This window comes from Chionomys nivalis, chromosome 7, assembly GCF_950005125.1.
Source record: "Chionomys nivalis chromosome 7, mChiNiv1.1, whole genome shotgun sequence".
Classification (NCBI taxonomy): domain Eukaryota; kingdom Metazoa; phylum Chordata; class Mammalia; order Rodentia; family Cricetidae; genus Chionomys; species Chionomys nivalis.
The window spans coordinates 46806316-46878404 of NC_080092.1; the positions used below are offsets into that span (position 1 = coordinate 46806316).

Genomic DNA, 72089 nt, shown 5'->3' on the forward strand with positions numbered 1-72089 from the left:
AAACTGTGGGCTAGAAAAATTCTGGTATGAGAAAAGGCAGTGAAAGACAATTTTGGCATTGTTAATCTGAGAAAGCACAATTTGGAGTGCATTGCTGAAATTTTCAACAGTTACTGAATGCTGGTAGGAGTTACATTAGACATATCTTAATGGCTGCCTCCCGGTTCTTCTGGCTGACTGTCACAAAAACCTCCATCGCTGTTTTTTTTCCCCTCTCCCCATTTTTTCTCTTTCATCTTTTGGATCACACAAGTGTTTCTGGTTGTGTGCTTTCCCCATAGAATCTCTATCAAGCTCCCTTAGCCCTTGTTCCTCAAGGGTTTACCACTGTTGTAAGTGGAGGTCCATGGGGGAATTCAAATTGAGATCTGTGACATCCAGGAAATCGATGTTGAATATGCTGGGGCCACTGGTGGTGAGGTTGCTGAAGCCTGGCGTGGAGTTTGGTGGAGTAAGATCCAGCCATTCCATTGTTTCCCAGGGAGATTCTGTGAAACTCAGCTGCAGGCCACTGCTGTCCACTGATGAGGGTGATAACTGCGGATGCATCGGGGAGAGGGGCCCAGGCAAGAGCTCGTGAGCACTGAAGAGGTCTTCGGCAGCCTTCCCTGGGAAGCCATCCATGATTCCATCAAAAGGAGTCTCCTCATTGCCGATCTTGAGGAGGGTGACGTCACTCACTTTTCCCATGGGGCTGTGAGAATTCAGTAAGACTTCTAGGTGTTCATCACTGTCGGTGGCATAGTGATCAAAGGAGATCTGACCTCCCGAAGATGCCTGTTCAAAGGGAGCTGAGGACTTGGGGAGGATGGTGGTAGGGCTGCAGGAGGACCCGGGTATCTTCGGGACTTTTTGAAGACAAGAATGATCTTCCCTGGCATCAGCAGGCATTTCTGTTGGTAAAACACAGCGTGACTTGTTACAGCTCCTCAAACTGGCCAGGCCACATGATGAGTCTTTGGAATAAATGAGATGCTCTTTAGAAAGCCCAGAAGATGGCCATGCTTTTCTGCTCAGCACTTAGCCCTGGGCTCACCCCTACCTCTGTCGTCTCTCCATTTCTTCTTTTTTAAAGTGTCCCAAAATATCCCCACCTTGGCACTTCCACTCTTTTCTGCTGGCTACTTCGCCCCCTTCACTACCACTAGCTGTGTTGGAGGACACTGTATCTCTGTCATACTCTCTGTTGGGCAGCAAAGGAGGGATGATTGTCGTCTCACAGTTATTTTTATGTTGATACCCCCCTTCTTACTATTCCTCAGTGGTTTTTAGGGCAGCCCATTTCCCTAGTTGAGACCTGCGGATCACACCTCTCCATCTTTTGGGAACTATCTTCTAGTTCGCACCCATTTTGCCATGTCGGTGTTTCTTATTTCAAAGACTATATATATATTCATAGAAGTCACACACTGCTCATGCTGGCCTCTCAGTTCCTTGTCCTTCCTATCTACTCCAGTGATGATGGCCTCCCCACTCTGGCTGATACCTTGAGCCTTGTCCTTGCATAGCCCACCCTTCCAAGAACTCTATCTTAAGCAGGATCTCCCACTCTCTGTCCTTCTCCTTCCCCGTCTCTAGCTCGTTTATGACGTTTTCCAAGTCAGTTATTTCTAAGACACTCTTAGGTACCTTATCTACTGGTGTGCTATTGACCATTGCATGGCAGTAATGCCCATATCACTTCTTTCCTTGTTTGGATCATTTTCTATGGCCCACTGTTACGGTCATTCCCACCATTTTGCCCTTCTCTCCCAGCTTAGCAAAATCCTCCACCCTGATAAGCCCCATGCAGTTTCTCTTAGCCTGCACCAAGTAACCTGGATATAGAATGAGAACAACGATTCCACTGAGCTGGCTGGGTTTACTTTCAGTTGATGGCATCAAACCTCCTATTTGCACTTAATTCTGCCTTACGATCTTGCATTTCTCTATAAAACTCATCTCATTCATGACTACCCATGGCTATCCTTTCCTAGACTCTCCCACACTTCCTTCTGTGTCCTCACTACTCTGCCTCCTGGCCACATACTTTAGTAAGAAGAAGGAGCACCTGGTAGAGGAGTCATCTTCCTTCATGAAACTTCAATACAAACACACACCTGTGCTCTTCTCGCCTATCCTCCTTGTTATGATAAGAAACACTGGTTCTCTTGCTCACCATTCATCTCCCTTACCAGACTGTGTTCCACGGAATTATCTGGTGGAGATCTGAGTTTAGCATTATGTCTGGTATTTTATCTCTGAGTCATTGACTGCCTCCTGTTAAACTTCAAGTGCTGTTGATGAAGAGTTCAGCCCCATGTTCTTGTCTGACCTTCATACACTCTCCTTCAGACCTCTGGTTCCTTTGTGTGTTTTCAAATTCTAGGTAGACATTCTGTGATATTCCTTAAATAAATGAATGAATGGGTTGAGGGACATACTGGTTACTTTTATTGCTAAGTGGAGTAATAGTTAAGCATGAACGAGGCATTCATGAGCAATAGCTGGCTGAATTTCAGCCTGACTAGTGAGTAAAGCTTTCACTGTTTCAAGAGTTATTTCTTTCTTCTTGTAATCAAGAAGACAGGGACTAGACCTTCAGAAAAGTGGTGGAATAACAAACCACACTTCCAGAGACAGGGATGACTGAAAGATGACTTGCAGAGCATCCCCAGGATAAAGGTGGTGAGAAACCATCCACTGGGGTTATCTTCTCTGCTAACAAGGTACACCTGAAGCTCAGAGGAATGGACTCTACCAGCAGACTTCCTGGTATACCTGACTTAGTGTGTCCCTGACTGTGGTCATAAGAGGCCATATCTTAGAGAGACCACAGGTAGGAAGGATCCTGATGGACAATGGGCAAGGCAATCTTACCTCCGCTTTCAATGAGGACATCCAGGAGTTCATCCATCTGCTGACTCCGAGTCATTTGCTGTTTCAAATTAGCCAAAAAGAGAGCAGAGAGGTTAGGAGGTGGCCACGTCGGTATGGAGACAGTAGAAGCAGAGCTTTGGACTAGGCTTGCTTAAGGATTCCAAAAAGCATAGTAAAATAGAGCAGAGCATAAAACTTGCAAGCTTTGCCATTTTAACTGTACATTTATTTTTTCATCAACGCTATGTACCCACATAACTCTTTTGATATACAAAACTCAAACTCTATACACAATAACCAACACCTCCCAGTAACCTTTTGCCAGTGCCGATAGTCACTATTCTCCTTCTTACCTCCATGAATTTGACTACTTTTGGTCTTGGACTGAATGGGGCTCTGTAGTGTGATTCCGCCACATTTAGTTTTTCATTTGTCTGCTGATGGGCACTTGAACTATTTCTACTTCTGGCTTTAGTGAATAATATTGTTAAGAGCTTAGTTAGACCTACTAAAGGGCTTTGGTCCATTTGATCAAAAATCTTAGTGTAAATTGTACTCAGATAATCCACTGAACTAGATAATCCAACACAACAAACAAGAATGAGGGAGATGGGAAATGTGAGCCTAGCCTTGCAAGGAAGCTTCTGTCCCAGAAGGAGGCATCTTAATATACATCCCTTTCTCACTTTGGAATCTACTTGTGTTCACCTCTGTTTGGCTGCTATGGACATGGCCCAGGATGTTGGCTTCAATTTTCTTGGTTCATCTTGCAGAACCTGTGAGTCTGCTCTTGTCTCTGCTCATTTGAATGGTTATAAGCACAGTCGAACTTCTAAAGTTTTCAGAAATAGGAAAGTCTATATCATGACATCTTTGGATAGCAAAGGAAACCTTACTGCCTTGGGTTTGATTTCAGGAGACTGGACAGCAGGCAGCACCTGATATCGATGCTCTGTTCTGGGTTGGGTACATAGATATAATTATTTGATATTATAATTAAATTGAAACTACTTGAACATCTCATCCTTCAGTATCCTAGGAGGCTAATCTCTAGGAGCACTCATCCTTGGGTTCCAAAATCTTCAGGGGCTCCAGTCTATTCTATAAAACGGTTTAGTATTTGCATAGAACCTACACCTGTCTCCCTGCCTTGCAAGTCATTGTAGAGAGCCGCGTGGAGTCACACCTGATGGCTATGTGTAGAGAGCTGCATGGAGCTGCACATGATGGTGCTGGCTCCTGCCCTCGTGATCCCGAAAGCGGGTGCTCTCTGTGATAATCAACTCCTAATATCAACTAGGCCTGACTTATGCTATTATCATGCAATGATTGTCAGCTGCTTGCATATGCATGGAGCTATGGGCAGTGCCCACCTGGCAATCTGGGGTTGGCGGCCCAGGCCTACTTAAGGGCTGGGAGAGGTTTGCCCAGAGAGAGAGAGAGAGAGAGAGAGAGAGAGAGAAAGGGAAAGAGAAAGAGAAAGAAGTTGTGAATAAAGTCCTGAATAAACTGCAGCAGGAAGAGCTCCGGTGTTGCGTCCTTCTTGCTGGCCGAGGGGGACCGCGACAAGTCATCTCTGGAGTTTGCTGCCTAATACAGTGTAAATGCTGTGAAAATATCTACTGTGTTGTGTGGCTTTGGGACCGGTGACAAGCAGAAGGGGTGTATGCTCCATATAGATGGAGCTGTGACATGCCTAACACAGCACGTGAGACTTGACTCTTGACACACCCATGCAAGTGCTGGAGAGGCTGAGGACCTGTGAAGCGGCTAGATGCTGGCTCACGATAAGACAGACAACCCTTCCATCTGGGTGTGTGCAGAGACTTTCAGGACTTGTTTCCCTAGTGCGTTCAAGTCATGGCTGCTAGGATGCACTCACAGAGGGCTGACTAAAATCACCCAGGTTTTTCTTTTTCTTACCTTTTAAAATTCTGAAGTATTTTCAAAACATAAATATAAGTGTTGGAGTCAATGAATTTCCCTGTATCTATTACTTAAGTTCAACAGCCATCAATACTGTTTCAAGGTCATTGAATTTTAAAGCTAAGAAATTAGGAAAATGTAGTCTTGACAATTGCTCTCATATCTGAGCACCTACCATGTTACCAAACAATGAGGTAAGTACAAGATTATCAGTAATCCTTACAGAGTAAATACTTTTATTTTCTTGAAGAGAAGTTGAATGTGTATCCAACCTCAGTGACAGCGGCAGGTGACAGAATTGGCAGTAAGGCCAGGCCTCAGGAATGCCTACTCAGCCTGCTCTCCCTGAATACTCAGATGTTACAAATGTCCCTCAGTTTACCAAAAGGTAATGCACAGGTAAAGTGATAAACTGATATCATAGACCAAAATGCATTGTGCTCACACAGTCCACTGCACACCCTTGCTCAGCAACCCAGCATGCTGTAGAGCACCTGGTTTCTCTTGTGTTTGGGCAGCTGATTAGGAACTGTGGCTCACCTTGGCTGCCCAGCCTGCAGAACACTGTACCACATGCTACCAGCTTGCAATAAAGCCCAAATTCAAAATGCAGGTAGATTGAATGCATGACATTTTATAATACCACAAGGTAGAAAAGTCATCAACAGAGCTATCCTGACTTGGAACCAACTGTACAACCCTGTCTTCAGGTCATATGGACACACTTTGTTCACTCTATTAGGTAGGGACTGAACCCACTCAATATCAGAATCCACCAAACATACAACACTTAATACTGCAAAGGTCTGCTTACTGAGTCCATTTATTGAACCGTATAGAGCTAGCCATGTGGTTACCTGCTTTACTGCATCTTCGTAGGATGGGGGCTGGGTTATCTCAGAAACCACTGAACTTGACTTGGAAAAAGTTGGGGATGGAATTGAAAACTTCGGCCCCACCTTGTCAGAAGATTGCAAGCCAGTCATCTGCAAGTGGATACAATCCAGAGAACAACATTCAGTACATCTCAAGGGACAATGCCTGTATTCTAAAAACTACCAAGTAGTAATAATGAAAGCCTGAGATGAGGAGAAAGCAAACAGCACTAATAGGTTAACACCAGTTTGTGCCATTGTGGATATGTTAATGGAATCTTAGCATGAAACTCACTGATTGATTTCCACCCCTAAAGTGTACCCTCTTTTCTTTTTCTTTTCTCTCTCTTCCTCTCCCCCCCCCCCTTTTGGGTCTCACAGTGTAAGCCTGGATATCCTAGGAACTCACTATGTAGATCAAACTGTCCTTAGACCCTTACAGAGACACACCTGCCTCTGCCTCCTGAGTGCTGGGGTGAAAGGCGTGTGCTCCCATACCTATCAGCTGCATCATTTGCTACTGGACATGAGCTCAATCCAATACAAAGAAATTCTTTAACCCAGGTATTTTCAGAACAATCCATTCCAAACTGGGTCGTTTTCACAGTTACTGTGAGTGTGGTCTTCTAAAAGTGCCTAGCCTGTAAGGGTTTCTTTCCCTTTGCTGACATGAGGCCTGGGACTCAGTTATGGCATGTCTACCTTTTGTACAAGTTGTTCCATCCCTCTCTTTGCTCTGGGAACTCCCCACATCCTGACTCTTTATATCTCCATTCCTTTTATCAGATTACAAGCACCATCTCTTATCTTCTCTACAGAGACTTGGCTCTGGACCCCAGTTTTCCATTTCTTTAAAACATTAATCTGTTAGGTACCCATCTCTGTCTCCAACACTATTCTCTACCATGCTCCCATTTCAATTCTACCCTCCCAGAAACTGGTCTGCTGCCAGCTTCTCTGGTACTGACCTTTGGATGGATAACAGGGCTTTTGGGACAAGGGTTGAGCCCAGCACTGTGACTGCTGTCTGCTTGGGTACCAGAGAAAGGCTGATGGAGGCTGGAAGATGGTGGGGAGAAGCTAGGAGGATGGCTTTCGTGTGCCCCTGAGGTCTGTGGAAAGACACACGCGGCAAATTAAAGAACAACCAACATACTTGATAGTGGCTTTAGCTGACCCTTCTCACCCTATCTTCTGCCCCCAGGTTTATGATATTTACAAAGCTTCATGAATTCTGTTAACAGGTGACTATATCTAAAACCTGGTTTTGCACGTGTCACCTATGGATTACAAACTTCCACTAGTTCTCAAATATCCATAGCACAGACTCCACACACCTCACCTGTGTAAGAGTTCAAGACTCTTTATGACTATAGGCATTTCCTAGTTCTACGAACCTAAACTCTCCTGGAACCACGACTTAAACATTTTACCTACCTTATTCACACGGAATATCTCTTTTCTACTTAGACTTTTCAAAACCTCTTCATCTTTATGGACAAAAGACAAGCCTACTGAACTCCTGAGCTAGCCTTCTCGTTTTTTAGAGCTACCTGTGAAGTGCAAACTGGTCGGTCACAAAGCCTTCCAGGACTCTGCCAGCACTTTACGCCTACCCACCCATTCTGTGCTGCGTGATTTAATGCCATAGATCAGTCTTGTTGTCTGATCTGTGTGAAATTGCTACCGTCCTATAGTCTTTGTAAACAATAAATTATTGTCCCATCTTATTCCTCCCCAATAGCACTGATATCCTTAAAATGGAAAATCATGGCTCAAGCCATGGACCAAGGGCTATTTCTACCTTTGTTGCCTAGGGCACTGCGCATGCAACAGATGTTTAGGAATGGTGCCGATTAGCTGTCCCAGTATGTTCTTTCTGGAGTGGGTATCACTGATGCTAATGTCCTGTTCAGGTAAGCTTGTGAAATTCACTCTCATTAACTCTCGTCATGCTGCACACCCTCAGAGTAGCGGTATTACATTGTGAACTTTAAAATCAACTAATGCTGGCATTCTAGGCAGTGAGTTCTATCTTCCAGGATCTCATTTGTCTCAATGGTAAACAAAGCACTGAACTGGAGCCACAGGGGTGCAGTGACAGTGGACAAGATGGCTTCTGTTCATGCCTTTTAATACTTTAATTGGCAGCTACCCAATGTGGGTCATCGTCTTAGATTTTATGATCTTTTGACAATGTGATTTTCTTTTTCAATAGTCTTCTATATGCTTTCCTAATAATCCGTTTGTTTCGTGGACACAAGGAAAGTCTTTGCTAATCACATTGGGTGTAGTCTTTGAGCTATCACTCCCATTCTTCTGTAGCTCTTTCTTAATTCTGTCCCAGACACACACTGGCCTTCTTTCTGATGCTTCAGCATTCTACTTAGGTTTGAATCCCAGGGAGCTTTCACCTGATGCTTCTTCCATCCCTTCATCCCAAATCTTAACAGTGTTCTCTCCTGTACCTCTTTCAAGGTTCCTCTGCAACATGCCTGACCTCTTTAGTGGCGATTGCAAACTTCCAGGCTTCTCACACAACCCAGCCCTTCTCTACTTTCTCTACAAGATGGATCATCTTTCTCCTCACTGCCCAGAACCTGTCTTCTCACAGGAGTAGAGATTTTTCTCCTGTGGTAGAGTGTGGCACATGGTAGGTCTCAATAAATATTTGATGAGAATGTAAGAGAAGGGGAAACGCTTTCTTACATACAGGCTATCTTTCTGTCTCCCCCACCCCACCCCATGCCCCAAAATGTGGTCTTAGGATGTAGCCTAAGATAGCCTCAAACTCACAGCAATCCCCTACCTCAACTTCCAGAGTGCTGGAATTCCAGGCAGGTACAACCATGCCCAACTTCCTTTTGACTCTCTTGATAAAACGATTTGGGCTATAATAAGGGTTGATATTAATTTTTGAGCATTTTTGAGAACATTAATCAGCAAATAATAGACCACGAGCTCAATGCTGCTTGGGGCCTGATTTGTAGATAACTTTATATTGGAAATGTAGGCTTTATTCCGAACTGTCTGTGGATGCATATTTGCTACAAGGGCAAAGCTGAGGAATTTGTCCCAGAAGCTGATGGAGGAGTTACTTTCATTTAATAAAGAAACTGCCTTGGCCCATTTATAGGCCAGCCCTTAGGTGGGTGGAGTAAACAGACAGAATGCTGGGAGAAAGAAGCCGAGTCAGGAGTCGCCATGATTGTCTCACTCCAGACAGACGCAGGTTAAGATCTTTCCTGGTAAGCCAGCTCGTGGTACTACACAGAATATTAGAAATGGGTTAGATCAATATGTAAGAGCTAGCCAATAAGAGGCTGGAACTAATGGGCCAGGCAGTGATTAAAAGAATACAGTTTCCGTGTAATTATTTCGGGTAAAGCTAGCCGGGTGGCGGTGGGAAGCAGCCCCCCCCCCCTTATTACAACAAGAAGCTATGATTTCCAGACGTTTGCCTTCTAAACCTTTGTAGAGCACGTTTGCCAACCCACATGGCGAAGACTGGCTGTGAAGGCTCAAGGACGGTAGAGTCAGTGAGGTGCTGCCTCACTGCCAGGAAGCCTTTTCCAGCTCTCTAGTGGTGGGAGTCCCTCTTCCACCTCCTGAGACACCCTGTGGCAAGGTCAAGCATGCTTGCTTACCTGTGCGCACCCTTGGCTGTTGCTAGGTGAGGAGACCCCATGGCTCTCTCTCTGCGACCCAGAGGAGGCGGGCAGGAAGTAAGGGTTGTTGGGTGAGGGGGGCAGGCTGATGTGCTGGGGGCTCTTCAGGGTCCCCAGGGGCGAGTGCTGAGGGGAGCACTGGGGGCTGAGAAACGTGGACGAGAGTACATGGGTTTGACCTGAGGACTCCACACAGTGGGGCAGCAGCTGAGCAGCCTCACAGGCCGGAGGGGGACTATCAGAGCTGTGGCCTTGTCCCTTCCCAGACACTTGTTGGGCTGCAAAGGGACAGCTAGAGACATCTTCCTGCTTGATGGTGGCGGCCAGGAAGGGCAGTGGCTTTTGGTCGCTGCAACTGCTCTTCTGCTTCTGCAGCTGCATCCTCAGCTCCTCCACCTGCCGCTGCTCCTGCCGCAGCTTCCAGGTGAGCTGGTTGATCACCTTTTGCTTCTCTACCAGCATCTTGTCCTTCTCCGAGTCCAGCCCATCGGGCTCCGAGGGGCCGGAACCCCCATTCAGGCTGCTCAACAGGCTCTCGTCGGTGCAGGCTGGCACCGGGGACGCATGCAGGCTGAAACCAGGTGACGCATCAGTGAAGGTGTCTGGCAGGGACCCTGCGGCCGACAGGTCCGATGAAGCAGGGGAGATGGGTGGGCTGGAGCTGGTGCTGCCGAAGTGATAGAAGCCCGATGGGGAGGACTGGTAACTGGGCAAGGCGTTGGGTGTGACAGGAAAGGTGACAGTTGTGATGTCCCCGAAGTTGGGCACAGGGTTGCCAGCACAATCCTGGAAGGGTCGAAGCCTGTCCACCAGTGCCGTCTTGGTGCCCGACACCGGCAAGCCTCGTATTCGAAGCTGTTGTCGTAACTCGGACACCTAAAGGAACAAGGGCTCCGTTAGAGCAGTGTCGGGGTGAGGTGTGCTCACAGTGTATTTGTATTTGCTATTTAGGGAGCTTTGGGATATGGGGTACACACGTGAAACTTTACAGTATATATCCATTTCTTTTTAAACACATCTTTGCAATCTTTCTCTTACTTCTGATTTAAACCAATTTTGTGTGATTTTAACAAATCTTTTTTTTTTTTTTTTAAAAAGCAATCTCCTAATAAGTCCATCCTAAGGTAAAAATAGCATGAATTTGAAAACACAGGGAATACACCTAACTTCCGGAACAAGCCAGATGAGTTACAAGGCCTGCATGGAGCATCAGTCATTCCCACGACCACACATCAGACTGGACCTAGAGACCATTCCTGCTGCCCCACAGAAATGACTGACAGCTATCATTAACCTGAGAGTCAAAAATTAATTCAAGTATGATGCGTATGGAATGCATATCATTTCACACCACTGCAAGGAAAAAATAAACACACATGGAGCCCCTGTAGTGAAGACCATATCTGCCCTGTTTTTCGTGGCCACAGTCATGAGAACGCTTTTCTTAATTCAATGGTAAAATCATCTCGCCCACAGCTCTCCAACCCCATCTTAGCTGGTTTCAGTTTTGTGGAAAATTGGTGTCTGCCTGGGCTTAGACATAAGTCTAAGAGTAAACCACAATATCTGTAAGCCGTTCTGGCTTCTTCTACTGAGTGCTCATCCTCAAACCTAAACAGATACCAGCTCACTGAGGAGCTTGATGGGAAACACAGATCGTGGCTCCACCCTGGAGTTCCCCTTCCGAAGATCTGGGGTGGGAACCAGGTATTCCATTTATGATAATCCCAGGAGGGTATTTATGTCACTGGTCTTGGGACAGACTTTAAGAACAAGACTTTATGTGAAAACCATTTTTGGAGGGAGTAGGGAGTGGGGAAGATTGTGCATATGTGACTGTGTCTGTACACAAATGTGTGTCTATTCAAGAGATGGAAGCCAGGGCCTTGCACATGGTAGACCAGTTGTCTACTCTTGAGTTCCTCTCCACCTCCTCAGCTTGTCTTTTGTCTTTGTTTTGTCTGACTGCCCCCTGACTCTTAATCCTCAGGCCCCATCTCCTCAGTGTTGGGATTACAGACATACTTCACTATGCCCAGCTAAATGTTGGGTCTATTTTATTTTTCACGACTGACTAGATATCAGTTGTGTAGTGAAGAAAGTACATGGTGATAAAAACTAGGCCCTTTCTGATCCTAGCTTCTTGATCCTCTGTGCTTTCTCTTTGAAGTGGGATATTAATCCCTGCCTTTTTCATTTTTGCAAGGGTATAGATGGATTTATAAAAGCTCTTGGGATAATGCTGGAAAATGGTTGTGCAATATAAAGCCATTATTATTATATTGATACACATGTAGCTAATTAATTCTCACATTCTTATAATGTTCACAAGTTGTAAACTATGAAATAAATGCAAGCATGGGGAACTGGTTAAACAAAAATTACTGCAAATGATGGGGTACCAAAGATCCACTAAAATTAAAGTTTTGAATGTTTGTTGACACTGGATGATGGATAATCATTTATGATCTATTATTAACTGAAAGAAAGTGTTGAGCTGATACTATTTTAAATAAATTAAATAACAATTCATAATTTAAATTAATGTTTGCTTATGAAATTATGTAGACAAACATCTGCTAAAATGTTAACTAGTACACTCCTCACTGCGTTCTCTAAATAGACTGTCCCACTTCTAAATAGACACATCACTTCTGTGAGTAATGCAGGAAGCATATTAAACACCTAAGGGCCAATGATTCTGTAAAACATAGGTAAAACTTTTCTGTAGGAACCGAGTTTTTGAGCAGTAAAAGCAAATGAAGTCATCATAAAAATATCAACAACCAAAATTTAAACTTTCATAAATCAAAAAAGCATACATAAAATGCAAATTTAAATAGTAATCCTTGGAAAGAAATTAGTGATAACATAAACAATTAAGTTGCCAAAATGAGTATTGTGCTTATCATTATAAGAGAAAAGGGTAGACTGGAGAAGTGGTTCTGCAGCTTAGAAGAGTTGTGGCTCTTGCAGAGAACCTAGGTTCAGTTCCCAGCACCCACATGGTAGTTCACAATCACCTACAATTCCAGTTCCAGGGGATCTGATACCCTCTTCTGATCTCTGTATGTACCTAGTATGCACATGGTATACACATATATATATGTGTGGGCAAGACGCTCATACATATGAAATAAATAAATAAATAAATAACAAAAAGATTGAGACCTAATATAAAAATAGGTAAGATATCTGACCCAGCCCTTTATAAACAAAACATAATTTAAAAATATCCCATAATCTATGTGTAGGATCACTAGCAATTTAAGGAAGTAGTGCAATTAAAATAAAAGGTTTGTTTTTGATTCACCCAGTGACAGAGAAGTAGTAGTGTTTTGTATGAGCAAAGCAGCCATGGAATAAAGATCTTGACAAGTTGAAGGCCTTTACAGTCTTCCTGTTTAAGGTATGTCCCTGCAAGAAGCAGCCAAACAATGGCTGGGAGCTGGTGAGATGAGTACCCTCACTCCCTCCTGCACCCCTGAGCTGTGTGGAGTCAGCATCTTGATGTGCACTGGGATGCACATTGGGGGGGAGCTGCTTCAACATGTGGCTCTGCAGCAGACTATTCAGCAGAGAGAAGTCTGGGGACATCCTCCAAGAACTTTAAAAAATATCACTGTGATGTTTTGCTTCTGGTTTTTGTTTGTTTTTTCAAGGCAGGGTTTCTCTGTGTAGCCCTGGTTGTCCTAGAACTCACTTTGTAGACCATGCTGGCCTCGAATTCATGTAGATCTGCCTGCCTCTGCCTCCCGAGTGCTGGAACTTAAATGTGTGTGCCACCATGCCAGGCTAAAATAATATTAATGTATTTTAAACCAACAATTTAACATGTATGAAGTTATCCAAGAGAAATAATCAGAGAAGATAATAGATGTATGTTCAAAGGGCACTGAAATCTTATTCTGAATAGCAAAACATTTGGCAGCAAATTAAATTACCAGGAGTGGAATGCTAACTAGGTGATGGGGTGATTTGCTGTTATTAAAAATAAAACTTTTATTGAATATTAAAAGTTATGGAAAATGTTCATGGTGTGCTAAGGAAAGCATGTCAGTAATTTATGGGCAGCATAATTATTTAAAAGTGGTTGTTGTCAAACAAAATGTGTTCACATGCATTTCAAGTTGGAAGAAGCATAACATCGTGTTTTCTCTGGCTCTTGTCTGCTAAAATGCCATTTACTTTGTTGTACACAATCATGTTTCAACTGGAAAATGTCCCTTTACAGTCAAGTGCAAGCTACGAGAAAAAGCACCACGGCCGCCTTCGCTGGCATCCAGGATGCTGCTCTTGTCAAAGTCTTGCTGGACCTTTTTTTTTTCTTTCGAATTTCCTGGTTTGAAAAAGTGCAAGATGGCAACTCATTATTGTTTTAATTTTGAGTTACTTAAAATTAATGAGTTCTGCACTTATTTTTAGAATCTGTTCTTGCACCGAATAATTTGGCTACATTATTAAATAACACAGATCACATTCTAAAATAAAATGAGTACTTGTTTAGTTCAATTTCCCTTAAGAATTTTAGATTATTTGACTGTGTGGGCTTGCGTGAGACAAAGGCTTGCACAGCCCTCTTCTCTACATTCAGTCCTTCTGATTCTTGGTAACTTTAAAGTCATTTATTATGAAAAATTCTAACATACGAAAAAGTAGCTAGAAAAACACAATGGACTCATATCCATCCAACAATTTCAGTAATTAACAATTTATGCCAATTTTGCGTCCCTCTCTATTTCTCTAAAATTGTTTTGGGGCAAATTTTATAATTTAATGGTGTGCAACTCTGTATCTATCTCTGAAAGAAAAGTGCTCTTAGACACATAGAGACAAAAGCCTTATATAGCTCACCTTAAAATGGACAGTTTCTTAATTTCCAACAAATATTTTCCCAATTTTCAGAATTTTTAGTTCCTTCCCTTCACACTCCCTCAAATTTAATTTATTAAACAAGGTTTTTAAAAAGTCAATGTGCTATGAAAAATCACTAATAAGCCCACCCGTTTGTGTGTGTGTGTGTGTGTGTGAGAGAGAGAGAGAGAGAGAGAGAGAGAGAGGTGAACCCCTCAGTTTTTTTTTCCTTCCTTCCTTCCTTCCTTCCTTCCTTCCTCCCTTCCTTCCTTCCTTCCTCCCTCCCTCCCTCCCTCCCTCCCTCCCTCCCTCCCTCCCTCCCTTCCTCCCTCCCTCCCTCCCTTCCCTCATTTATTGAGACAAGGTCTGTCCTTGCCCTGGAAATTGCACACTTGACTTGACTTGCTGGCTAGCCAGCCCCAGGGATCCTCCTGTGTCTGCCTCTCTGGTGCTAGGGTTACAGGTGTGCGATCATGCCACACATAGGTGCTGGGGATCAAATTCAGATCTGCATGCTTGTACGGCCAGCTCTTTCTCACAGAGTCATCTGCCAACCCCATATCTCTGTAAGAAGAAGCCAAACGCCACTCAGCACACTCTTCCTTTATGCAGTGGAACGTCTGCTAAAGAAATGTCACATAGGCCTGGAGAGATGGCTCAGAGGTTAAGAGCACTGACTGCTCTTCCAGAGGTCCTGAGTTCAATTCCCAGCAACCACATGGTGGCTCACAACCATCTGCAGTGAGATCTGGTGCCCTCTTCTGGCCTGCAGCATACATGCAGGTAAAACACTGTAGACACAATTAATAAATACATCTTGAAAAAAAAAAAAAGAAACGTCACATAAACTGTCCTACCTTCCTAATCATCTCAGGGTAGGACCGCTTTCATCAATCCTTCATCCCACCCTCTGCAAATGTGCACTGGGAGCATCCTTTTTCCTTCTTATCCCCTCCCATTTTTTTCCTTCTCACCCCCCCCCACTTTCTCTCTCCTCTCTCTGTCTCTGTCTCTGTCTCTCTCTCTCTGTCTCTCTCTCTCTCTCCTCTCTCATGGTCTCATTTACTTTTTTGATTTCAGCTTTTCCCACTTGGCCAAGGATTCTAAAGTGTATGCCCATCCCCTGCAGCACAGCTAAGTGAGGCTAATGTGTTTATTATCATAGAAATGGATTAGGTTTTCTCTTGGTTGCTACTTAGCATTCCCAACCTGAATGAATTTGTCTCTGTTTCTTCTGCTTCAACTCACTGAGAGTCTACCCTTGGTATAACTTTCCCAGGACTCGGAGACACATCTCCCCACACTCAAAGAGAGTTCAAATCCAGCCAATCCTCCTCCCTTCACCCCTTCCTTTCTATTCTCATCTTTTCCAGTAGGCAAAAGCTTGTGATCAGTCACTTAAATTGGAGCCTGATTTTATCACTTGCAAATTGATTAACTTGCCTGTCATTGAACCCCTTTAAGACTCTGACTTTTTAAGTTTCAAAAACTGGGCTGACAAGACTTACCTGACCATATGGGAATCTACATTGAATGGCTAGAGAAAGGTAGCTATTGTCACTACCACCACCACCACCATGTCCTTGACCTGTCCTAATTCCTGTGACTGTCACCAACCAATGGTTCTGGGCTTTGACGCACAAAGGGAACCACCTTTGGGAACTCTCCTCTGCCTCATGCCACCAGCACTTCTAGACTATGTTTTCTCTGGGTCTCTCCAGTCCTGCATGATCCAGGACTTTTATACTTTAATTACTTAGCCACAAATAATAGCTTTATTAAGGTAAAGTAAACATAAAGTTTGTCATTTGGCCATTACCGAGTACATAGTTTAGCTTCCGCAAGCACATGCACACTGCTATGCATCCCCAGAACATTTTCATTACTCCAACTTCAAACGATGTCCACATTAAACAATCACTCCCCATGGTCTTTCTGGGATGGTCCTGGTAACTTCTATTCTGCTTTCTATCTCTATGAATTTGCCTATTCAAGTATGAGATAAGACTGATGGAGGTGGGTCTGGCAGGAGCAAGGAAACACAGCTGGAGAGAGAACCACAATGTATAAACACAAACGGAACGGCACGTGGATGGAGCAGGTTAAGATCCTTCCTGGTAAGCTACCACCTCATGGTGGTACACAGATTATTAGAAATGGGTTAATCTAGATGTGAGAGCTAGCCAGTAAGAGGCTAGAGCTAATGGGCCAAGCAGTGTTTAAAAGAATACAGTTTCGGTGTAATTATTTCAGGTAAAGCTAGCCAGGTGGCAGGACACAGCCCGCTGTTTCTATTACATAAGACGGCTCATGGGCTATCTGAACCATTGCACCTGGCTTGTTTCACTTAGCATAACGTTTTCAGGTAAGAGAGAATCTTTTATCTGTAGATTTTTGAGGAATGGAGGGGAATGATTGCATGGCTCCAAAGAGTATTATTATTAGCTTAATGTCTCTGTCCGGGTGTGTGGATGCCAGACAGAAACAAGCCTCTTTGACCTGTAGAAGGGAATAGAGGAACTTTGATATCAGCATATAGCATGTATCTTATCGTCTCTTGGCCGCCATGAGATATCCTTCAATTTGTAATAACTGCTATCCCACCTCATCTTGACCATTTAACAAGCTGTCACATCAGGGCAAATGTTCCTTGTTGAGGGTTGAGGACCCCCAGACCCTGAATTTCCCGTCAACAACTTGCTTTTCCTACGCTTGTAGCTGCTCCGAGCAAAACAACTTTTTTCCTGTGTTTGCAGCTGCTCTGAGCACAAGACCCTCCGGAGTTCTTGATGGCAGGGGAGTGGTTTCTGGTGGGTTTGGCTGAGGTGTGGCTATCAGTTAAGGATCCCTACATAAGCTGCCCTGGAACACAATAAAGGGGGCATTCTTGTTTCAAAGATGACCCATGTCTCTGTCTCTCTGTCTGTATGTGTGTCAATCTCCAGGCCCTTGCCAGGCTGGCAAACTGTCCCATAGTGCAGGTGGTACACTACGGTGTAGTATTGTAGTACACATAGTCCAGGCGCGACAGGACAGTGGTACACATAGTAGCACGGATGCTGCAAGTGGAGGCCCCAGTGAATTCCATAGCACATGTAGTTCAGGTGCTACAGGACCATAGTACATATAGTAGTACGGACTTTACAGTTCCCAGATTTGGTAACATAAAGGAATAGAGCATTGTTTTAAATTATATTACTGATAGTGGGTTACCAACTTGTTTTTTATTCAGTGAGGATAAAGATCCTTACTTAACAGTATCTGTATTGAATAAAAAGAACCCAAAGTACCGAATTTCCATCGGCATAGTCAGCATTTTCTAATGGAAAGACTGCTTTAAAAATCAAAATTATTAGGAAGAAATATAGTCACATTAGCTCCATGGATTGTCCTTACATACATGAAAAGTAACTCCCATGGTTTTTATTTTTCCTATTTCACCAGAGATTGCCAAAGTTTCATCATGAAATTGATATTGCTTTAAAACATTCTGGAAGCTTTATAAGCTGCATGTCTCTACTCTATGTTAAGCTATGCCCTGGCAGACTTGTAGTAACTTATTTATGCTAACGAGGAGTCTAAGGTGCAGAAAAGAGCAGATTTGAGCTTGAACAGCCTGGGGAGGCTGAGGCAGGACCTATAGGTTTGGGTTTGACCTCTGTACCATAAATCCTGCAACACCCTTGGGTTTATCCCACACTCTCTCCCTCTTCTACTTTTTTACTCAAGATGTCAGGAGGAAAAGAAAGAAAAAAATTAGATCAAATTGTATACCTTGAGATCATCCAGGTTTGCTGGAAGGGGGCCTGGTTTGAGAGAAGAGACACCAGTTTGTCCAGACAGACTGCTTTTGACAGGGGACAGAGGAGTATTACTCAACGGTGTTGAGGAGGAATTCGGATTTCTGACCATCTGTTCATTAGGTTCTCTGAAAAACAAAAGGTCACTTATAATACGATCAGACCTGTGTGTGGGACTTGGGTCAAGTCACAGAGTAACTGCTGACAACAGTCAGGCAGGTAACAAATCAGCGGACAAGGATGGGAACTGCCAAAAATCTCCCAGCTTCATTTCAAGGACACAGAACTGAGAGATGAGGACTGTGGCATAGCAGAGTCCACCCATGACCTCGCCGAATGCTCTTCTAGGGAGGACTGAGCATGTCATAGGAATCTTGATTATGCTCAACTTCAGATATATTTGAAACTGTGACCCGAGGGTGGCCAAAGACAGGTGAAACAATCATCATGCTAACTGTACGCGTGAGAATGATGTCCACCTGGAATATGAATAGAGCCTAGCAATGCAGGTGCATGGCCTGGGCTCAATCTCCAAAGCTGTTCCTCCGCTCTTTAGCAGTGAGCTCCAACTGCCAGCAAAGCCAACCCCGTGTTCCCAGACATTCCACAGCTTAGTCTGGACATGCTAGGAGTTTTCCTCTTCTTCAAAGAACCTTGACTTACTTGTTTCCCTCCAGCCCTATGGTCCTGCAAATGTGTGCATGGTTTCTAAAGAGGGTCACACTCCAAACATGTCAGACAAGGACGTGATACAATACAGGATACACTGGTCCCAAAGAGCCGACCCTGCAGGTCTCACAGAGAGAAGCCATCTTCCACCTCCGCCCCAGGTGGCTGTACTCACTTGAGGTGTGTTTGGTGTATCCCAGGGTAGTTGAACCGCTGCTGTTGCTGCTGCTGCTGCTGCTGGCTGAGGATCTGCAGCTGCAGGAAGAGCTGTTGTTGCTGCAGCAGCCGGGCATAGGCGGAGTCCATGGGTGGGGGGGACTTCTCTGCCTTCTGGTCTGGGGGGATGTACTGGTGGTATTTAAGCTTCTTCACCTTTGGTTTGGGGTCCTTGGGCTTTTTGTGGCGGTTCTTACTATCACCCAAAGACTTGGACTGTAAAGAAAAGGGAGACACGGCCTGGGTTTTAGGTGATGATGGTGAGGAGTGTTTTTCTCAAATCCTAGAAATACAGCAAAGGCAGGGTGCATAGTTCTCAGTGTAGCAGCTGAAGAGATCTGCTGTGAGATCCTCACCCTCACTGCACCTGGGCACCTGATGTCATACAAGGGGCTCTTGGAGCTTTCCTGCAGCCCAACGGAAGCCTGAACTCCAATGGCTTATGTAAAACCCACAGATAGCTTAGCACTCTGATTTGGGGACCACTCATGACAGTGTCTGCAAATACCTCAAATTAAACACCTGGTAAGCTGACTTGTTCCATGGGCTCCGATGAAGCTAACATCGTTTCTACAGTTCCAGAATATGGTTCTCAAACCTAAACAGACCTTGCCTTCTTCCCCTCACCTTTATCAAATGCCCATGCACTGGCCTGAAACCACACCCTCTGAAATATAGACTTTTCAGTACGGGGAGTCACGCTCCACAGCGAGGTAAGCTAAGGGCACAACTTTGGGGGCTTAAGAGAAATGTGTGGATATGACACAATTATGTAAGTTTAATATATCTACATTTCATTACGTATAAGATGAAGAAAATGGCTGGCCAGTGGTGGCGCACGCCTTTAATCCTAACACTCAGGAGGCAGAGGCAGGTGGATGGCTGTGAGTTCAAGGCCAGCCTGGTCTATAAGAGCTAGTTTCAGGACAGGCTCCAAAACTACAGAGAAACCCTGTATTGAAAAACAAAAACAAAATGAAGAAAATATTACTTAATTTGCATCTTAGTGTTCAATATAAGGACCATAAAAAGGTCATCATAGGAGCCGGCTTAGTAGGTAGGTAAAGGCGCTTGCTGCCAAGCCTTGAGTTTCATTCCAAGAATCCAGAATGGTGGGAAGAACTGACTTCCGCTAGTTGTCTTCTGACCTCCACATATATGCTGTGGTATGCTATGTGTGCATATATTGTGGTATACACCCATCTATAACACACACACACACACACACACTACTAGTTGTGGTGTGGTTTTTGTTGTTAAGATCATAAAAGTAACAAGTGTCCTTTTGAAGGATTATTCTATAGATACACTTCTCTGGAAATAAAAAAGCCCTTCCTATATTAGGACGCAATAAGTCATTGAGTAGAATAAAAATACAAACCTGTTTTTATTACAGGTGATTGAAAGGAAAAGAGATCATGGGTGTCAAATTGGAAAGAAAGTGTAGTACCACTATTGTACAGAAGAGGGAGCTCCTGAATAGCTGGCGGACACAGTCTGGCTGCAGACTCCAGATGTCAACCTCAAAAAGCGCATTTGAGTGTGACCTCCAAGTAGCCTACAGAGTTCTTTACTTCTGACTCAGACATCCTATCGCTGCAGACACTTTTGTCTTTTTTCTTTTTTTGAGTCTTCCTCTTGGAGACTAATGAATAAAGGTTGAAAGAATTTCTGTGAGTCTGGGGGCTTTATATTTCCCTACTCCAGAATCGATTGGCATTCCGGTGAATTAGTCATATTTCTGCACCAGGTGAGTGAGTTTCTGCAGGCTCCCTCCAGCTCAGCTGCTGTTCAAGCCTCATCCCCTCAGACTTGCTTTGACAGGGGGTAGGTTGTCTTGTTGCTGACTCAAGGGACCTGGAGATGCTTTTGTTCCCCTATATTACCTTAGCATGGGTGCAGGAACATTCCAGAAACTAGTGTGTGGCAAACATTACTGACCTAACACAACTGTCTGGCTTCATTCTTTTGCAATCACAGGGGATACTCGAGCTCTGTCCAGTTGAGTGTTTGTTTTTCTCTCTACACCTCCCAGGACACAGAAGGCACCACCTGCGTTCTCCTAAAGGAAATCAGTGGTGGATCCACTGTGGTGTTCCAGTGCCAGGCTAGGGTTCATCAGTGGCTAGACATGGCAAGACTTCCTAGTGTAGCACTGATTCAAACACACACACACACACACACACACACACCTTTACCAAATACTGTGCACCCCAGCAGAGCACACCAATGTGCCGGTGATCCTCTGAAAGGTGACTCTCAGTCCCATGGAGGCCACAGGACACAGTTCCACATCCCAGCTCCTGGCTCTCCTCTTCAGCTATGCATACACATTTCCTCCCCTTCAGCTTGCTGTAACCCGCAACCACCCTTCTGTCTGACTCCAGCTCGCCGTCAAAGCTGGCTCCAACTTGGGAAGCTTTGTGTGCCCTCCTCACTCAGCATGTTGAGGGTACAGGCCAGTGGTCACATTGCCTACTGAGGGAGTAAGGAAGAATGAAATCCAACCTCCTTTTCCCTGCCTAGACTACCGACTGCCTGTGCAGGGGAGCCTCTTTAATTACTGTGCTAAAAAGCAAGGGACATTTTATATATTCACAGTTTTGTGTGAGCATCATCTCTATCCAATCCTATTAAATTCCCAAGGCTCCCAAATGAATGTGTTACCACTAAACAATCACTCCACACTCTCCCCAACTCCCACAGCTCCAATTGCCATCTTGTTAAACGTGATTATTTTGGACATTGTATACATGAGACATAGATGAATGTATTTTGATTCAAACTTCTTGTGCTTGACATAATGTTTTCAGAAGTCATTCTGTGTCAGGTGCCAGATAGCATCCTTTTTTTATGACTGAATAATATTCAGTGGGATGGCTGTATTATGACTTTATTCACCCATCAGTTGATGGGCATTTGGGTTGGTTCAAATTTGTAAAAATGGCTAAGGACTTATATTTAGTTCTTTCAAGTGTATGCCTAGGAGTGATATTGCTGGACCACATGATAAATTTATGTTTAATTCACCGAGGAAATGACAACCTCCCCAGCAGTTTTAGCATTTTATGTTCAGGCCTGTAGAGTATGGGGCTTCCAGCGTTGCTACGTCTTCATCAATATTTGTCATTTCCACATTGTTTTGATGAAAGCTATCCTAGTGCACACGGAAAGGCATTTCACTGGGTTTCACCCTGCACCTCCAGAAAGACTAATAGCAGTGAGAACATTTTCATGTGCTTCCTGAAATCTTCTGTGTCTCTAGAGAGGTACCTGCCAGTCCCTTCTCTGCATGGCTTTCATTCTTACACAGGACACTGCTGTGGTTGATGATGGCCTGAAGACCCAGCTAGATTATGAAGGGGCAATGTTCCTGCTGGTTTGTGATACAGCCTCTTGCAAATTACCAGGTCCCTTCCTTTTAGGATTGCCATGATTTCCAAGAGGGATTTGTGAAGTCCTTCTCCAGCCCAAGGAGAATCATACGGAGTCAATTGGCTTGAGTTCTACCCGAAGTCAGCTGCTTCTTTCTATCCTTCTAGATGAATCTATACCAGTTGTTCTCAACCTTCCTAATGTTGTGATCACTCAATACATTTCCCCATGTTGTGGTGATCTTAAGATTATTTTTGCTTCTACTTCCTGTGATTTTGCTACTGTTTTGAATCATAATGTAAAGATTTGATATGCAGATGGTCTTTGGCAACCCTGTGAATGGGTCGTTTGCCCCCCACAGGGATCACAGACCACAGGTTGAGAACCTCTGGTCTAGTTGAACCTAGAAGTGATGCATCTTCAACCGCTGGTGTTTAGGGGTTGACCATTTAGAAGGTCTGGGTGGGCATCTATAGACAGGCAGTCCTGTGGACCAGTGGAGTTTGCATAGGGATGGAGGACTAGTGGAGTTTGCATGGGGATGGAGGACCAGTGAGTGGAGTTTGCATGGGGATGGAGGACCAGTGAGTGGCGTTTGCATGGGGATGGAGGACCAGTGGAGTTTGCATGGGGATGGAGGACCAGTGGAGTTTGCAAAGGGATGGAGGACCAATGGAGTTTGCATAGGGATGGAGGACCAGTGGAGTTTGCATAGGGATGGAGGACCAGTGGAGTTTGCATGGGGATGGAGGACCAGTGGAGTTTGCAAAGGGATGGAGGACCAATGGAGTTTGCATAGGGATGGAGGACCAGTGGAGTTTGCATGGGGATAGAGGACCAGTGGAGTTTGCATAGGGATGGAGGACCAGTGGAGTTTGCATAGGGATGGAGGACCAGTGGAGTTTGCATAGGGATGGAGGACCAGTGGAGTTTGCATGGGGATGGAATTTTTTTTAGTCTGTTCTTCCTCCGAGCCCCCAGCACACCTTCTTGGTATGGGGATGCTGACAGCTTTACTAATCTTAATTATGAAAAATTTAAATATTCAACTATCAATACTACTGTAATTCCTCTTTATAGACAGCTTTGCCAATAATGGGAACCATTTTCTCTGCCATCTAGTGTGCACAATGCTTCCACTCAGATGCTGAAACTCTCAATTTGTCTATTACTTTAACTTACAACCTAAAACAATCCCCAGAGAGTCGTGTGGCAGGTACTAAAGGTGGCACCAGAGCTGAGAAAGCATTCTGCCAGCAAACTCCAGTGGAAGTTAGCTAGTGCAGAGTATCTTAAGATGGATAACCCAGCTGCTTATTGGGATACAGCACTCTGGGAGCAGCTGGAGGTAATGGTAGGGGAATTAGGTAGGAAACACAGTTGTAACCGCTGGCTGTCTCCCTTGAGGGTAGCCCCTCCTGCTGGGCTCCTTTCACACTGTGGTAGAGCTCTTACAATGCCCAAGGCTTCAGTGCTGCTCCCTTCATGTAAATACAGCTGCTCCAGATGTGTTTTATGGCCCTACCACTCACTGAAGTCAGCTGTGGCTTTCCTCAGAGTGAGTTTGGGAAATCTTTTTTTTTTTCTGTGCTGTGTAATCCAGGCTGGTCCTATTTCTTCTTACCCCCTTGCTTGGTTAATGAAGTCCCAGACAGGTACCTGACTGGCTGAACTATATTCCCAAAGTGATACAGATACATACATATAGGCTTCCCCAATGCTGAGAGTACAGTGCCTGAAATTGGGTGTGGTTCCTCGTGACCCTCCTCATGTCCACAGGACAGACTCAAAAAGCTCTGTTCTTTATGGTTTCAGGGAGTCTGACCTCAGGCAGAGGCTGGGGGCCAGACCAGTCCATACCTTTACAGCAGCATGCACAGGAATAGGGGTGCTGAGGGGGCCGAGCCCCTGCTTCCCGGAGTCCGACTGGTTGCTTGCCTGAGAGGCTGAATCATTCTTGTCACTTTCTGAGCCAGGAGCGAGATCCTGAAATCCAAACTGTGGTGTTACTAGGGCACAAGGATGGGAGGTGCTGCATCACTCAGTGGAAGGTCTGCTGTTTTCACCCTGACTTCCTGTCCTGATAACATCAGGGGCGCCCTGCAGGAGGCCATCCCAATCTGTCATATCCCCAGGGTACCACTGAGAGATAAATGGGCAATCACAGCACCAATTCCAGAAGATGGGGTGTACTTCTGACTTGATCTGGACAAACTGGGGCATCTGGTCACCCTGAAGGAGAGTTCTTAAAAATAAGACTGAGAAAGAAAGAAATAGGGGAGAGTGGAGTAAAAGTTCTGAGAAAGAAAAGAACAAGCAAAATGGGGGAAGGGGTATGTGTGCGTAAGTATGAATAATACCTAAGTAGGTGTGCAAATATGTGTATAAAGATAGAATTACATATACATGTCTCGGTGTGTAGGAATGTTTGTATGTGTGCATATCATATATGTAGATAGATTAAGTTATGAATGTGTCTCAGTGTGTAGAGTATATGCATGTGTATTTGTAAATGTACATGTCTCTTTGTTGGAAATATATGTGAGCATACATGTGCACACATGTCTCTGTGTATATGCTTATGTGCATGTCTTTGTGAATATACACATGTATATGTGTGTGTGTATGTGTGTGTATGCAGTAATAAGTATGAGCACATTCCTGGGTATATACATTCATGCCTGCATGTATGTGTATAGGCATGCTGATTAAATGTGTATATATATGCATGATCATACACATACACACTTATGTATGTATGTGTTGACAATATGCATGCAGGTTCATACTCGTGTATGTGCATATGTCAGCATATAAATATAAAAATAATCTGTGTGTATATCAGTACACATCTGAGTGTATATGTGTGCCTGTTTTTATATGCATGTTATATCAATATATATTACAGCAGGTAAATATGAAAGGGGAAGAATTGCCAGAATACAGGAAAAAGTTAATATATGTATATGTGTGTTTGTGCATATGTTTGTATGTATTAACATGGATCCATGTATTTGTGTGTGTGTCTCATAAAGAAGCATGTTTTTATGAGTGGTATGTTTCTGTCTACTGAGAGTTCCATGAAAGGAATAATTTTCTTCTCTTCCTTCCCTATATTCTTAGGCTGTGACTCAACACAAAAGGGTGAGGGTCCGTACAGCTCTCCTGGGGGCCAGGACTGAGCTTCTCGGTTCTCCCCTGAACCCTGGCATCTGTCACAAGCCCATGGGCTGCTTTTCTCAGAGCCTCAGTGTCCTTGTCTGTCAAACATGGCTGCTGAGAGAAAAGACACACAGTCGCTCCTACATTTTCTCTGCATTGCTCAGGGCCTCACCCCTTCTTCCCATTTTGCTAGGGAGAAGCAGAAAAGAACTTGTCTTTTCCTCAAAACCATTCTTAAATGAGAAGCTAAGGAATTTGCTGTCAGAAGAATACGTGCGAGTGTTCTGAGAGACTGTTTGATGTTATCAAAGACGTTTGGCTGTGAAGAGGTTTGGCTCAGCCTGGGCGTGCAGGGGAAGGGAGATACTTTGATGCTGAACTCTTGCACAAGGAATGCACATTCAACTCTGCCTCGTACACCTCCCTTCCCCTCCCACTTCAAATTTTCTTCTTAGCAGCTTTATGTTTGCTCTGATGGAGTGGAGATAGAAATGACGGTGACCAGTGACCATTACGGTTTTGGGAAACTGAACCCTGAATAAACAATACTTCAAACTTCCCCTCCTCTGGATGGACATTCCAGTAGAAAAATAATTTCAAATACTAGTTGAGCATCTCTAATCCAATATTCCAGTATCTGAAATGCTTCAAAATTTGAAACCTTTTGAGGCCAACAAGAAACCATGAAAAGAAAATACCATAGCATAGAACTTAGCATCATGCACAAAAGTGATAAAAAGTACTGTATAAAATTTCATTTAGGCCATGGGTATGTATGCACATCTAAGACAAAAATGAATTTTGTGTTTTGGCTTGGATCTTATCCCCAAGACATATCATTATGAATAGATGCAAATAAATTCTAAATCTAAACACTTGTGGTCCCAAGCATTTTGGGTAAGAGATAGTCAAAGTAGATGTTTAATTCCAGTCCATGGAATGGTCCCTTGGTCACCAGGAAGAGTGAAGTCTTCTGAGAGGGTGGCCTCTGTAACATTCTAGACAGGAGTGTTACAGAACCAGGGTCAAAATCACTACCACAACACATGTCAATAGTGTGAACTCACCTTTCCCACTATGTGTGCTCCCATCTGCCTCATGGACATCTCTTAGGAGGTCCAATGAGACCATCATGTTTGGCTGAGGATAGTCCCCATCACATGGCTTCTTGAGATAGTGACATTCTGTGTGATCCTGGAATACACACAGCTACCTAACCTTATGGAGCAATAGTTCCTTGTCCGTGGTCCTTGGCATCAGTGGTACTTATCTGTCAGAGACTGTGATCTCCTCTGAGGAGATATGAAGTTCCCAGTGTAGCCAGGGGACCAGCCAGAGTCAACATCAGGGCAAGAGGTATGGCTTATTAAACTCATAATTATTCTTTTTAAGTGTGCTTCATGTTTTTGTACACATTCATTTTTAAGTACTTATGGGTTTGTCGAGAAAGAATGAGAATTGTACTGAGTAGGGGTGGTGTCCTGCCTGCCTTCAGGTTGGCATTGTAGACCCTGTTAGGGCTAGAAGCAACAGGTGTCTCCTGCTTTGCTGATAGCCAGCAACGCCTTCTTCCCAGCCCCCAAGCCCCTCTGATGAATTTGGTATCAGTCCTGCCAGGAAGTTGCTGGCCAATCATGTGATCACACTAAGTCAACTTATTTTATGCATGAGATGGAGAGGAATGCATTTACTTGCTTACAAGGTAAGTTGGAAACTAACATTGTGAAGACTGTCAATGTTTCTATGACTCACAATAGACTGGGAAGGGACATCAAGAAAACACATCATCAGGCGACTTTGGTGTGCTGGCATACACTGTAATTCCATCACTCAGCCTGAGCCAGGAGGATCCCGAGTTTGAGAGGATCACACTACATAGTGAGACCCTGACTCAGGATAAAACCACCACCACCACCAGCAGCAGCAGACAGGGGCTATAAGCAACACCAGCCATAGCAGTGTTGATATGAAATCTAAGCCATGAGGCAGGGGCAGTCTGTTTTACCTGGATTGAGTCCAGAGGGCCAGCCAATGGAGCCTCGCTGGCTTTGATATCTGGGGGTGATCCCACAGAGCCCTGGGGGTCATCGCTCCGAGTCTGGTCTGGGGAAAGCCCATCACTGCTGCTGTCCTCTTCAAAGGCAAATGCGTCTGCTGATTTGGAGAAACTCACCTCCGTACCTGAGCAAGAGAAGAATCGAGATGGGACCAGGGGCTCAGAGTATCAGAGAGCTGTTTAGGAAACACTGCTAAGCATTGTCCCTATGCTAAAGCACACGGCTTCGCTCTCCAGTGTATGACGAGTTCGGGAAAGAATGAAAATGTATTTTAAACAATTAGATTTTCTACATGAAAATGTGTATTTAAAAAAATAAGTCTGTTGTTGGGGCAAATGGGTGATGTTTCAAAGCTTATTGCCGCACTCCAAACTTTATTTCCAGACTGAGTCATTTCTCGACACTTTCTATGGAGCCTATGTCCTTTTGAAGCTAAATCAGGAGAGGCAGGAGGAAGGGGCACACTGTGAGGCCGCTGGATGATAATGCGGAATGACTGCCCCTCTCCTTCAGGCTTTCCGGCATGAGAGATTCGAAATGACAGCTTGCCAGTTGCTTCATCTTCAAAGATAAAGTAGGGCACATGGTACAAAATGTTTAGCAAACTTAGCTAATAAGGAGAAGTGAGGCCAGCTACTAAGTTTAAATTCCTAGATGTCAGGCTTAGCTATCTTCACTGAAGGAGCCACCCAAGCAAGGCACTACCAATTAGAAAGGTCAAAAATCTGCTTCGGAGACTTCAACCTGACTCTTAATGTTCTCAGTGCATGGATTTTATTTGCATGTTTAATATCCTATGTTTTAGTAAGTCCTTCAGCACCCCCTACCCACCTCTGGACTTTTTTACTCTCCCCTGGGTTGTCTTCCTATGACAACAGAGAAGTTGTGTTGGAGACAGAGGCCATCAGCCCAGATGGGTCTGTAACAATATCCTGACCTGTCTCTCACATTTGACATCGCCCGTTCTCCTCCAGTTTGTTGTCTGGCTAAACAGTACACAAAGTGCCAAAGCCACAAAGCTCTCCTGACCCCATCCTTAGCACAGCCCGTCCAAAGGAATTTCAGAATTATCAGGAGCTTTTCCAGACCCTGTTCTGCAATCACACTCACAAGAACTTTTGACTCTTGCTCCGTGTAGATAAGAGACTGGAGCTCTCGCTGTGGCGATTGCGAAGGCCTCGAGGAGCTGGGAGGAATGGAACAAACGTGGTTTGGGGCTTGTCATCACCACCGCTGTTGGCATGTGTCACAGACACTCTGGACATCCGAGTGTCAAATCAGGAAAGAGGCCAGGCAAGGACACAGCGAGTGGGAACTCCAGTAACTAACCCAATGGGAAGCCCACTAACCTGGAGGGGCTTGGATGCCAGCACATCTGCTCCCATGGGGCATGCATAGAAGTCATTGTTGCTGGGATAATTATCAAAGTGGAAGGTGCTTGACAAAAATTCATGTAGTATGAAAATACCTAATGTACATATTCTGCCTCACAATAAAAGTCAGTAGTCTCTTCTAGATTTAACTCTATGGATACGGAAAGATACATGCAAAATAAGAAGTTTGAAATAGATTGGACTGGGTAAAATATACTCTTCAAGGCCTGGGGTGCAGCTCAGTGATAGTGTGACTGTCTAGCAGACATAAAGCCTTAGGTTCAATTCTCAACACTAAAAATGATACTTCACACACACACACACACACACACACACACACACACTTATTTCTGGAACTTATGTTTTTCCTACTCTGTAGGTTTTTTTTTTTCAAAGAGACCTTTCCACATGAGAGAAAGGACTATACTCACTCAAAACATAATTGTGTAGTATTTCATCGTGTTAGTTGGAACGTGTGTGTGTGTGTGTGTGTGTCTAAGTGGAGATTAAACCGAGGGCCTTGGGCATACTAGGGAAGCTTCTTCCACTGAACTATAACCCCAACCTTATTAACCTCCTTTTTATACATTTATAGCATAAAAATGTCCAGAGCCAAATGGCCAAGTCTGGAAGCAGACAGACAGACAGACAGTTCTACAGACGGTCATCCCTGGAAACAGACAGACAGTCAGACAGTTATACAGACGGTCATCCCTGGAAACAGACAGACAGACAGACAGACAGACAGACAGACAGTTATACAGACGGTCATCCCTGGAAACAGACAGACAGACAGTTATACAGATGGTCATCCCTGGAAACAGACAGACAGACAGACAAACAGACATATACAGGCGGTCATCCCGGAAACAGACAGACAGACAGATATACAGACGGTCATCCCGGAAACAGACATACAGACAGATATACAGATGGAAGAGGTTGTATTTAGAAATAGATATGTATATACATATATGACTACAAAATTAATGAAAAATCTAGGTTATAAATATGTAGGAGGGTGGAGAGGGGGTTTATGAAAGGGTTTGGAAAGAGTAAAGGGAAGAATAAATTTTCATCTCAAAACTAAAAAAAAAAATTGAGAAACATGAACGATCAGAAAAGTGCAGAGAATTACAGAAATCACTTCTTTACCCAAAAGCCCAAATAAGTCAATGTTAGTATTTATGTCAGAAACTTGCTCCCCCTTCAGCTAGAAAGACCCGCTGGATGTGTGCCAACCTCTTCCTTGAGACCAGAGTCTCCCTTCTACCTCTTTAGTCCTCCCCATCCCCCCGGAGTTAGTCACACTCCATTCTTTCACCCCTCAGAACACTCTAAGCCTGGCAGATGGCTTTTGCATGCCATTTTCCTGCCTCGACTGGGACTCTGCCTCTTCTTTTCTCAGGGGAATCAATACCTGAGATCTCTAAGGAAATGCCTTGTAGTTGCTTCCGTGAATATATGGATACACTGTCTGCTCAGCCCATTTAAAACATTATTATGAACTATGCCTTCTTTGGAATTTTTGTCCCAATTTATGCAGATAATGGAAGATTTTATCTTTGTTACAGTCTTTACATGTTCCACTGAGAATCAGGCAGACAGGAGAAGGAGGAGGTGTTTACTGCTGCCCATCCAGGAGATCACAGCGTGTCCTTGAGATCGCCTGGCTCATGCCCTGAGTCAATGCTGCTCAGTACCTCAGAGACTCCTGCATAGGATCTTCCCAACCCCTCAGGTACACCGTCTTCTGTGCCCACCAGCACACTCTGAGAAGTTTACTGTTTCCTGTCTCTTCCCATTTTTTTCATTATGAGGGGACTGGGCCTTTTCTGGTGTGGTCTAATGTTTCATGTGACAAAAATGTCTCCCCAAGTCAACCAGAATATGGCATCCTAAATGCGCAAAAATTAGGGAGAAATGAACTGAAGTATGAAATTGTTCCACTTTCTAACCTATGGGTAGAAATGTTGGAAGAAGCATAGAGACAGAGGGGTAATGTTTTTCCTCTTACTACACATGATCTGATTATATCTAAAGGAAGGGAAGGATTGAGGTGGGGCGGATTGTGTAATAGTGACAGCTAGAATAAAATAGATTTGTGAGTCCTCCAACAGGCAGAGGGAGCCCAAGTGTGATCCCAGTCTCTCAGATCTGGCCGGCTGCTGGGGATATTCACAGTTCTATCTTATGCCATTACCTAGTGGCTGAACAGAGAGTGAACTCCCAGCCTTTGGACTCTCAGAGTCACTTCACAGAGGAGAGTGGCTAAACCAGTTACCCTCTCTGTTAGCCTGAAAGCCCTTGGGTGGAGCCATCTGTTATTTAGGGAGCGTCATCATTCCGCCTTGGCTGGACGGCAGGGAGTGCAATACAGCAGCAAAGGACCCGCCTCTGCATGTTATAGACTGAGATGCCCCAGTGAACAGATGCACCCCCACTCTGATCACTGGCAAGTGGTAACCTCAAGTCAAGACACCACAATGATTTTTTTTAAAGAAGCTTAGAAGTAGAGAATTTGGTATAAGAGGGTAGGCAGTACCAGTTTGCTGTCTGCAGCTTCCACACTTTTGGCTGAACTTCATCTCTTCTGAACGTATACAGGCTTTGCTCTCATTATTACTCCCCAGGAGTGAGTATAGTAACTTTACAACGTATTTGCATGGAATGAAACATGGCAGTTAATATATAGACAATTGACACAGAAGGGAGACTATGCACAGATTATGTACAAATAGTATTTCATTTCACAGGAGGGATGGGAGTGTCCTGAGTTTGTCATCTGTGGGGGGTCCTGGAATTAAGCCCTTGTGGATCTAAAGGATCAGCTCTCTCTAATCAGTTCTCTTCCCTCCCCGCCAAGACTGAAGGGAGCGAGTCCTCGATTATTTCATTCACTTCCACCCTTCACACTTCAAGAGGAGGCGAGGTGATCAGATAAGATATGGTGAAGAGGCTCAAAGTCAGAGAAAGAGGCTGTCTGTGTATCTGCCCGGGCTAATCAGAGGATCTGTCAAGGAGAAGTGTCCTGGAGAGTGTCCACCACAGTTAGGCAGAGGAGATAGTAACACAGAGTTGTCAGAGAACTCACTCTCTTGGAGGAGGAGGGCTTGGGTGGAACCTGAAATAGCTGGCAGCTATGAACAGGACAAGAGGAGGGGGCGGCACCTTGGGTGACAATGGAGAGATGGAGAGATGCTAAAGGGGTTGATGAACAGAACGGGGTGGGGCAGAGAAGAAAGTCTCCTAGTCAGGAGAGAGAATTATTCTAGGAGCCAAATACTACAGAATCAGAGTCTAGGGAACTATTTCATCAAATCATCTGCCAATCATTTAAAGGCTCCCTGCCTGCTAAAGCCAATGCAACGAGGAAGCCTTGAGTCCACACAACCAAACACAAGCAAGTTATTCACACCCACATAAAGAAGCAGAGTGAATGTCAAGACTCCAAATGTGACTGTTTGAAAGCATGAGGTCATCATGCCAGATTCTGTCAACAGGTAGATTTGAAGACCAATAAGGGATGTGCCCATCATGTGGGCCCTACCAGTTAACCCTTCAGGGCTGCAAGTGATCTGGGTTTTCCACTGTCAGAGCAGAAGAGGAGGGAAGGGAGCCGGGTGGAGGTAGTGCACACCTTTAATCCCAGCACTTGGGAGGCAGAGGCAGGTGGATCTCTGTGAGTTCGAGGTCAGCTTGGTCTACAAGAGCTAGTTCCAGGACAGGCTCCAAAGCTACAGAGAAACCCTGTCGAGAGAGAGAGAGAGAGAGAGAGAGAGAGAGAAAGGGACAGAGAGCATCCACATAGCCACACAGTTACTTGATTGTAGAGGGAGAACTGGAAGAGTGGAGGAGTACCCGAGTCGCTGTTGCACGCTGCATCCTCTCACAGGACGCACTAGGCACGTATGAATTCTAGAGTTGGAAACATGGGGTACATTTTTTTTTCTAGGCTGTGCCACATCAGTGGGAGTGTGAATACTGGCAAATTTCTGGGCCTCGATTTCCCCATCTATAAGATGGGGATAATGAATGCAGTTACCTCTCTAGATTCTAAGACATACCATCTGCAGAGCACGGAGTCCATGGCCTGATATGAACTGTTCAGTCATGTCTAGCTGTTATGGTGGCCGATATTGTTTTTGTTATCATCTGCCATTCTCAAGTTTACCATTATCAACAACAAAAAGACCACCCAGGAGGCCATTTATTCTGTGGTCAGCCTCGTAAAGGTCAGTGTATCATTTCCATGGCAAGAAAAAGTCATTTGTCCTGAGAGGCTTCTTCTGGAAACAAAAGGAGTCAGCTTCCGGCAGGGAAAGAATCTGTCCTGGCAAGGCCACCAGTTACCCCCTCTTTGCCAGTTCAAGCCACGCTGCTGCAGAGAGGGATACAGGTCACCTTCTGGTCACCTTATCTGTATTCCCATAGAACAGTCACTTCGATGGCATTGCATTGTGACCTGGGGCCTCGACTCCAATCTCCCACGACAAGAGGCTGGCTGGGAGCTGCTGGAGAGCAGAACGCTGGCTATTGTCCCCACAGACATGTCAGACAGTGTGATGACAAGAACCTGCTCTGGGAAGCCCTGACATCATCCTTTGGGTATGTCCACAGGACTGGCTCTGGGTAGAGAGGCCCCTTGGGGACCTTAGGCTGGCAACGGACCTCTCGCTCTCCCTTTCCCTGGAAGTGACTAGCTGAATGAGTCAGCTGTGCTTTCCTCTGCACAAATATGTAAAATTCTAAGATGAAATGAGATCATTGGAGCCCTGGTCACCTTCCCCCTGGATCCTGCACCAAGGGCTGTGAAGGAAAGGTGGGGCAGGGTATGGAAGTGCTCCTCCTGACTTTCTCCTTGTGAGTTGGGCCAGTGAACGGTAGTAGAGTTATTTTCGTCTGAGTACAGACTGACCATCCCTGACATCCTCATGAATGAGAACGAACCAGAATCTGTTTCCCAGAGGAAAGCGCCACAGATTGTTCACAGAGACGTATATGTTAACAACCCCGGCTATCGCCCCAGGAAGCGTGATGAGACCCAACAACACACTGTGGTCTATAGACCGGTGGATCCTCTAACCCAAGGGAGAACTTGCTGCTCTTAAAGGACATCGGGTTTCTTTGTTATAAGACAGATGTGAAGATGTGAACTGGTACCAGGATAACCGGGTTCCCTTTCCTCAGATTCAGGGCAGCTCAGAAATTTCCCTCGCATCTGTTGACCTGATCCTCATTAATCACAAAACACAACTAACTTCTATGCGTATTTAATACTTATCAGTTCTAGAGGTCAAATCCAAGGGACAAAGAATGTCATCCAGTGTGAACCTTATATACTTTCGTTGCCTCCTCCTTTCTTTATGGGAAAACACTCAATGTCCCTGTAGCCACCGGTCGCTGCCCCCAGCTGCCCCTCGGAGATCTTGCAAGATAACCCCAACGCCAACTGCCCGGTTCTCAGCAATGCCAGTGTCTGCCCCAATTCCAGCAGCACTAATGTCATTCAGGTTACCAGGCAGCTCTGCAGAGTCAAAGGGCCACTTTTTTTTCTTAGCACTCACTCTTTCTCCCCAAATCAGCCAGTTCCCCAACTTCCTAAACCCTACCCTGTTTTCCCCAGCATTTTCCTTCAGAAAACCATTTGACATATGTGCCATAGTGTGTTTCTTTCCCCTATGGATCATTGATACTTTGGAAATTACTTCTCAGTGAAGAATGGTCGTCTTGTCTACGAGGAAGTAAAGTCATGCCAAAGCAAGCAACCCTACCATTTGGCATCGGGCCATTGTTGTTGTGTATCTGGCTTTAAAATGTATGGTCAGTGTCAAAACTTCCAGTCTCTGACCATGGACTGGATTCTTGGTGAGCAAGAGAGTTTGATTTTAAAGTAAGACTTAGGGTCACAGACTAACGTATGATGGATAAACAGGCCTTCGGAAGCATGACAGCTGAAAACGGATGGCCCTTGCGACAGTCCTGGCAACCAGACATTGGTTTCTATATAAAAGATTATTCTAAAGGGAGCCTACCCCTGATACTATCTGGAGAGCCAGGAATTAGAGGGTGGATCACCCAAAGACACAGGATAGAACCAAACACGAACATCAAGAAAAAAGAAAGAAAGAAAGAAAGAAAGAAAGAAGAAAAGAAAAAGGAAAGCCAATGAAATGATCCCCATTGATATCCTGCTCTACTTCTAGACAGGAGCCTAGCATAATCATCCTTAGGCTTCACCCAGCAACTGATGGAAACAGATGCAAAGACCCATAGCTAAACACTACCTAGGCAGAGCTCAGGGAATCCTGTGGAAGAGGGGAAGGAAGGATTGTAGGAACCGGAGGGGTCAAGGACACCACAAGAAAACCAGGTTCACAGAGACTGTATTGATAATCAGGGAGCCTGCATGGGTCTGACCTGTGCCCTCTTTGTATATGTAATGGTTGTGTGCCTTGGCCTTCTTGTGGGACCCCTAACGATAGGGGCGGGGGCTGTCTCAAGCTCTTTTGACTGCTTTCAGAACCCCTTTTCTCCTACAGGGTTGCCTTGTCCAGCCTTAATATGAGGGGGTGATGCCTAGCCTTTCTCAACTTGATATGTCGTATTTGGTTGATACCCATGGGAGGCCTGCACTTTTCTGAAGAGAAGGAAGAGGAGTGGAGGGGTAAATGGACTTGGGAGGGGGAGGAAGGGGAAACTGTGGTCGGGATGTACAAGAGGAAGAATAAATAAAAAAAGTAAAAAATTATTTTGATAACAAGAATTTGTCTTTGACAAAAGAGTTACATATTCTAAAGCACCGATTGAATGGAAAGAGAAGTGCTGACTTAGATGGGAAACTTGGTCCAGTCCAAGACAAGATGAGAAACTTGTCCTCTGCAGCTGGAGTCCAGAGTCCTCCTACTGTTGGAGGAATCCAGCCACGTTTGGTTTAACTCAAGCCAGGGGTTAGGCAAAACACTGCTTCCTCTGGAGCCAGGGGATGCAGGATGCTCCCATCGTGTGCAGAAACTATTTAATGTTCGGTGAGCACATTAACACATGAGAAGAACCCAGGGCTTTCAGTACTAAGGTGTACCTGAGTAATAATGACCACTCATAAACCTAACAAGGCATCCCACATTCTGTAGAGGAACCATCATTCGCATGGAGACTGTGTGAGCTATGTGCCATATTCTGACCTGAAGAGGCAGTTGGGTGCACTCTGGGTGCCCATGTCTTTTCTTCCTGTTTAGTATGCCATTCCAGAATGATGCGCATGAGATCAGATTTATATATATATATAAAACTATATATATAACTATATATATATAACTATAGATTCAGAGAAGAAACTCACATTGAAAGTGGGACCAACAGTAGGCATCCTATAAGACAGACAAGTCTATGGGGAAAAAAAAGGCTTGGTGTGGTAGGTTGTTCAGCTACAAGAGGGTGACCTGGGAAGGAAGAGAAAAATGCCAGATGGGAAGGCTCTCTGTCAATAGGTCCCTCCTCGTGTTAGGAGAGGTTCTAGATAATTCTCTCTTAGATTTTAATGAAGCTTGGAGGGAGGGAGGCGACACAGTAGGCCTCTTAAGTCTGGCAGGAGCAAGGAAACACAGCTGGAGAGAGAACCACAATGTATAAACACAAACGGAACAGCACGTGGATGGAGCCGGGGAAACACACAGAGGTCGTGAGGCTGATGAAAAAAACCATCACACTAACGCATCTGCACCTCGCCATAGAAGGGATGTGGTCCCCGGGGGGAGCAGGCCCACGAGCAAGCTGGGTCGTCTTTGCTCCTGGGAGGGCTCCAGCTGTTGTTCCTGCAGCTGGTCTCCAAGCAGCCTTATGATGTTTCCTCATGCCTGTTCCCTTGTTTGTGAGACTCCAGAGTACAGAAGGGGACACGAGGATGGGGGGCAGGGAGGGATGAGGGTTCTATTCTCTAAGGCTAGCACTGACTTCGAGGATTTCCTTGGACTAAAGCAAATGTATGTTTAACCCTACCACACCCCAGTCTCACGTTTAACCCTCGGCTCTTTTTATGCATCACTCAGACCCTGAACGGCTACCACACTTAGCAACTTTTACTACAACACTAAAGTTACTAAATTGACTTGTCGGCTCTGATCACTGAACAAGAGATTAGAGTGGGATCTGACACATTAGAAGAGACTCTGTAGATAGTCAGTGAAGATATGCATGCATGCAAAGGCAACCTTAGCTAGCCCATCAGTTTAAATCATCACACGTATCGAATGCAAGTGTGCGTTTTCCTTTGAAGTAGGAGCCACAGGACCTATGGCGTGTGAATCTCTACCTTTGCATTACTGGTGGCCCCTCAGTTCAGCAGTTAGCAGGAGAAGTTGTCACTTTCCACCACCTAACTCATCCATTCTTATTCCTATCTTGATGAATGATGACATCACTACCTTGATCAAGAGAAAGAGAAGCCTGTGTGTTGAAAGGCGATCTGCAATCGAGTTATGCAATGTTGATCATGTCAGACTCTCATAGGCAGGACGTTCTCCAGCTTGTCAGCTTTCCTCAGACAAGTGTGTCAGCGTTGCAGTAGAGTTTTTTCATCTCTCACAAGCCCACTGCACACCACAGACACAGTCCAGTCTGCAGGCACAGCCTGACGCTGTACACACACACACACACACACACACACACACACACACACAGGGGTGCATGCACAGCCTGACCCTGTACACACATACATACACACAGGGGTTCATGCACAGCCTGACCCTGTACACACAAACACACACACACACACACATACACATACGGGTGGGTGCGTGTGTGCCCACACACGTACTTACACACACACACTCAGCTTTGCCTCACCAGAACCCTTCCTGTGCTCACCACTACCTTTTTTGTATCCCTCAAAAATTACGTTTTCTCTAGCTAGGGTGTTAGAAAAACGGTTTTATCAAGTTTTTTGAGGAGAAGAACACTGAAGTTTGAGCTCTCTGCTTGAAAACATGCTGTAAACTGCTTCCAGCACTTAGTCAGCACTTTCTACTCTGCCCTCCTCACCCCCACCTCTCTTTCTTCAGTGCTTGACTGAGACTCAGTGTGGATTATTGGTGGGCTCCTGATGAGCATTGAATGAGACTTTAGTGCGTGCGCTCTCTCTCTCCCTCTCCCTCTCTCTCTCTCTCTGTGTGTGTGTGTGTGGTATACATGTATGCAGTATGTGAGGAGATCAGATGAGGTGTCAGTCCCAGATTTTTCCTCAGGCACCCTCCACCTTGTATTTTGAGGCAGGGTCTCTCACTGAACCTGGAGTTTGTTGATTTGGCTAGACTAACTGGCCAGTGAGCCCCAGGGTCCTTTTATCTCCCCTTCTCCAGCAGTAGAATTACAGGTCTGTCCCTCTGTACCTGTCTTTTAATGTGGGCTCTGGGCACCGAACTAGGTTTTCATGTTGGTGCGACAAGTATTTTTACCAATGGAACAGTTGCCCTCGCCCCATCTTCATTCTTTGCATCAATTATTTGAGACTATTTATAGCAAACAACCCCAAGACATAGCAAAACTTACAGATGAGGCGGTCGAGTCACAGTAAGATGAAGTGACAGTGTCTACAGGTGTGTGACCTAGAGTCACCAAACTACAGTTCAAAGCCAGCCTGATGCATTCCAAAGCTCTGGTTTGTGGTCACAGGTGCAGCTCAGTGGCTGGGCCCTTTCCTTAGAATTTGTGAGGCCCTGGGTTTGATCACCAGTATAAAACAAACAAACAAACCACAAAGAAAGAGAGAGACCCAAACAACAACAACCTTAGAAAACAAACAACAAAACAAGCCTCCTGCTTGCCTCCTACAGCTTCTCAGCAAGCTGGATCAGAGGCAAACTGAATCCAAGTAAGGGCATGGAACCAACAAACTTTAAGAATAGAATCACAGCCGGGCGGTGGTGGTGCACGCCTTTAATCCCAGCACTCAGGAGGCAGAGGCAGGCGGATCTCTGTGAGTTCGAGGCCAGCCTGGACTACAAGAGCTAGTTCCAGGACAGGAACCAAAAGCTACGGAGAAACCCTGTCTCAAAAAATCCAAAAAAAAAAAAAAAAAAAAAGAATAGAATCACAAACTCCTCCTTTCTAAGAGAAGAAGCAGACAGGCTTCTAGTAAATGTAAAGGAGAGAGGAAGAGACAATATCCCATATATAGAAGTTAAGTTGAAAAGTGGAGTGCGGGTCAGAGACACTTAGAACCACAGCAAGCCAACGCCACATGTGGCTGGAGATTCATGAACTGTGACATGGAGGAGGAGGAGAATTTCCAGCTTGGGGCAGACCATACAGCTGATATAAGATAAAAATTTGAGTATCATGTAACTATGAGTGTCACCATAAAAGCCATGAAAGAACAACCTCAGAGATGTGCACGAGGAAGCTCATGAAGCTGATCACGATACCACGTTTAACAATTTCCATCACTCAGAAAAATTTCAAAGGTAATTAATTGTCAATTATTTAAAATGCATTCAGACAAATCATTCTTGACTTATGGTGAAGTGACTTTCAATAATGCAAAAGCTGGAGTCTTTCAGGAGGAACATTACTGAGAAATTTGAATTTTGATCTTTTTCCTGGGTCAGTTCTACCCTCCCCACTACAGTTGCTAGTGGCAACTGTACACAGACCTGTGGTCACAGCGTGAACAAACCACTCCCCACAGTGTTTCAAGGCCGATGCTCTAGGCCGGGATTCTCAGGGGCAGTAAATATATTTTCGGTTTGGGAACTGTCTATTTGCACATGACATCATCATGACTCAAGGAGCAATCTGCATGGTTTGACATTTAAATCAGACCAATACAGGACAAAAACAGTAGAGAGCAATATTAGTTATGAATGTGCTAACAGGATCGCTGTTGGTCAAATGTGGGGCTCCCCTTTCCACAGTGTGGAGTTATTGCAGGGAAACAGATGGTACCCAACCAGGGGACCCTTCTCAGCCTATATACTGGTCTCACAGTAGGCAGAGTGCAAGGAGGTGTTCATTTCCAGATTTCACTGAAGATCCAGAAGGTGATGAAGTGTTACTCATCTAAGCTTCTACAACAAGTTTCACTGGAACACAGCCATGCCTGTTTAGTTGTTGCTATGGTTCACGTCCCCACTACAAGGGGGGGGGGCGTTGTGAGACACCGAGCTTATAGCTTACTATATGGCCCTTTAAGAAAAAGAGCCTTGCTTAGAGAATAGTGGAGGATGGAGGGGGGCAACAAGCAAGATTAAGGGACATGCCATAGAGGACTCCTCTTAGTGACAACCTCTTCCTGGACTGTTAGAACACTAAATAAATGCCATAACATGCCGACAAATGAGGAAATTGATCCAGACTTATAAGTAAAATGTGAGCAATTTCTAAGCACAGAATCATGAAAGGCTGCTTCCAGGAATGTCAGGGTGATTTGGAAGGAAGCGATGCCACCAGACTGTCACAGGCAGCAATGATCTTTCCACGTCATTGATGTTTTACACCCTTTATGAGCATTTGACTCAGTGTCTTCTTCCAATTACCCTGAGGGAAGACATGTCCTCATACAACCTATACCAAAATCACCTGCCGTGTATGAAGGCAGGGGATTGTAGAGTTCCAGCCAACAGAGAAATGGAATGAAAACATGCACTCATCCAGCAGCTGTAGGAATGCAGATAAGTGTAATATAGACAGCATGACATGTTCTCACGTCACCTTTAGCAGGCAGGGTCTGCTGTCCACCCTAGTCTGACCATAAGCTCACTGCCTCCTGGCTGTTCTAAACCACTGTCAACCTATCAGTAATAACAGGATTCTATTAAGCAAGAGACATATGATTATCCAGTCATCTCGCATGACATCATTTATTGCATATATATGAATTTATATACCTTATGCATAATTTTATACATAAGGCAGGTGTTTCTATGACTCCTCAAAAAAGAACCACCCTGCTAGATATAGGTAGTAAAATTTTATTTTATTTGGTATACTATACTATATCATCTGTATAATTTGTATCAAATTGATATAACCTAAAAATGTAAATACATATTGTAATTGTTATATAAAGTAAAAAAAACTGTTGAAATGAGGTGCACACGTACAGTTCTATGATGACATTGATCATATAATATATAAACTTTCAATTATCAGTCATTGCACAAAGTGGAGCTGGAAACATGTCTCATTTGTAGACATTTCCCCTTAAACAATAAATTGTGTTGAGGGACATTCAGGGTCTGGGTAAATGGAAAGGGATCTTGTGTTTCTGACCCGGAAGAATCTGTGTGCTTTAAGCATATGGATTATGGATCTACTGCACATTAGCCTATAAATGTGTTGTATTCTCAAACTAATTTTGACAGGAGTAAGTTAGCCTATGAGAAATTGTTCCTAAGTGTTATCTCCAATACACCTCTGTAAGTAGCCAGGAAACAATAGACAAAGCAGACCCATGGAAAGAAACTTCCGAAGACAAAGGTCAAATCCAGTTGTAAAATACATGACAAGACTCTGGACAAAATAAAATTACATGTGCCCCTTAATCTAAGCCCTGAAATCTTTTCAGAGGCACTCAGATTTTAAATTTGAAAATGAGGGTGTGTATATGAAGAAGCAGGTAAAAAAAAAAGTCCATATTATTGAGCTGGAAGATAGTCTCAACTAAAACAAATGCAGAAACTATGAAGAAAAAGATGAACAGATGAGAGGGAAACTTGAAAGTGCTCTGTGTAGAACCAGGACGCACAAGGCAACAGACTGCTAAAATGTCCGCCACACTAGCGATAGCGGTTTTTCTCGTACAGGTAGCGCATACACGGAGAAACACAGGCGGCAGGAAGGAAAGAGGAAAGGCTACCAGTTGGGAAGGTGCAATGTCGGTAGAGACTAAAGGTGCAGATTAAAAATTTTCCACCTATACTAGCCAAGTGACAACTTTATAGTCATGGAACAGGACATTCCAAGAAACAATGGCATTTTCTCCCCAGACTTTTGTCCTGGCTCTAGGAAGGATCTACCCGAGCAGTGATGGGAGCGTGCTCTCCTAGACCTGTAGGTCAAGTTCCAAAGCCCAAGACATTCAATGCGGAGACCGTATGTGAAGAGGACAGACAACCGCTGTGAGATGTCTGAGTGGGCACTGGGAGAGGAGTCAGTGACTCTCCTGGAGTTCCGATTTCCACAGTTACACATTCCAATGGTCTCTGCATGGATGGCTGAGACCGAGACATAAAGCAACTCAAAGGCACCTCACAATAAATGTAGTTTAGAATAAGTTGTCCTTACATGTGCACTTTTGACAACACATTGAAACCTTTAAATATCTATTGGTAAGTAATACCTTTCGTGTCCCCAGACACTGCCTGCAGGTCTAATTAGAAGAAAGTCAGTTTGCCCATAGGAATGTTCATCTCCCTACTCCACTCCCCTCTGTTTACCCAGGGCCCAACTTCAGCATAGCTCAGATGAACTCTGTGCTTGCAGACTGGATCCACCTGGGGTCAGCCGGTCTAAAGGTCTGTGAAATGAGCTAAGGCAGTTTCTGAGGGAACTGGTGAGTGCATCACCTCCTTGAGTGTTTAACCTTGGGCATGACGTAAGAATTGTCAGTTTGCCACGTGTCATAACATGAGTTTTGCTTGTGAAAGCCTGGGCATTGCTATCTTCATCCCAACCCTAGAACACAGCAGCCAAACGATTTCCATTGTCCTAGTTTGCTCCCCATCTCTCTCTCATTGGTTAACTTGGTTTTTAAGATCTCACTTGAAGCTCAGATTGGTCCAGAGCTGACGATGGAGCCCAGGCTGGCCTTGAACTCGTGGCGATCCTCCCATCTTAGCCTCTCTAGCACTGGGATTGCGGCTGTGAGACTTCCTTACTGACTGCTCTCATCTAACTTTTCTTGTCTCTGCCTCCTTAACATAGGAAGCTAAAGTCAGTGGACCTCTGGGCATGGGGAACACACTTGAGAAGCACTCCATGGCACGGCTCATCCAGTGAGCTGCTTAGAGCAGGCTTCCTACCTTGCCAGAGCTGTGACTGCCCTGGGTTTCACAAGTGTGGTACAGGCATGCCTCCCCCAAGCCCAGCTACCTTTTATAGCCTCTTTTACTGAGGAATCCATAGGCAGGATGTTCTTCTCCACCAGTTCCAAGGGCCCTGGGCGGAGAGCAATCTTTTCATTGAGGTCATCTGCGAGGCGGGCTCTTTTCAGCTTCATCTGAGCAGTTGGGATGGATCTTTCTGCCGTGGAGGCTGCAAGGTGGAAACAGGCAGGGGCCGTTTTAGAATTTGATGTCATTTTGTTTGGTTCGCTTTCTTGGCCGGTGGCTACAAAACCCTGTGTCACACCATGCCCTACATCCTGATAATGTTTCAATGCAAGCCTCATCACTTCACAGGGATTAGCTCCAGAGAGCAGACACTTCCAAATAAAGGCAAATGAAGAGGCACGGGAAAACTGGAGAAACTCGCCTTGAGAGGATCTGTTTTTTTTTTTTTTTTTTTTTTTAAAAATGCAATTTGGCAATTTTGTAAGCAAGCCGTCTATGGATCCATGCGGCTGGTTTGACCCTAGGTTGCTGGCTTTTGAGAATGACTGGCATAGGCGGGGCCGGCAGTATACACCATCGCTTGTTGAGAGTTATAAGGGGGAGTGGAACCTTCTGGGGCTTTTAGACTTGTCAATGCTGTGATACTGATTGGGGGTCAAATGTGATGACACACTGTAAAAGGCAAAAAAAGAAATCCTTTGAAACTGAAATTTTAACTAAACAGAAGGAGTTTTAAAAAGAAACTGAATTTTATCCAACAGGCAGTTTCTCATCATTTGGAGGGTGGAAAAGGTGAGGTACAGGGTTCTAAATTCTCCCCTTTATGGCTGACCCCAAATGTTCTCATTAGGGTGAGCTGTGAGTGATTTCCGTAAAAACAAAATAAGGAAAATCTAGCCAACCTGTGGCTCCGGTGGAGAAATGCAGGGTCTGTCGTAACATGCTGAGCTGGAAAGATGAGGCGTTAATAGACAGCTCTCCCAACCCTCTATTCAGACCTGGGGTCTGTGACTGGGCATTTTCTTACACAGCAGAGAAATCCCGCAACCAGCCCCTGGCCATGCTTGCCTAGAAACTCCCCAGGTAACAGCAGGAGTGCTGGGGCCGCCAAGCTGATGCAGCAGGTAAGAGCACTGACTGCTCTCAAGGGACTCTGCTTCAGTTCCCAGCACCTATGTCAGTGGCTCACAATTGCCCGGGGGATCTGACACTTTCTTCTGGATTCTACCAGCACTCTCCTCCTGCCCTCGCCGACACTTGTAATGAAACAGTAAAATAAATCTTTAGAAAAGAATGTGGCTCTCCAGCTCCTGGCTGGACTCCACTTCCCAATTCAACCCTGCCGTAGCCTCTTCTCTTCTCGCATCTGCCCTCAATGTCTCAGCCTGCCGTGAACGGACCCACTCATTTTCTGGACAGAGTGCTTTCCTTGCCAATCCCTGCAGGTGACCCCTGCTCCCTTCTGCCCTCACGGCATACTGTGCTGCCTTTTGCAATCTGTTTCCTATATCCTGTCCCGTCCTGAGTGAGAAACTCAGGAGAGAGGAGCCCTTTTGGTCTTAGTGGGTCTTTGTACTCTGGGAAACTAATCCTTACTCCTTGCTGGGGAGACTAGAAGGCTCTGTGGAAGAGACAAGCCACAGAATCAAGGGCTGGTGTGATGGAGAACTTGATAGTGATGGCAACGATGAAAGAAGCAAGTGTTTTAAAGAGCTGGGCAGGAAAGCTAGGCAAGCATTGAGTCACACTGCACCTCTCAGGCCTTCTCAACCGTGGCGCCCTCTGTGTACGTGGGATCCCAAATGCCCTGGCTATGCATGAGAAAATGAGACTAGCAGGGAACTCCTCATGCTGCCCCAGTCTTTGCGTTCTCTGTTTTTATTATTAGATCAATACATTTTCTTCCCAGAACTGGGCCACGAATGCGCACATTTACATGTTTAGTTTGTCTTCCCAGAATTTGTCTAAAAATCCTGGTTTGCTTTCTGTTGTTTTCACTAAACATCCTCTACGCTTTTTCTTATTGACTCATTATTCTTCAAAACCCTAGCTGTGGTGGCTATGTGATATTAAACTAGACAGAGGGTCCCCAGTTTACTTGGGGGTCCCCTATTGTTGGACATTTTACCAGTTTCAATGTTTTCCCCTCCAAATATAGCTCTGTGCTAAACACATTGCATCCAAACCTTTACAAACGCAAGTTAGACACACGGTCAAGGGGTTTGGCACACTCTGCCAAGCTGCCCTGTAAACTGACCTGGCTGCATCCCACCAACAGAGTACAAATGTGGCGTTTTTGCCACAAACAATATTTATTTTTATCTTTTTAAATTTCTTTTTATTGAGCTGTATATTTTTCTTCATTTCCCTCCCTTCCTCTCCCCTCCCCTTCTACTCTCTCTCAAAGTCCCCATGCTCCCAATTTACTCAGGAGGTCTTGTCTTTTTCTATTTCCCATGTAGATTCGATACATGTATGTCTCTCTTAGGGTCCTCTTTGTTGTCTAGGTTCTCTGGAATTGTGAATTGTAGGCTGGTTTTTCTTTGTTTTATGTCTAAAAACCACTTATGAATGAGTACATATTATATTTGTCTTTCTGGGTCTGGGTTACCACACTCAAAATGATGTTTTCTAGATCCATTCATTTGCCCACAAATGGAGTACCACACAGTGGGAAAAAACAATATTTTCATTTGCTAACTCAACCATTGAAAATCTGTATCACAATTAAATGACATTTCTTGCACAATTTGCATAGCTATAATTTTGTGCCAACATGACAGCAGCTCCCAGAGTCTTCATAGATGCCACTGTAAAGGAGGTAAGAATTTTGTCACTTGTGCCCAAGAGCCCTTAGGGTTCTTCAGAGCCTCCCCTTCAGATTCTGTGCTGCCTTCTCTCTACCTTACAGCGTCTCACTCACTCCATGGTGGCAGAAAGGTCAGGAAACCAGAAGGATGGAGAAGATGTTGATCAAAGAGAAAAGACACAACTTCCTCTCTATTTCAGGAACTTTTCTACCCTGTACAGCTTGCATCCAGACTTGGAAGGAAATTCATATTCTAGAGAGAGCACCCTGGTGCTGGGTGCATGCTGCACCTCCACCTTAAATGCCCCTTCATCTTCCTGAACCTGGACCATACTTCACATCTCAGCTCCTTCCCTTCCCTTCTGCAGTCTATTCTGAGTCTGATGTCTCCCTTCTGAGGCCTCCTCCGTGCATTCCCACCACCGTGTGTGTTTTCCATGCATTCCCACCACCGTGTGTGCTCTCTATGCATTCCCACCACCGTTTGTGCTCTCTATGCATTCCCACCACCGTGCACGCTCTCTGTGCATTCCCACCACCGTGCGTGCTCTCTATGCATTCCCACCACCGTTCATGCTCTCTATGCATTCCCACCACCGTGCACGCTCTCTGTGCATTCCCACCACCGTTCGTGTTTTCCATGCATTCCCACCACCGTGTGTGTTTTCCGTGCATTCCCACCACTGTGCGTGTTCTCAGTGCATTCCCACCACCGTGCATGCTCTCCATGCTTTCCCACCACTGTGCGTGTTTTCCGTGCATTCCCACCACCGTGCGTGTTTCAGTGCATTCCCACCACCGTGTGTGTTTCAGTGCATTCCCACCACTGTGCATGCTCTCCGTGCATTTCCACCACCGTGCATGCTCTCTATGCATTTGCAACATGCATTTTCTCTATTGTGCTGGGTGGCGAATGCTAATACTCTTGTCTTTCTTCTCTGTTACCCTGAAGGGTTCACTAAGGGCAGATATCCACATCTTGATCATCTCTGCACTGACAATGTCAGCCAAACCCTTGCAACCCTCAGTGCAGCACTTTCCCACTGATTAAAGAGTTCACAGAAAATGTCCAAGTAGAGGATGAGCCTCTCTGAAGCTGGTACCAGAGGGCAGAGCATTCCCATTGCAGGAAGGCCTCTGCTCCCCTCAGGTGTCAGACTAAGATGGCAACTAGGTATTTACTTTGTTTCCTATTTCCCAACATGATCAGGACCCTTTAAGACAGTTCCTCAAGTTGTGGTGACCTCCATTCATACAATTATTTTTGTTGCTACTTCCTAAGAGTAATTTTGTTACCGTTATGGGTCATAATGTAAATACCTGTGTTTTCTGATGCTGGTAGAGGACCCTTGTGTAAAGGCCATTTGAACCCCAAAGAGGTTGCAGCCCGCAGACTGAGAAGCGCTGCACTGGAACAAGAAGGCATCCACAGGGCAGAATTGAGCTGCTATGTGATGACTATGGGAACAACTAGATGAACTCCCCATGAGGACAGAGGAGGACTCTCTGTAGGTGCTCAGCAAAATGATGGAGCTGCCTGGCCTTAGGGTCAGGAATGGTGTAGGTGAGGCAGGAAATCAAATCTGAAGCAAATGTGTGACTTTCTAAGTCTTCTATGTGGCTACGAATGACTGGATGACTGTTCAAAGATGCCCCAATGCAAAGCTGGTATATATATATATATATATATATATATATATGCCTGTGTGTATGTATATATACATATATACATGCATATATATCTGGTTTAGAAAGATTTTTATTTTATTAATTCATTTATCTTTAGAGAGTCTTTTAAAGGGACTTAACACATACAGAGACAGGAAGCTCTAGGGGAAATAGCCCGTCATTGTTTGTGATTTAGGTAGCCTTACCTTGGAGAATGTGCATATTAATCAGGCTGCCACGATCAGACCTGTTTCTGCCCTTGTGCTTTAGGGAATCTTCAGTCTGTAGAACAAAAGCACAAAACTCTCAATTTCTCTCCAAAGGAAAAAGTACTCTATAAGTAGCAAATGGAAAATACTCCCCTTTCTCCATGTTTTTGCAAAGAAACACAAAATTTCCCCTTAGAATTTCAGTATGGAAAAGAAGGGCAGAGGGGTGAAAAGCCTGGGCCCAAGTCAAGGGCTCTAAACATAAACACAAAGGCAGCCTAGCGATGTTCATATGGCAGTTGACCTGCAGTCATTTTGCTGTAATGAATCCGATTGCCTAATTGTCACCAAAGCGACCAAGGTCAGAGATAACCACTGCACAAACTTGCACTACGATAGGACTCTCTATAGCCCTTGCCAGTGGTCTCTGACATGGCAAAGTGTGGAACCTGCAGTCCAGACTTTGGAAGGCACCCGGGGAAGGGTGGTTTGCCACATCTCATTGCCATGGAGGAGTTGTCTGGAGGACCAACAGGCAAGGCTCAAACCAACTGAGGATCGCAGGCTACTAACTCCCTCTTCCAGGTTCTTCCCTCTCCCTATTCTAGGTCTCCCCACTGCTGGTGACATCTGTTGTTCATTATTCTGCCTTGCTAGGAATCCCAGCCCCTCACTAACAAGTTGGGAGAAACGCAAACTCTGTTCTTCCTGTCTATCCACAGACAGGCTACAAGGCTGCAATTAACAGACAAGGAAAGACACCAGCCAGTCATTTCCATGTCCCAGAAGGTGCTGGCGGCTCCTACGTTGTATTTATATCACTGATATTATCAGAAGTAGAAATCTATGATAAAGGTGACCAATGAGTATGTTGAATTTTCCTTTAAATGAAAAACCGAAATAAACCAAATGACCCTGTCTCCCAAATGAGAAAATCAAATGAGCCATTCTTTGTGTAGCTCTCTCTACTCACAACCTTCATCTTTCCACTGAACACTCTTATGGAAATCTGAGTTTGCTAAGAATGACTGTACCGACAGGGTGGTGGCGGTGCACACTTTAACCCTAAGACTCAGAAGGGAGAAGCAAGCAGATCTCTGTAGATTTGAGGCCATCCTGGTCTACAAAGCAAGTTCCAGGACAGGCTCCAAGGTTGCACAAAGAAATCCTGCTTTGAAAACCAAAAACCAAACCAAAACAAAACAAAATTGACTGTAGTAAAAGATAACTCAGTGGGAGGCCAACCTTACTTCCTTTCTTAAAGGTGTTCTGACCTCTTGACCTCTAGCCTATCTTTGATGACTATCCTCCAACCTGGAGTGATTAAAAACATTTTCTTTTTAATCCGAAACTATCACTCTTAGAGTTTACACAGGAGATGTCGTTTCCACAGTTGTCTTTGTTCATGGGAGTGGGAGTCCACAGGGTATGAGGACAGGGGTGCGGCCATTGGGAGTTTGTTGTAGAAATCCTATGCACCCGAGCCAACATTTTAGCATGCAATATCTACACCCTGTCAGTGTCACCTTACCTTGTCACTCTCCAAACTTTTTCTTGGGTCATGGAATTCAGTTGGACTTTTCAGTGCTGCAACAGAAAGATAAAGAGATGAGCTGGGGCTGGCTTGAGGCGGGGTCAGTCTTGCAGGGTTGCCGTGTGCTTGCTGAGCTAAGCACAGTCTGGAAGTGATGGCCTCTATCAGGCTACAAGCAACACAGAAGAGAGACCCAGAGAATGCCAGCTGCCCAGAAGCCACAGGAGACAGAGGAAGGCAGAACTTGGGGGTAAACCAGAAGAGCAGCAGAGGCAGGATTTGTGACAACAGAAGTGGTGGAGGCAGGCCATGCCAGGTTTCTGAGGACACAGGGGGGCCAGGCTAGAATACATTGGTTTGAGGGCTAAGTGGGGCAGCTAACACCCTCACTGACTTTGCTAAGCCTTTAGTTCTATAAGCTTGGGGATGGTTGTAGTCTGAGATGCATATGGCTATCCTGGAGGAAGAGACTATGTTGGAATAGAATGTGACTGGTTGATCATGGGCAGGCAGTCAAGGGTGTCAAGTGAGAAGCTGAGACTCAGAACATGAGAGCTCAAAGGGTCCAGTGAACTCCAATCCCAGCCCTAACCAAAGTGGGGAAACTGAGGTCCATGGCCATGGATTGCCTTGTATGGGAACACACAGTTGGCTCCTAGGTCCTCTGATTCCCTCATTTTTTCCAAGAGTGGGGTTCCAGCTGCTCTCTGGAAGCAGAGGTGGGCTTCCCCAGGCAGTCCTGTCCAGTGGCACAGAGTGGCACAGAGCAGCCAACCTGCACCAGTTAGCACTTCAGGTCTTCTCTGTGTCCTCCCATCTCTCCTCAGAAGCACCTCTTCACTAGGGTTCCGTAAACTCAGAGAAGCAAACGCACAAAGTAGCTTTCGGCACACATTTGAATTTCGTGTTGGCTTCCTGGCCTCCTGGGAACAGTGTCAGCTGGAAGCCATAGACAATTAGGCTTCACTGCAAGTGAAGAGGTTGAACAGAGTACGGAGTTGCCTTGCTTTTCTTTTTAAATTAGTCATTCGTCTGGATATGTTTATGAAACACACAATCCATATTCTACAAATATTCTTCAGGTGTCCACTCTTACATTACAGGCAAGGAAGTCATTTTCCGAATCTTGAATTGGGTTTTTGAGTAGGTCAGTGAGTGTGTGTGTGTGTGTGTGTGTGTATGTGTACCTGTACATGCACTTCTGCTTTGAAAACTACACTATTCCCCTACTAACCTGGTGAAGCTCAAGCTAACAGGACCTGGTAGGTACCATAGTGGGGCTTGGCCATATTATTTTCTCCCTAGGATGCTGTTTGGGCATGCTTACTAATTCCCCCAACTTAGTCCCACATTAGCAATGCTGACCAAAGGCCATGCCAAAATTGTCCCAACTGGCTGCTTTGTACCCAATATAGTCGACATGACCCGTTCTCTCTTTGACTGGAGCAACAGAGGCTCTTTTTCAAAGGGAAAAGGATAGATACTTAGCTTGACTATCACATTTCACACTGATCTGGCAAGGATTTCTCAGCTTCTGTTTGATTGTCACATATTCCACCTTAAAATGGGCCCCCCAGCTACACTTACTATTGTCGATGCCCCCCCCCTTCTTTCTCACTTTTTCCCAGTCAAGTGTTTGTGAGAAACAAGCGTGTAGTGCTATTGTGGCTCATGTACTTTCTTCAACAGGAATCTCGGTACCCTTGGGAAGGAGGCTTGCCTTTTCTCATATTTGATCTGTGGAACTCACAATGGGAATGGACAGAATGACTCCCTCTTGCCAAGTTACCAGGTCACAGAGTCTACTTGGGCCCCTGTAATGTGTGAGTTCTGCTCCAAGAGGTGTCTACCTCTGTTTCATCTCCTGGTGTCCATGGAATTAAGCATTACATGTTAGTAGGGCTGAATTACTTTCATCACCAGTAAAGGGATTGATTCTGAACTGACCTTTATTGAGTGGTTAGGAAGAATAATGTGTTTTTCCTGGAGGTAGTCTCCAAAGGGAACCATAATCTTTAGATATTGCCCACATTCTAAACACAATTTGTTTTTAAAAATTATTGTATGTGCATTTGTATGTATGATGTTTATGTGGGGGCACTATGCTGAGGGGCATTGTGGAAGACAGAGGACGACTTTGTGGGGTTAGCTCTCCCTTTTCACATTATGGGAGCTCTGGGCATTGAGCTCAGGCTATCAGATTTGTGTAGCAAATGCCTTTAGCCACGGAGCCATCTTGCTGGCCCACACAATTGGTTCTAACTGGACATGAGGGAAATTTACCAACTCTGCATCCTTGAGATTCTTCAGGTCTCACAGCGGAGCTTCTCCCTTTTCTAGGAAACACTGCATCCCCTGCCCTGGTTCTACAAAGCCATAGCTCATGACTGTCACTTCCTTTCCTGGGAAACGACCGAAACAGTTTAGTCCTTGGTGTTAAGAGCACAACAGTCTTCTGGAACCTTCTACCGCAGGGTGGGAAGCTATGTCCATTTAATGAGGTCTTGAGAAGAACAGGAAGAGGCCTACATGCTGCCCTCACTTAGTGATGCTCTCCTCAGGGCTTGCTGTGGGGGTTGGGTGTGCTATGGGGCATTAGCTTGAGGTCACACTATGGAAAACTCCCCAGCAGAGTGGCCCTGAGGTTGAGGTTTGTCTACCCTGTGACTCCAGAGAATGTGGGCTCTAGCCATCTCCCCTGCAGGCCTCCAAAAGTCATAATGCCTCCCTCGGTTGATTTTTTTTTAAAAAAATACACAAAAGACCACTTCTGCTGCCAGCCCAGGGAGTATCAAATGGCAAAATTTCATATTTAAAGGACACTGACATTTAAGATGGAAAAGGAATTTGGATTTCTAAATTAAAAAAATAAGTCCATGTGATTTCAAATTAGAATTCGACTATAAATCCAGTCAGCCACACATCTGACTTGTTCCCCTGGAGGAAGATTAATCGCTCCTCACAGGGGAATTCGTGTTCTCGCCTCGGCGTTCAGTCGCAGGCTATTCCTATTTCTGTCCCTGCAGCTCCAACTAATTTGGGTCAGCTGTGTGGATAAACATTCGCCTAGATAAGAACAGGCCTCCTGCGGTCCGTTCTGCACCACTCCAACTTCAGGCCTTCAAGGGGATCCAATGCGGCCGGCCGAGATTGCAGAGAACTCATTAAGACTGAGGCGGGGCTCTTTTGCCGAGGGCTGGGCTTCGGTGTTGAGTGGCAGCCCACTAGGGATGCTGCGCGGCACTGACTTCTCTCTAGGGGACCTCTCACTACCAGGCCCAGAGAGAACTCCGGGTACTCTGTCTCTGTCGTACTCCACTGAATAGAGACGGAAGGAGATTCCAAAAGCCGCAGAGGGTTCTTAGGACAGGCACCCCAGAGCGGCAATTCCCAGCATCAACTGAGAACTTGTTAGACGTTCGGGCCCTTGAACCACAGCCTCAGAATTTCTGGGAGTGAAGCATAGAAATTTGGCTTTGAACAAACTCTCCAGGTGTTGTTGATACCCAGGTTTAAGGACAAGAGCCCGTGGGACTTGTAAGGCCAGTGTGCCCCTATTGAAGGGCTCACAGACACAGCGGGTTCTAATGAGAAGTGCTGGATTGGGATTGTCGGGACTGGATTTCAGTTCCTAGAAAGGATGCTCGGTGCCTGACAGTCTCTTTTGCCACTGGTGCCTGGAGTCACAGCAATGTAGTTTAAAAGTGCCAGTTCCAGTGAAAACCATTTGCTAGTAAGTTTGTAGCTCACTTGTTCGTTGAAAATAGACATGTGGATTAATAATGAATTTAGTAATAATTAGGCTTTTTAAATTTTAAGTTTATATGTTTTGGTGTTTTGCTGGCATGTGTGCGAGTGTACTGTGTGTGTGCCTGGGTCCCACACTGGTCAGAGAAAGGTGTCAGATCCCCTGGGACTGAGCTTACAGAAGGCTGTGAGCTACCATGTGGGTGCTATAGGGTAGTCTGTGAGGAGGGAGACACGGTCATGTCCATAGTGAGACTCACAGTGCTGTGTGATTAAAGGCATCCCGGGTACCTGAGAATTTAGGACCCATCTAGTTGAGACCTCTCCTTGCTGGTATAGCCTTGAACTAATCCAGTAGGTTTTCTGCACTCCTGGCTTCCCACTTATAAAATGAACTTCATGGTGTTTGCTCACGCTGCCTTGCTTTGAAAGGCGAACAGGCCTTGAATACTTCCTTCTGAGTAGTCAGAATACAGGCTTTGTGGAGGTGATAGCAGCTTGGAAATTATTCTATCTATGTATCTATTTCTTTCTCTCTGAGGGGAAGTTGGTAATAGATCGCTTATTCTGTGCTCAAATTATAGTCTTTGGGGTTTGAAAACATTGTATTTGCCCAATGTAACTGGTGGCATTTAAGACCTGGCATATACACTTAGAGTCTGACCTCACACATGCAAATACTTGGGAGTTCCTCCTGTTGTGGATACAGAGACAAATTTAAAGCCTGTCTCCAGTGACTGGTTCTCTATTTCTTAAGAAACAGGCAACTGGAAAATTGAGGGAGAGATGAAAGAGAAGAGAGAAGACACAATTGATCCAGCTTGGCATGGAAGTTCAGGGTACCGTCCGCTAGCTCTGAGGGCGAGATGGTAGGGAGAGAGGAAGAGGCAGACAGATTAATCCCCTCGTGCCCCGCGTTCTGCTCAGGCAGCCAACAGTGTGTGGTAGGTGCCCGTGGGGAGAAGCCAAGTCAGCTGGTGCACTGAGAAAAGGCAGGGGGACTCTGTCCCGTGAATGTCTCAACACTATGGTGAGGCTGCAAGGGGAGTGGGTGCGGGGATGGCCCGTCATTCTTCTGGCTACTCAGGAATGCCACAGAGTTCAGGGGTTTACCAAGGCTTTGCGGTAAGTATGTGGCTGATGTAGCTTGGATTAGTCTGCAAAACAAATAAAGGCAGCACCATTCACCGACAGCTCCTCGCGTCTCCAAATTCATTTACATAGATCAGATCATTGAACTCGATCTGCCCGGAAATCCCTCTCCATCAGAGGTGGCTTTCTCTGAAACTGTGGGCACACAGTGACCTCTCTGCTCTCTAGGTCCTCAAACATCTATCCCGGTTCTTTCCTCTCCCTTTCCATTCCAGGAAGACAGCTGTATCCCTGTATTCCCCAAGTTCATCCCCATTAGGTGTTCTTTGGTAGCAGGGAGGGAAGCAACATTTAGGTTCCTCCTTCAAACCTCTTGGTACCCATTCTCAAGAAGGGCTCTACACTTCCCCAACTGCTCAACAGAGATAGTTAAACGAGGGCTCCATGGAGCTAGCTCCTTAGTGACTCAGAAACTCTGTCTGATTCCTGTGTGTATGCCCTAGGTACAGCCTTACTCCCAGTAGATGCTCATAGCTCTAAGACCATTTTTAGTAATCCAGGTCAAGAGGCTGAGAATCGTTTATGTGGGAGCTTTGGAAGGGGTCAAAATAAGAGGGAGCCATTTAAGATTTGAATTCAAGACTGGAGTAAGTCCAAGCCAGATCAAATCCTAGCACAGAGGTGAGAGTGGGGCGTGAAATTCCACCTCTATCTTTGGGGTTATTGACAATTCTTAGCTGCTGGGAGAGGGAGTTTCCTCGAAGAGTATAGCCCCCCTGGTAAGTCGATGATGCTCCGTTGGAAGCCTCTATGTCCAAAAATATTTGCACATCATGGGTTTAAATAAAACAACACAAAGTTGGTTGGGTAGGGAATCTGTGGTGTGTTTGGGAAGAGTGAATATAAGTGAAACTCTTAATGCAGCTATCAAAGGAATAATAAAAATTTTAAAAATAAAAAGTGTCTGCCTGGGAGGGTGATGCTCAGGGATAAGGAGTGTGGGGAGGATATTTGTATGAAAACAATGAGGAAAACCCTCCTTGACGTTCCCAAGGCCAGAGGGAGCCCTCTTCTAAAGCGCCAAGAGTGCGCTTTCTTCGTAGCCTACATCCTTGAGCCTGCAGACCTGGTGAAGACATCCTTTCAAACCCTAGTTTCAGTGGAGAGTCAGACAGTTCCATATGGGGAATCATGCATGTGTCTGAGAGATAGTTCCAAACAATAAAGCTTTAGATTTCACAGCTGTTTGGAAAGCATGGACTTCACCACTCACTGTGAAAGGTGTCTTAGGATATGGCTCAGCCTCCTACTCAGGTCCAAAGAAAACATTTTTCATAAGTTGCTCTAAGGTTCTACATTGGCCTAAGAATGTAAGAAGACATCTGTCTTTACTTCTAATAAAAAAATGGTGCATTTAATTTTATTCAAAGCACCAGAAGTGGGAAAACCATAAACTCATACAAACTCATAAAAACAAGTGAATGATTTTAAAGTGATTGGAGGTATTGGGAAAAAAAATGTTGCTGCTACTGGTGTGGACTGTTTGTTACTTTGCAGCAACCTCAAAGCCTGTACATTACATGGCCATGAAGAAGGAAGGAAGGAAATTGAATCCTGTTGGACGAGGAGGACAAGTCATCTGGAAAGAACATCTCAGCTCATTGGGGCCGGAAAAGAGAAAACAGTTTCTCATCACACTGAGAAAAAGTGAGATCCGTCAGAGCTGGTCAGAGTGAAACATCTCATTGAGTGACTGGGCCATCCTCCACGTTTCCCCAGCGGGTTTCTGCAGTACTGGAATCAAAGCCAGGATCTTTTTTGCACTAAAAGTGGGTGTTGCCCCGTGAGTCACACCCCAGATCTCTCCTTGACTATTTTGGTCGCAATGATTTACGTTCTTACAAATGTAAAACAATTTCTTTTGAACATTTGAGAAAAAAGATCTGTGTAGGGCCTGAGCCTTGCAGGTAGAAAGGGGGTCTGTGTGGGCACTGGACATCACAGGTTCTGACCTCTGCTCTATCACACGAAGAGAGAGCTGGCATTCCTGCAGGCTCTGGAGATAACCCAACGTGAAGAAACAAAACAACTGCCCAAGAGTGGCGGTTCCCCATTAACTTATTGTCAGATCCCCTAGTACTCTGAATTCCTTCCAGGAATCATCTTTGTCATTATTGTGGGCATCTCAGTGCATGACTCTGGATTCTGTACACAGTTAATAAAATGGGTTAAATAAGGCTAAACCCAGGAGAATCTGAGCCTTTTGGAGCCTCTTGCCCTCAATTGCCTTTAGGTACAGTCCTTTGGTGTACTGTGTCAGGTTAGTCTCCTATTAGGACTCTGGGTACACCAGCAGGGGCAGACTGGCTCTTTCTCTAGCTTCCTGAAGGGAGCTGAGCAGAGCAGGCTCATCCACACAGGGTCTGCGGTGTGTGCCAGACACCCACACACTTTCCCATGGCAGGAGCAGCTTCCTTAGAAACTCTGGTTTGGGAGAGGTGGCTAATGAGCAAATCTTTATCATTTGGCTGGGTTTCGAGTAAGACATTTTATTCTTTGCAGGACTTCCCTGCCCTGAAAATGTCTTGATGATGCAGCAGACTGGTCACAAACTCTAAGCATTTCAATAGTACTTCATTGATAGCTACCCTACTCGAGTCTGAAAATTCTGGAGAAGAAAACATTACATCTCCACTCTGTTCCTTTACAGGAAAAGATGCTCCACCTGTACACCTGACATGACAGCCGTGACCTAAACTACATCCCAGGGGTCATCGCTGTCTTGACCTTTTATTTTCCACTTGTTTCCAGATTTATCTCCATAGGCTTCAAAAATATTCTTATCCAAAAGCCAGCTGTGAAATCCAGGTTCGGCATTTGGGCATATGGGCCGAATTTTGTTTTAAATCAGTTGTGAACTTGGATGAACTGAGAGGTTCTGGTGTGCATGAGCCCTCTGCCCTTCCAAAATGAGGAGGGGTCACCTCTGAGGACATGGCCGTGAGATTTGCAGTCTCAGATCCCTAGCTTCCTTTCATCTTTCTCACTTTCAGGAGACTGACCAGACAAAAACACCAGACAGGATCTTGCTGCCTCCGTTTCCCAGCAGGACAATGCTGTTGGAGCAGTCAGTACTAAGATTACAGGACTGTCCGTCCCTTCTGTGCTCAGGAAAAAACTCTAAAGACATTTTACTCCAAAGGTCCCTGCCATTCATTATATGGATGCTTAGCTAATATGAGGGCCACTTTTGAATTACAAAAGGGAAAGCTTGAAGATTCTCAGCTCTGGGCAGTCCTTGGGCCTTAATATGCCCCTATACATATTAACCACCATAGTCTTGTCTAGGGTACAGTCTGAGAGCTGTATATTAAACACTGAAGCCCAGTACTGTGCAACGATTCACATTTCTGCAGGTATTATTATGAACACTGATTTTTATATTTTATTTGGAGAATTAATATGACCTAGAAAAATTGGAACGGTGATTTCATGTCTGGGCCACCTTCCCCTGTACTTCCCTAGAGTACCAAAAATTAGCTTTAATTGTTAGAAAATTTCAAATAATCTTTTAAAACCTGTGACAATCCTTCTTTGACTCATACTTTGGGCAGTAGTTCAATATTATAGTATTCATGCTAGAACAGTATTGTTACTGAGTCTTCTACAAAGGAAATACTTGACAATATTTAATTAATTGTAGGTTCAAATAGCTGAACCCAGACCAAAAAGAAAAAAAAATAGCATACACTTGGTACTTCTAGAAGAACCAATTTCAAAAGTAGGAGAAGAGCCAGAGACGCCCACCATCCACTGAGTTTACCCTGGGAGTAAATCTACTGTATAGGAGTCTTAGGAACAGCCTCTACATAGGCAAGGGTAGGAGACAAAACATCCACAGCCTAGATGTCCTCGGATTCAAATTCCCGGGGATCTCCACTGAGAGATACATCGCAGCTGATCTCTAGGGTCTTTTTGTCTCCCGGATCTCACAGCTCTGAGGGGATGAGGAAAAGCAGCGGGTACTCACGTGGTATCAAGCCTTGGTTAGCCAGCTGCTCCTGGGTCCTTCGCTGTTGAAGCCGTAACTGTAAGACTTGGAAAGGGAAGCACGAGTGTGTGAGTTGGGACAGAAGAACGACAGTCACACGTTTCATCACACTTTCCTAGCCCTTCCGGTTTAAGGTCCAGAACAGCTTTGAACAAGATGGTGAAGTACATTGTTATTTCCGAGGCCGACAGAGAGAGAAGCGTGAGAGGAGCAGGAGGCTCGCAGGGCGCAGCTAGAAGACTGGGCTCCTTTGAAGAGACTGTTATTTCTCCACACGATGTTTCCCCTCTCTACTACATTGTTTCTGTGATGGATGTGACCCAGTGCTAGCTGGGTGGTAGCCTGCGACTCCAAACGGGAGACAAAGCGAAGAAAACATCAGCTTCGAGGACCCGCTGGAGCCCAGATCCCATCGCCACTCCTTAGTGTGCACCTGGGCACACTGCTGACGCTCCTGGATCTCAGATTTCTCATTTGTTATAGGAGCCACACCTACCTGTCAGCATTGCTATGAAGCCCAATAAAGCAAATGTACGCACACAGTTTAGCAAAATGCCTGTCAGCAATGCTATCGTTAGATGCTAGAACTAGGAGAATCTGGGACTTTTATGGGAATTTAAAGGTTATTGGATTCATGCCTCTCTTAGGAAGAAAGCTATATATTATCCAAACATTATATTATGTACATGCATTAGATATTCATAACACAAAGATCATGCATAAAACATGTACCTGTAAAATGTTAACACTGAATAGTACAGGATTGTTAAAATGTGAGTAGAATATTTACAATTTTTTTCCCTCTCCCTAAAACACATTTTGCCTTTGGAAATACAGCTTTCCCTTCATGAATATTCTATTTTCTCAGGAAGATTCTGGTTTCCCATCCTGATCCTTGGCTTCGGTTCTTGGGAATAAGAATGTACATTAGTCGGTCTCCATTACTGTCACCAAATACCTGATGTAAACACTGTGGAGTAGAAGGGCTCATTTAAACTTGTACATTCAGAGGTTAAACCAACCCTGTCACTAATTAAAAACAGGAAACGCTGAAAAAACCACACACACACATACACACACACACACACACACACACACACACCTGAAGAAGCAGATTGCAGAGAGCACCGAAGCTTGGAGAAATGACTTGAAGTTCCGACTTTGGAAGCTTAGGCTTGAAGACAGCCGCAGGGAGAAAAGTGACAGAAACACCTAGAACTCCAGAAGCAAATCAAAGGTCAAACTCCTGGTCACAAGCGTCAGGGACCGGTGTTCTGCTAAGGGCTGTCAGCTGCCAGAGTGAGATGAGAGGCTCAAGCAAGAGGGCAGTTAGGAGCAGGGAGGCCCCTAGCTCATCAGGATCCCCCAGTGTCTGATTTCTATTGTTTCCATAGGACAGACTCTAGACATAAGGGCGAGAGTCAGCTTGGTTTACGTCTTGGTGGATTAATTGTCTACTATGATAAACACAGAAAAATCTGTATTTCCAGAGGACTGTGACAGACTTTGGAGTTATATAGTATATGTCTGGGAACAATTTAAGATTACACACAAAGAAACAAGTCATTGTAACACATGCTAAGTGGAAACGACAAAATAAAATAAACCCACGTTTGGGTCTTGGGTTGGGATTACCTATGGTTGGGATTACCAGATGAGGATTTAAAGGGAGTGAATTTTCAGCTATGCTCAATAAAGTCAAAGAAGCAATGATCAAAATGAAAGAAAGGATGGACAATCAAAGTACAACACACACAGAGAAACGAAATGGGAATACTGCAAACCTATCTGTAGAATGGTCTGGAAAACACTATTTCGTGGAAAATGGGTTGACTAGGTCTGTAAATAATGAAGGGCCGAGTCATCTCAGAGGCCCATCAAACTGAAGGAGGAAAACAGATGGAATTTAGTGAGCAGATTTTCAGGGGTTTATAAAACAATATCCAAACATCTGCTTCTGAGGACTTAAGAGTGCCAAAGGACGAACAGCAGACGAAACGATGGCTAAACAGCATGACTAGGGAGGTAACGTCAGCTTGAATAACCACAGGCTTCTCATCAGAACTCCGAGAAGATGGAAGATCAAAATGAACCCAGAAGCTCTCAGCCTGCACAGAAGCGCCCTGCAGGGATGAAGGTGGAATCAGGTGATGTTCGGAGTAAGGGAAACGATGACACCAGCCTACAGCTCACGCTGTCTCAACATTTGATTATGGAAACTAATGCCAAAAGGAAACCTGGGTATTCAGAAATAAGGATATGAGCAACACTATCTAGAAAACATTTAAGATTTATTCCTTTCTTATTAATTTAAAAAACATGTGTCTATTGGGAGGAAGAGACTGAGCACCGCCTGCTGTCGTTCCCGAGGCGCATGGATGCGTGCAGACAGGATGGCTGTAGCGTAACAGACCTGCTCTCCTTGGGTCTTGAGCTTCCCACAAAGGTCCTTACAGCCAAGGCTTGGTCTGTGGCCTAAGTGCTCGAGAAGGGAAGGACTATTTAGAGCCCAGTAAGGAAGCTGGGTCACTAGGGGTGTGCCCTTGGATGAAACACTGGGTCCTGACTGCTTCTCTTGTTCTTTCTGCTGTTCGAGATGTGTTTCCTTCTCTGCCGCATGCTCCTGTCATGTTGTGCTGCTTCCTGCAGGCCCAAAGCGACAGAGCAACTGGATCATGGACCGGGACAAGACAAACTTTCTTGTTTATATCTTGATTATCTCAGGTACTTGCAACAATACTTTTTACTAAAACGGGTTATTGACTACATACTTTCTATAATATTCACACAGTGGTATGACTTCAATGATAAAAGCTAATAATGCATATTATAAACCCCAGAGCACCCCTTCCCAAAACAGAAATACACCTTTAACAGCCAATAAAAAGGAATGCTGGCCGGTTCAGTTGTGGTGGCACATGCCAGTAGGATTTGCTGAAGGAGGCAGAGGCATGAGGATCATGAGTTCAAGGCCAGCCTGGGCTACACATTCCTGCTGGATGGTGGCACACGCCTTTAATTCTAGCACTTGGGAGGCAGGGGTAAGCAGATCTCCAAATTTGAGGTCAGCCTGGTCTACAGAGTGACTACCAGGACAATCAGGGCTACATAGAGAAACCCCGACTCAAAAAACCAATAAACAAACAAACAAGGGAATGCTAAGCTATCAAAATAATCCAAAGGAAGAAAGAAAAGAAATATTGGGAGAAAGAGAAACTAGAAACCAAATAATACAGTGAGTGGAAGCTTTAGACCTCACTGAATCAGTCATCAGAAAGAAATTCGCTAGGAAGACATGTTCAGAATGGGTCTTAAAGGAGTGTTAGTTAAGTCGGTATTTCCTACCTTATTATAAAGCTTCAGATTCAAATGAATTGAAAACGGCCTGCCACTCAAAAAGTGTCAAAAAAATCACCCAGGCTTACCATCTGAGTTCCATTATAAGACACAAAAGGACTCCAGCAAATTGTTCTGTCCTCCACAGGCACACTGTGGCACACACACATACAAAATAAATGAAGAAATGGGTTTTAATGTGGCATTTTAGAATTTAAAAAATATGGACAATTACTAGTAAGATATAGCAACTGTACACGGACAACATGAGTGTGTCCTCTCTCAACATTTGATTAATCTAAATGAAAGAAAAGTCCCTAGCAACTCAGAGGAGTTGAACAGTATGTGCAGCCTTATCTTAATTGACTTGTTTCTTGGCTTAGTCGCAGAGCCCTGCCCCGAACAACTGCAGACAACAAACCCTACCAACATCAGAAGGGCTTAGCTCACTCAGTGCGTGCTCTCTGATCAGGCTAGAATTAATTAGAAATCAGGAGCAATATGTTGCTGAGAAAAATATTTGACTATGTACTTTAAATAATTCATGAGCCAAAGAAGAAAGCACAGGGGAAATTAAAAGTATTTTGGCCTGAATGACAATGAGCAGAGGAAATAGTTTATGGAGAACAGCAGCCACCATGGTCAGAGAGAAGTTCAACTCTATATGCTCATATGGGAAAAGAAGAAAGGCTTAAGATCAGCGACCCAAGATTCTACCTTAAGAAGACAGAAAAGGAGGGTGTCCCAAATGATAAATAAATGTTACTAGAGATTGAAGCAGGGTGGTGGTTTTAATAAAAATGACCCTGTTTTAGGGTTCATATTGCTGAGATGAATACCATGACCTAAAAGCAAACCGGAGGAAAGGGTTTATTTGGCTCACACTTCCACATTTCTGTTCATTATTGAAGGAAGTCAGGACAGGAACTCAAACAGAGCAGGATCCTGGAAGCAGGAGCTAATACAGAGGCCATGAAGGGGTGCTGCTTACTGGCTTGCTCTCCCCGGTTTGTTCAACCTGCTTTCTTATAGAACCCAGGACCACCAGTCCAGAGATGGCCCAACCCACCACTGAGGCTGGTCCCACCCCCACTTATCACCATTCAAGAAAATGCCTTACAGCTGAATCTCATGGAGGCATTTCCTCAACTAAGGCTCCTTTCTCTCTGATGACACTGGCTTGCATCAAGTTGACACACAAAAACAGCCAGCCAGTCCAGGCACCCATAATCTCACATTTTTGGGTGCTCAGTGCCCAGTTGGTAGAACTGTTTGGAAATGATTAGGAGGTGTGGCCTTGTTAGAGGAGGTGTGTCACTGGAAGTGGGCTTTGACTTTTATTTTTCAAAAGCCCACACCAGGCTTGGTCTCTTTCTCTGCATGCTGCCCGGGGATCAGGATGCAAAGGTTGCAGCTCCTGCTCTAGCATCACGTCCTCCTGCTGCCAGGCTTCCTGCCATAGTCCTCTGAAACTGTAAGTAAGCCTTCCAGTTAAGGGGTTCTTTCCCTTGGTGTCTCTTCTCTGCAATAGAACAGTGACTAAGACAAGCAGAAATCTTCAAAAAAGAAAACAGACATAGTAGAGAAACTTAGCAAAGCTAAAAGCAGATCCCTAAAATGGTCTGGTAAAGTCAACACACTTGTATCTAGACTGATGAAGAAAAGTAGGATAAATAAACCTATGTTACAAATATAACTGCATATCATAGACATTAAAAAGATAAGAAGAAACTATCATTAAAGATTTGTGCCAATTATTTTAGCAACTCACGTAAGTGGACAAATTTCTTGAAAACTACAGTTTATCAAAACTGATATAATCAAAAATTCTGAATAACATATATTAAAGAAACTACACTGAAAATCAAAACCTCATCCACTCTGCATATGGATAAACACCTTTAGGCCAAGATAATTTTGGTAGTGATTTTTTTTCAACTGTTGCTATAAGAATCAATTATTTGGGAAGCTGGAGAGACAGTTTTGCCGTTAAGAGCACTTACTGCTCTTGTAGGAGCCCTGGGTTTGGTTCCCAGAACCAGATGGTGGCTTACAACCATCTCTAACTCCAGTTCCTGGAGAGCCCCTGCCCTCTTTTGACTTCTATAGGCTTCTACATGTGTGTGGTACACAGACATACACTCAGGCAAACACACACACACAAATAAACACATCTTTTAAAAAGAATAAATTATTTTCTAAGTTCTCCATTGAATAACCTCCACATTCCACTCATTTCTTTAATTGTAAATAAGAATATTCGCTTATTTGGTCTTTCGACATCATGATTTTTACCCTAAAAAGAAAAGCATTTAGCACTCTCTGTTAAGAGCAGCAGATTGAAGTGTTTCTGTTCTCTAAACATTAAGCTATTTTGACTGAGATTGAGCTCAATGAAGACAACAAAATAGAAACAAGAGAAAAATCTAAAAAAGGAAGTGGCAGAAGTTGATGATACAAAAGAGAGAACTATACCTTTCTCTCCCTGAAGACTGTTAGTGTGAGATCCTTCGAGACACTGTAGAAACTCAAAGGTTCTTTGATAGAAGGAACTAGCTGCGAATACATTTTGCCCTTGGGGACAGACTGTGGTGGGAACTAGCTGCATATACATTTTCCCTTGGGAATGCAGCATGGCCTCATCAGATTCCCAAACAGAGCAAAGGCCTTCTAAGTTTAAGACCACTAATGCAGAAATCTGAAAATTCAAGAATTCTAAGAATGTGCGTTAGAGTCATGGAGTTGACCAACTAATTTGAAAAGGGTGATGCGCTTAAGTTTCGACAATGTGAGTTTTGGAGGTCCCTGTAAATCATAAATCAGGTGCCATACTGTCACTTATGGGGCTTGAAAAAGTTCAAAGGTCAAGACTTGGACACTGATTTTGGGTATCATCTTGACAGGATTCCTAAAGTAATAGGGATAGATTATCCAAGGAAAGAGACAGTAAGAAGAAAACAATGATAAATGAATGAGGACTCTAGGAGAGACATACATGATCTAATCTACATGGGAAGTAGAAAAAGACAAGATCTCCTGAGTAAATTAGGAACATGGGGACCTTGGGAGAGGGTTGAAGGGGAGGGGAGAGGCAGGGAGGGGAGAAGAGAAAAACGTACAGCTCAATAAAAACCAATTTAAAAAAACAAAGCAAAAAGAAATCTTATCATAAACAAAGAAAAGATGCTTTAAAAAGAGCCCAGAGTGAATTAACTCCATGCATCTGTTATAACATGCAACAGTTGTGACAGCTAATACTATTCATGTTTAAACTCGTTTGCAAGATTTTACCTGTCATGAAGACTGAAAAGCACTGACCCACTAGATGGCTCTCAATTGTCTGCTATATGACAGGTACTGTTCACTGTTAGCATATGGTGAATAAGACCATGGTTGTTAGTGTCATGGCTCAAATATGCTAGCTGGAGAGAGAAACTAATTTTCCCTAAATAGAAGATCATTTTATTCCCTGCTCTTTTCTTTTTCCCTTCTTTAATTTGGTTTTGAAAAGCTCTGTAAATGCTCCAAAACTACAAAGTTTGTTTTTTTTTTTTTTTTTTTTTGTGTGTGTGTGTGTATACACAAGTACATAGTTTGCTGATGGTCATATGAGTCCTGTCAGATTTTTGGAAGTCTGCAGAATCTTCAAATGTCAATAATAATCATTAATTCAGACCTTCTGAATTAATCTTCGCATGTGGTTACCAGCATTTTGCTTACTGCTAGTGTGCAGACAATATTATAAAGAGAGTTTACCCCAAAGCTCAATTAGCACAGGGTTGCTTTGTGCAAGGAGCCTCCTCCTCCTTGTGGCCGATATATATTTTTTTCCTTCACACAGTCTCTATTTCTTATACTGACTCTTTTCCCCATCAGTCTATCTCCTCATAAGCCTAATATTGCCAGATATAGCCTTGCCCTGCCTCGTGTCAGTCTACTCCATGGAGTTGGAGTTGGGAAGGCTCATGGAGGCCATAACTCTAACTTATCACAGCAGATTTAATTGTGTGGCCGGTAAACCATACAGCTGATGCTTACTAAATGCTTCCCTGTGTTCGCTGATTTGCAGTGTTTTCTTCCTTTGTGAAACCTTTAACACCAGCCACGATCTGCTTTTAGGAGCTAAATTCTAATGAGAGTTCATTTATGTCTTGTACCAATTCTTCTCTTTCTAAGCAGCAAAAGTACTAAAGATTTTCTGTTTCCAGGTGGTCAGCTTAGCACACACTTATTCCTGTAAATAACAGAATTGAGAGACAAGTCTATATCTATACTGGAAAGGAAAGAAATCCTTAATCACAGAAACTAACCTATAGAAAAAAAAAAAAAAACAAGAAGAACAACAACAACAAAACCGGTCAAATAACTTGAAGTCATGGGCTCAGGACTCCATGGGGGATGGGTCTGTCCAGGGCTAGCCGGGCAGCTAGCTGAGGCGCTGGAGAAGGTCAGCCTCTACCCCTACCACGGGGTGTGCTCCTATTTTACCAGATATTATAGAATAACAATCCCATAGACTAAGACATTGCTTTAGCTTAGCTATGTCATAATAATATCTGATTTGTGAGACTTTAAACTTTTATGTGATAAATGTGGTAAGCATCATGAGTTCTCCTGCATTAACTGCTTTTTATTACTTAGCTATCACAGTGTTTTCTCATATTATTTAAAACCCTTTAAAATACACTACTGTACTAGTGACTGCATGCTTCCTTCTTCGTTGCTGTTCTGGCTATCATCTGAGTGGCTGAATGGCCACAGCAGGATATATAGTTCATTTCCAAGCTCTTATGTTCTGTAATTGTTTCTTGTGTTTTTTAGATTAATTTTTAGTTTAGCACACAAAGTAATGATTTTCATCACGGCATCTCACTTTTTTAAACCCTTAGTATGAAAATTTCTGGTTAGAATAAAAAAAAAACTACCAGAAAAATGAATAATTTTAACAATAGAGTTAATAAAAGTAGAGGAATTTCAGTTGCTGCATTTTGTGCACAGTGTTTCTAGATTTCTGAATGACCATTGCAAAGAAAATCCCAATGTTTACCAGTAGAAACAGGAGCGAGCACTCTTTGGAATTATGTTTCTGCCAGCTCCCCTTTCTAGTTTTGGTGGTGCTGGGGGTGAAAATCAGGGTCTTGTGCATTGATCACATTTTTTTTCTAGCGCTTTGAAGTATTTATAGGAATGGATCTAGAAGTTGAGTGATTCGGTCACAGGAAATGCGACATCCGAAATCTTCAGGTGACAGGTGCTCTAAAGGTGCTTCTGATTTTCTTCCCACTACAGTGCGTGCCTGGTCCTTGCTCGTCTTCTCTCACCGAGCCACTGAGGTTTTTCCATCCTCCGAAGCTTAAGAACTGGCAGCTCGCTGCCTCACGTCTCCAGCCTAGAGCAACGCCCAGGATCAGCTTGCCAGGGCAATCTCTCTGGTCTTGTGTAGCTTCTTCTCCAGATTTAGTAAAGCTGGGAGGTGGCAGGTCAGAACTCAGCAGCTCCATCCCTTCATGTGTCTGCTTCAGTTGGCCTATGCAGAGCTCTGCAGCTTCATGGTGACGCCATGCCCCCCTCGCCTGTGCCAGTGGGTGATGCCACTCTCTACTTCCGCATCACCATCAGAATTGGAGTACAGGGGCTCTCTACATCTCTCTAGCAATCTTGTCTCAGGGCTGCAGTAGTTATTAATAGATTATCCCAGACAAGTGGGGTAGATCTCATAATATTATGCTTCCCTTAAACCTTTTTTTTTTTTTTTTTGAGAAGTACTTCATAAGAATGTGTCCAAATGATCTTCAGGATAGAGGGGCAGTTACTAGCACCGCAAGAGGAGTGCTCCCAAAGGAGAGGAGCCATGTGTCCTTAACAGTTCTACATCAAAGAGACCTAAGTCCTTCCTGTTGGAAGGCAATTAAGTGTTGTACGTATCCCTGCAGGCCACATAGATCAGATGGGTCGGACTAGACACCTGCATGCCTCTGGGAACGGGACTGGGGGATCCAAGTCCTGGATGAACGTGAGAATGTCTGCAAAAGCTTGAACTTGTGACCCTAGAGACGACACTTTCCTGTGTCCAGGAAGAAGGACGAGTGCCACTGTGCTGTCTCTTGAGATCTTCCTCTCAGCCAGAGAGAAATGTTAGGAGCGATGGACACTGTGGCGTTTTCCCAGTCATGGAAACATTTCCCTCTTCTATGTGCCCAGTGCTGCTGCCAAAGGAAAGTAGCACAGCGGTACACAGGCAGAGGGTGGAAGGCGGACACTGTCTGTGCTCCTCTAGCTTGGGCGGAGTATTCACATTCTCGTCATCTTCATAGCAACATGATTAATAGTAAAAGCAGGATTGGGATGGGACCAACCAGGTAACCTTTTCCTGAACTCTTCACGGTTATCAAATACCCTTATAGTAATGACATGTCTTCACCGATATGATAGCATATTTTTGTACACCAGTACTCACAGGTCTGAGGCGGGAGGATTGAGAGTTTGAGGCCAGCCTTGTGAGACCTTGTCTCAAAAAGCAAAACAAAAATTGGCTACAGAATAAAAACTCCCTGGTTGTTTCAGGTTAGGACATCCGAAGAATGGATACCTTGGGTCCCAGTGGGGAAACAAATACAGGTCCTCCAAAAGAAGCCTGCCTCTTAGGGGCCTTGCCAAGGGCTACTGTGCCCAGAACGAGGACACACCTTTCTAAGAAGCAGGAACTGAGGCACGGGTAACCTGGCTTCACATAACGAGCTGGGAAAACGGAAGGTGGGTGAAAAGAAGGGGCTGGTTCCCATCCAGTTTTTCTTCTTCCTGCCATTCTGATGTTGGTAATTTCTGATCATTTCTCAAAGGAACTTAAAGGGACCGGTCATCACCAAAAATGTCAGGACGTCAGTTTCAGAGAAAGAGGTTCGATACAAATGGCCTCCTCCTCGGAGTCCTCCAGTCACCAGTATGTGGGAATGGGCATTATCACCCCACGGCAGAGCTCGTGAGCCCCAGAGATTACCAACAGCTCAGCTGAGGCTGTGGAAGTTCAGAAAGGATGGATTCCAAGGGAGCTTTGGGACATTTAAATTTGGCCCCATGGGTGCAAATTTCAAATAGAATTATGTTGATGACAAGACATTAACTGTGTCTGCATAACACTTTGTATGTATGTAAATCTTTTAAAGATTTATTTTATTTTATATGTATCTTTGAATGCCTGCAAGTATGTGGTGCACCCCGCCCTCAGAGGCCTTAAGAGGGTGAGAGCCCTGGAGGGTGTGGATCCTGGGGGCTGATCCTGCTGTTTTCTGCAGAAGCAGAGATCTCTCCAGCCCCTACAGTTTGTGTTTTTACTGTAGCTCCCCATGTGGGGGCAGGGGTTGGGGGGCTCTTTTTAAATAAAGAATTAGGTGCCCCTAGAACATCTGGCAAGTTTCATGCCACCTGCCCGCTTGACTCAGTATTGCACCACTTGGCTCAGAATCACTGCCAAAGGGTCCGCAGGGCAGCAGTCACAGAGGGTGCCGTTCTCTGTGGAGTCCACAGGTGATGGTCCCCGCAGAGTTGCTGATAAAAAGCCAAGGCCGCTGAGTGATCGAACCAAGGCCGCTGAGTGATCGAACACAAGGCCCCCAAGTGATCAGGCTGTGACAGCATTCATTACACAGAGCGGTTGCTATGGCCTTGGTGGGAAGTGTTGCTTTTCTGAGGATTGCAAAACACTTTCTGTTCCAAGCCCATGCGCTCCCTCATTCCTGACAGAGTGGAAAATGTGCTTCCACGGCTGAAATGTTCTTCTTGAGCCCAGCCCAAAGATGACATTTTTAGGAAAGTTTGAGAAGAATCCTGTGGCTGTTACTGAGTCACGGTAGAGTGGAAATGGAGCTTGGCTATTTAAAGAGCTCTGTGCTACTGTTTGAAAATGTCACATTGCTAGGGAACAGCGAAGGAACAGAAAACTTTCCACTTGCTATCAACAGAGAAAGATTGTTACCCAAAGTCAAACAATGGGCTTGAGTCTGTTACCTGGCTGACAGAAGGAGGAGGCTATGTCTCAAATAAATGTGATGCTCTTGAGGGCGATGGCTCATTAGGAATACAGCATGGTTGTCTCTGGAAGCCGTTCTTGCCATATGGCTTTAAACAGCTCCTTGCCTCATTGGACCCCAGTCGCAACTACACTGAAGGAAGAGGTGAGGTGCGATCCTATCAATATTTCTCCAGCTTACCTTTGATCCTGACCAAAGCCCTAATGTCCCTGGTTCCCTTCCTGGAGAAGAGTGTTTGGTAGGTTTGGGGTTAAGTGAGAATAAGCTTTGAGGGACAGACAGATACAGAAATAGAAGTATTAGTAAGGGGTGGAGCTCAGTGATTGGGTAACTTAGTGGTCGGGTAGTTCAGTGGTTGGGGACTTGCCTAACATGCTCCATCCCTAGCACCATGCACACATAAGTGTATAAATTTATAAATAAAAGAAACCACTGTGTACAAACATAGAGCTGTTAGTTGGTCCTGCAGGTGGAAGCCAGGGCTTCCAGCATGCTTAGCAATGGCTCTATCCCTGAGCAACAGCTCCACCTAAGATGTGTTTGCCCTACTTTTTAACCTGTAACATTGTGTTGCTTCTTGTGTGGATGCAAATGTTTTTAATGACGACTTAGACACCAATTCTTTGTACACCAATTCTAGTCTCTGTTATAATAGGTTTACTTTTTTTCTAATAAGTAAACATATATCATTCTGTTGTCACAGAGGACGCTGGGAATGAAAAATGGCTTTGCTAACCTGATAAGCAAAAGTGATATCCAATTGAAGTGATTTTAATGAATCAAATATATTTTATGTATCTTTCAATCATGAGTATTTCTTTTTCATTTTTGGCAAATTGCCCAACAACAATCTTGGCTAAATATTCTTTGGGGAATATTTTTGTATAGATTGGGGAAAGCTATTTATATTTAAAGCACAGTTAAACATAGTCATCTGTATTGTCAATTTTCCTTTGTTTCTAGTTTGTTTTTCAACTTTATTTGTCATGATTTGGGTGCACTTAACATTTCTATATGCAGTTCTTTAAAAAATCTTTTATGAAGGACTGGAGAAATGACTCAGCACCTAAAGCACCAGTTGCTTCCAGAGGACTTGCGTCCAGTTCCCAGCACCCACACAGGACAGTTCCCAGCACTCACACAGGACAGTTCCCAGCACCCACACAGGATGGTTCACAGCCTCCTGTAACTCCAGCTCCAGGGGATGTAATGCCCTCTTCAGGCCTCTGTGGGCACCCATACATGTAAGGCACACAATAAACCTTTTAAAAATTAAGAAATTCTTTGATGTTTTCTACATTTTCTATGGACTCAGAGAGATCTCCATTTCTGGTGTGTGTGTATGTGTTTGTATGTTTATTTGTATGTCTGTATAGTACATATGTAAATGTTTATTTATATATACATGTAGAGGAGGTCAGATGTCAACTTCAGATGTGTTTCTCTATTACTCCCTGCCTTATTTTTTAAAGACAAGTTTTCTCAATGAATTTGAGATCACCAATTCAAGTAGGCTGGCTGGTTACTGAACCCCAGAGAATCTCCTGTCTCAGCCTCCCCAGCTCTAGGATGGCAGCTTTTACATGGGTGCTGGGGATCTGCACTCAGGTCCTCATGTTTCTGTGCCATCCGCTTTACTGATTGAGCCCTCTCTCTAATCTTACATTTTTTAAAGGTCTTGTTCCTGCATTTCACTTTCAGTGTGTCTGGAATTAATTTTAATATAGTGTTACCAAAGCTTCAATTTTCAAACAATAATTTCATTTTAGATATCAAATAAATCCTATTATTCAAATGTCTATGCCCTCAACCTTTTTTTTTTCTTTCTTCATATTCTGACCTTAATAATTTAGTTTTGTTTGATGGCAAGCTGACTTTATATCTGATGTAGATATATATTATACACTAGAGTGTGGCAGTCTCTGTTGGGTTAGGCTGGACCTCCCTTTCCCCACTGCAGTTACATAGTTATACTTTAGATGTCCTAAGCCATTTTGGGGACCGTTTCTAGCAGTAACAAGATCTCAGGGATCAAACAATAGCAAGTAGCCTATCTCATTCCTGCAAATCAATTGGCAGAAGGAGGCCTCAAATATGTCCAAACTGCAGGTAGATGAGTGTCAGTGTGATGTAATCTGAGTAAATCTCTAAGGATTTACAAAAGAGGGGGCAAAGAGAAAGCAAGACTAGGGAAGATGAACAGGAGTAGGGGAGGAAATGTGGGATAGGAAGAAAGTTTTAATATTTTAATTATAACAACAAGGTGTGTGTGTGTGTGTGCTTAATAGAAATTAAGATGTGTCCAATGAAGAGCACACCAAGTCCCACCCAGGAGGGAATTGGGAGGCAGGCCAAGGGTGCTGGTTGACTGGATTGTGAGACCACACTTTCACTCCCATCGTGAGTTGTCTTCCTCCAACAGGGAGTGGATAGCAATCTTAAAAATCAAAATTGGAGTTTGTAGTCATACATAGCCTAACTGGTCCTAATGTATTGGACTCAATCAATCCTTCTGCCTCAGCTTCTAGAGTAGCTAGGTCTGTAGGTATGTACCATCATGCATATATCTTGGGCTTTTAAAGAAGCATAAAGAGAGGAAGGAAGGAAAGAAAGTAGGGGAGGGGCGAGAAGGTGGGAGGGCGGAGCTTGTGAACTTCATTATACAGAATAGGTCATTTCTTCCCTAGACCACTGAAATGGAGATGAGGGGAAAGGAAGTGCTGAAGTGAACCAC

At 44.5% G+C, this 72089-nt stretch overlaps 1 protein-coding gene across 2 annotated transcripts; it reads right to left on the reverse strand.

Moving 5' to 3' along the window:
* Positions 1–215: 215 nt before the first annotated feature.
* On the reverse strand, positions 216–47641 carry Myocd (myocardin). 2 transcript variants are annotated; one of them, XM_057775489.1, is made up of 11 exons: positions 47566–47641; positions 42923–43084; positions 27410–27585; positions 24103–24228; positions 18827–19083; positions 17957–18110; positions 9308–10204; positions 6629–6772; positions 5643–5771; positions 2860–2917; positions 216–893 (listed from the first exon to the last, which is right to left on the reverse strand). In XM_057775489.1, the coding sequence occupies exons 1-11, from the start codon at positions 47579–47581 to the stop codon at positions 322–324; spliced, it is 2691 nt and encodes an 896-aa protein (XP_057631472.1). In that variant the 5' UTR covers positions 47582–47641; the 3' UTR covers positions 216–321. The 2 variants fall into 2 exon arrangements, with proteins under 2 accessions (XP_057631472.1, XP_057631473.1); XM_057775490.1 differs by lacking the exon at positions 6629–6772.
* Between the last annotated feature and the right edge of the window lie 24448 nt (positions 47642–72089).

What these genes read in the sequence shown, in the direction of transcription:
- Myocd (XM_057775489.1), bottom strand. An exon ending in CAAACCTGGATGATCTCAAG is followed by an intron (nt 10,205 to 17,956) that starts GTATACAATTTG and finishes TTGTTCCTTTAG; the next exon opens with GTGTCCGAGTTACGACAACA. An exon ending in TGTCCTCATTGAAAGCGGAG is followed by an intron (nt 894 to 2,859) that starts GTAAGATTGCCT and finishes TTTTACCAACAG; the next exon opens with AAATGCCTGCTGATGCCAGG.